At 40.4% G+C, this 72,089-nt stretch overlaps 1 protein-coding gene and 1 non-coding gene across 2 annotated transcripts; one reads left to right on the top strand and one right to left on the bottom strand.

Annotated features, from left to right (window-relative positions):
- Window positions 1-42,838: 42,838 nt before the first annotated feature.
- LOC112746746 (small nucleolar RNA R71) lies at window positions 42,839-42,946 on the top strand. Its single transcript, XR_003174613.1, has one exon. It is a non-coding gene; the product is annotated as a small nucleolar RNA R71 (small nucleolar RNA).
- A 20,672-nt stretch (window positions 42,947-63,618) lies between these two features.
- LOC112742555 (uncharacterized) lies at window positions 63,619-66,947 on the bottom strand. Its single transcript, XM_025791796.1, has 3 exons — window positions 66,567-66,947; window positions 65,868-66,515; window positions 63,619-63,684 (listed from the first exon to the last, which is right to left on the bottom strand). The coding sequence occupies exons 1-3, from the start codon at window positions 66,945-66,947 to the stop codon at window positions 63,619-63,621; spliced, it is 1,095 nt and encodes a 364-aa protein (XP_025647581.1).
- Window positions 66,948-72,089: the final 5,142 nt, after the last annotated feature.

Here is a 72,089-nt window from a genome sequence, read left to right as displayed (position 1 = left end):
TGAGCAAGCATTCTGAGTTTGGTATGGGAAGGAGGAGAATGGGAGGAAATTGACAACAATAGAGAAGATGAACTACAAGGTTGTAAAGTTCCTTTTCCTCTCATTTGTTTCAAGCACTATAAACTGCATGATTGTCTTTACCTTCTCTGTATGCATGTGTGTATGAAAAGGCATAGTTTGATTTCTAATTTGCAACATGGTGCTGTGTCATTATGAATACCAACTTGAGTTTTGTGAATTCAAAAGCAACAAAGTATCATGATCATAAACAAACAAGACATTAAAGAAGATTTTAGCATGTGCATAAAAGTATTGGTAAGCTAGTATATTTGATTGTTGCTTAATTGCATTAGATTTTATTTAATTGAAGTTTTCATCTAGGACATTTTGTGAAATCTTTTGAAAATCATGAAAACCTTGAAGAAGCAAATGCAAAAATAAAGCAAGAAAAGAAAAAGGGAAAGAGTGAGAAAGCTGAAGGCTCTGAGTACCAATGGCAATTTATTTGTTAAGTGCTTGTGGTGTTTATGTATCAAGCCAAATGCTTGGAAACAAAACACTTAGAAGTCAAGGCTAGGCTCAAAGTGCAAAAGCACTCCCTCAAAGCTCAAGGCTCTGAGCATCAATGATTAGAGAGTTAAGAAAAGAAAAGAAAAATGAGCTTAATGAAGTCCTCTAATCAAATGCTTGTGGTGCTTATTTATCAAGTGGTAATACTTGAAAACAAAGCATTTAGAAGTCGTAGCTTTGTTATCAACTCATGGGGCAAAGCACTCAAAAGGAGAAGCTAAATAAGAAAATCAAAAGCTTGTTTCAAGGAAGAAATATAAAAAGATTTCATAAATTGAGCTAGATGGAAGCATCAATCATTTACATTTCTTTTGTGATTGTAGCATGCTTAGAAAACTAGCTTACCATGAACATTGAGTTGCTATTCTTCTCACCTTGGATTGTCAATCTTTATTGCATGATTCTTTTCTTGCTTGGGGACAAGCAAGGTTTAAGTTTGGTGTTGTGATGACATGTCATCATGTCATATTTTTCTATGCCTTTTTCCTTTGTTTTCAATAGGTTTTATGCACTTTCTTGAGCCATAAGCAAGCCAAGTGGGTAGATTTTCATGCTTCCTTTGATTTAATCAATCATGTATGAATTCATGCTATTTCATGAGGTTTTATGCTAAAATTGTCACATATTATGAAAGAATGAATATCTCATGAATTTGAGCATAGCTTTGACGTGTTTGGTTGATTAATGATAGGTGAAGAAGGCTTGGAGAAAGGGTGAAGCAAGAAGGAATGGCTAGGAGTAAAGAGAGGACAATGGAATAAGTTGAACCAGGAAGCAAAATCTATTGGGTGAAAAGTTAGCCTCAAAGTTAGACCCCTAACTTGGAGGCTAACGTTGGCACATGAATTCCTCCCTGGCCATCCAACGTTTGCACCAACGTTAGCCCCCTAACTTGGAGGCTAACGTTGGCACATGAATATTCAAGGAAGAGGAGCAAAAGTTAGCCCCAACGTTAGCCCCCTAACTTGGAGGCTAACGTTGGAACTTGAGAATTTCTCCCCTGGGCACCAACGTTTGCGCCAACGTTAGCCCCCTAACTTGGAGGCTAACGTTGGCACATGAATTACAATGGGGAAGGAGCAAAAGTTTGCGCCAACGTTAGCCCCCTAACTTTGAGGCTAACGTTGGCGCCACACACCACAACAACTTGAAGGGGTATACTTCCAACAAGAATAACTTGAGCTACAGAGCTCCAAATGAGGTGATTCAAGAAGCATTGGAAAGTAGGAATCAAGAGCTTTCGAAGAATATATGGCACTGTATGGTGGACACTAAAATTGAGGGAGAAAACTGCCCCGCAATGTGCATAAATGAACATGGTGGCAACATGCAGTGAGGCCACTTGACCTCTGCACCTTCGATGAAGTATAACTCGAGCTGTAGAGCTCCAATTGATGTGCTCCCAACGGCATTGGAAAATAGACATCCAGGGCTTTCCAACAATATATAATAGTATGGGGTGGACAATACGTTTGAGCCTCCAGAACTGGCGTTTTCGCCAACGTTTGAGGCAAACGTTACCTCAAACGCTGCACACCAAAGCCAGCAACCATACCCTCTTCAAATGATCATAACTTGAGTTGTAGATGTCCAATTTAAGTGATTCCAAGTGGGTTAGAAAGCTGACATTCAGAGCTTTCCAACCATATATGATAGTCTATATTGGGCATAAAATTGGCAACATGACAAGAGGACAAAGTTGGCGCCATAAATGTGCATAAGGGAGGCCAACGTTAGGGTCAAAGTTAGACCCCTAACGTTGGCACCAACGTTCATACCAGCAAGTTTGTGGGCTGCTATGAAAAGTTGGAGCCAAAGTTAGACCCCTAACTTTAGCTCCAACTTTTGGTCCAACTTTTGCAAACTCAACCCGGTTCAATTCGGTTCCTCTTCAAACTCCAAGAGCAATCAACCAAGGCCTCTTTCAACCCAATTCCACCAAGAGCAAAGGCCCATGATCATCACTCAAAGGCACAAGAAATAGATAAAATAGGAATTTCATTTAATTGTAATTTGTTTTTAATTTCATTTTCATTTCCATTTTGTAAAGCCTATATAAGGCATCATTTTCATATTTGTAAGGAGGCTGGCTCCACTAGGGAGCACTAGAATTTGAGAGCTCTCTCTTTAATTTTCTTTGTTTTGAATCTTGGGTGGAGAATTGAAGGTGTTCTGTTTCATTCTCCCTCTGAGATTTCTCTTTGTTTTTCTTGCTGTTTTTAATTCACTGCACTTCAAAATTTCAATTCTGTTTTGATTCCCAGCATCCAATTTCCTTTATTCTTCCTGCAATTTAAATTTCCAGTTGCGTGATCTATTGCTCTTTTTAATTCCCAACACCCCAGCCCCTTTACTTTTCATGCAATTTACTTTTCTTGCAATTTAAGTTTCAGCTATTTTACTTTCTTATTCTTTAACTTACTTGCAATTTTACTTTCTGCATCTTTAAGATTCATTGCAATTTACTTTCTGTTGGCTACATTTCACACAATTCACTAAATGTCAGCTTGACTAAACTAATCACCCACTAAAATTGCTTGATCCATCAATCCCTGTGGGATCGACCTCACTCCCGTGAGTTTTTATTACTTGATGCGACCCGGTGCACTTGCCGGTTAGATTTGTGTGTTTTGGGAGAAATTTATTTTTCACCAAAATACTCATCAGCAGCTTAGAAATCACCCCCAGCATTTTGCCTTTAAGTGAGTCACGTGCTGGTATCGGCGCGTACGCGCCATGTGCGCGTGCGCGTCGATTGGTTGTTTCTTCATCCGCGCGGACGCGGCATGTACGCGTGCGCGTCTCTATGTAAAACCACTTTCTGCGCGTGCGCGCCTTGTACGCGTGCGCGCCCATTGATGCATTTCCAATCTTTGTTTCTTCATGCATTCTCCACTTTGTATGCTTTTCTCCTCATTTCTTCCATCCAATACTTACCTTATGAACCTGAAATCACTTAACAAACACATCAAGGCATCGAATGGAATTAAAGTGAATCAAAATCACCAATTTAAGGGCCTAAAAAGCATATTTTCACACCTAAGCATAATCCAAGGGAGAATTACAAAACCATGCTAATTCATTGAATAAATGTGGGAAAAGGTGATAAAATCCCCTAAAATAAGCACAAGATAAACCACGAAATCGGGGTTTATCAAATCTCCCCACACTTAAACTAAGCATTTCCTCATGCTAAAATCAAGAAAGAAGCAAAGGGTATCAACATTTATTCAATGCAAACTAACTAAATGCAATCTATCTATATGTAACCTATTTACATGAATGCAATGGCTTAGTCAAAATAAATCAATCTCCAAGAATACGCATGCAAGTACAAGGGTTAAGGCATTAGCAGTCAAAGCAAACCACAATTGGATTGAGTCATTAAAAGATTTTACAAACTTGCAAGAAAAGATAATCATGGGTGGAAACATGTAATTGAGCGATCGAACCCTCGCCGGATGTGTATCCGCTCTATGCACTCAAGTGTATGGGGTTGATTCACTCAATTCTCCCCCAATCATGCTTTCTAAGATTTGTCTTTCATCTAACAATCAACAATTACCTTATGTATGCATACAAATATCATGAGGAATTTTACATAGGTTGTAATGGGGCTAGGGTCAAGGTAGGATGCATATGGTCAAGTGAGCTTGAAATTTGGATCCTTGATTAACTTAAACTTCCCACCTAACCTATGACAACCTAAATAATTATAAACAAACCTAGCTATCCATTCTTCACTTTTTCACACACTCATGCATTCTCTTTTTGATCACTACCCATATGCATTGACTTTTATTGAACCTTGCTTTGGGACATTTTGTCCCCTTTTTATTGCAATTCTTTGTCTTTTTGTCTTTCTTTTTCTATTTCTATTATTTATTTTCTTTTTTTTCAAACTAAAATATATACAAGAACATCAATGCATATGGTTTACACATGATTAATACATGAATATGTGCCCAATTCCCAAAATTTTCAACATAAATACAAAAACACTTTTATCTCTACCCAATGTACCCAACTTTCCCAAAATCAAATGATAAACACTCTCACTAGCCTAAGCTTATCAAAGATCCAAATAAGGGACATTTATTATTTTTCGCTTAGGCTTGTAATGTGCTATAATTAAGAACAAATGGGTTAAGCATAGGTTCAAAATTGGCTAGCAATGGAAGATAAAAGGTAGGCTATTTGGGTGAGTGAGCTATTTGAACAATGGTCTCAATCATATAAATGCATGTTGGTGCACAAATTGTGAATCACACTTTTCACAACTCGTACCACTAACCAGCAAGTGCACTGGGTCGTCCAAGTAATACCTTACGTGAGTAAGGGTCGAATTCCACGGAGATTGTTGGTTTTAAGCAAGCTATGGTTATCTTGCAATTCTTAGTCAGGAAGTCAATTATATTTATCAAGTGAATTGCGAGTAAACAAGAGAGCATGGATTAAAGGTTACTTGTTGTGCAGTAATGGAGAATATGTTGGAGTTTTGGAGATGCTTTGTCTTCTGAATCTCTGCTTTCCTCTGTCTTCTAATTCACGCACGCACGTCCTCCTATGGCAAGCTGTATGTAGGGGATCACCGTCGTCAATGGCTACATCCCATCCTCTCAGTGAAAAATATGCTCACATGCTCTGTCACAGCACGGCTAATCATCTGTCGGTTCTCGATCATACTGGAATAGGATTCTTCATCCTTTTGCGTCTGTCACTAACGCCCAGCACTCGCGAGTTTGAAGCTTGTCACAGTCATTCGATCCTTGAATCCTACTCAGAATACCACAGACAAGGTTTAGACTTTCCGGATTCTCATGAATGCCGCCGTCAGTTCTAGCTTATACCATGGAGATTCTGATTAAGGAATCTAAGAGATACTCATTCAATCGGATATAGAACAGAGGTGGTTGTCAGGCACACGTTCATGGTTTGAGGAAGGTGATGAATGTCACGGATCATCACCTTCATCACAGTTAAGCACGAATGAACATCTTAGATAGGAACAAGCGTGTTTGAATGGAAAACAGAAATACTTGCATTACTTCATCGAGACACAGCAGAGCTCCTCACCCCCAACAATGGAGTTTAGAGACTCATGCTGTCAAAGAGTACAAAGTTCAGATCTAAAAATGTCATGAGATACAAAATAAGTCTCTAAAAGTTGTTTAAATACTAAACTAGTAGCCTAGGTTTACAAAAAGTGAGTAGACTATGACAGATGGAGTAGAGATCAACTTCTGGGGCCCACTTGGTGTGTTCTGGAACTGAGACTTAAGCAATTCACGTGCATAAGGCCATTTTGGGCGTTCAACGCCAGGTTTGGATCCATTTCTGGCGTTGAACTCCAACTTTTAATCCTTTTCTAGCGCTGGACGCCAGAATTGGGCAGAGAACTAGCGTTGAACGCCAGTTTACGACATCTATCCTTGAGCAAAGTATGGACTATTATATATTGCTGGAAAGCCCTAGATGTCTACTTTCCAAAGAAATTGGAAGCATGCCATTTCGATTTCTGTAGCTCCAGAAAATTCACTTTGAGTGCAGGGAGGTCAGAATCCAACAACATCAGCAGTCCTTTTTCATCCTGAATCAGATTTTTGCTCAGCTCCCTCAATTTCAGCCAGAAAAATACCTAAAATTACAGAAAAACACACAACTCATAGTAAAGTCCAGAAATATGAATTTTTGCTAAAAACTAATGAAAATAAACTAAAAATTAACTAAAACATACTAAAAACTATATGAAATTAACCCCAAAAAGCGTATAAAATATCCGCTCATCACAACACCAAACTTAAACTGTTGCTAGTCCTCAAGCAACTAGACAAATAAAATAGAAGACTAATAGGTTGAGAAGCAATAATATATCAGAGTTTTTGAGTGAAGCTCAGATTCTAATTAGATGAGCGGGACTAGTAGCTTTTTGCTTCCGAACAGTTTTGGCATCTCACTTTATCCATTGAAGCTTAGAGTGATTGGCATCTATAGGAACTTAGAATTCAGATAGTGTTATTGATTCTCCTATTTCAGCATGATGATTCTTGAACACAGCTATTTCATGAGTCTTGGCTGTGGCCCTAAGCACTTTGTTTTTCAGTATTACCACCGGATACATAAATGCCACAGACACATAATTGGGTGAACCCTTTGGATTGTGACTCAGCTTTGCTAAAGTCCCCAATTAGAAGTGTCCAGAGTTCTTAAGCACACTCTTCTTTCTGCTTTGGACCTTGACTTTAACCGCTCAGTCTCAAGTTTTCACTTGACACTTTCACGCCACAAGCACATGGTTAGGGACAGCTTGATTTAGCCGCTTAGGCCAGGATTTTATTCCCTTAGGCCCTCCTATCCACTGATGCTCAAAGCCTTGGGATCCTTTTTATTACCCTTGCCTTTTGATTTTAAGGGCTATTGGCTTTTTTTTTTTGCTGCTTTTTCTTGCTTCAAGAATCATTTTTATGATTTTTCAGATCATCAGTAACATGTCTCATGTTCACCATTCTTTCAAGAGCCAACATATTTAACAGTCTTAAACAACAAATTCAAAAGACATATGCACTGTTCAAGCATTCATTCAGAAGACAGAAAGTATTGCCACCACATGCAACTAATTAGAATTTCTCTTATTAAAACTCAAAATTTTATTGCTTCTTATTCAAAAGATCTACTATTTTATTCATGTTTGCTGATGATGAGAGAAATAAACTATGGCTTAATTGGAGATAAAATCAAAATAGATACTAATTACTACTATATGACTCCTAAGGTGAACTTCTATACGACACTATCACAGAGTTAAAGTGGGAATTGGAATTTAACAACCTTTATTCTGGGGGAACAGGGGTTCCTCTGATCCTTGGGGTGGTCGGTCCTGCAAGAGATAACTTCTGGCGCTTCAAGTCCCTTAAGTCACGCCCTTGCTCTTCTTGTTCTTTAAACATATAGGTGAGAATTTGACTGTGTTCCTTCTGTTCTTTTATGATTTGTTCCATAGCTTCCCGTATCTTGGTAACAGACGTCTCAAGATACTCCCAATATTCAGATTGAGGGATTTCTGGGAGGAATTCCTGCGTTTTCTTCTTGATGGGATCATCCTATGCTTGTTGTTTCTCCATTGATGCCTTGGTGATTGGCTTCTCAACTGAGATGTACTCAGTTATTCCCATCCTTACTCCAGCATCCTTGCAGAGCAGCGATATCACACTTGGATAAGCCAACCTGGCTTCTTTAGAATTTTTGTTAGCAATTTTGTAGAGTTCGGTTGAGATCAGCTGATGAACTTCCACTTCTTTTCCCATCATGATGCAATGGATCATCACTGCTCTTTTAACTGTGACTTCAGAACGGTTGCTGGTAGGCAACAGAGAATGCCCAATGAAGTCCAGCCATCCTCTGGCGACTGGTTTGAGATCCTCTCTCTTGAGTTGATTTGGGACACCGTTTGTGTTGGTGGTCCACCTGGCTCCAAGGATACATATGTCCTCTAGAATCTTAGCCAGGCCCTTGTCTGTTCTCATCATTCTCCTGTTGAAGGAGTCTGGATCATCTTTCAGCTGAGGTAGCTTTAAAATCTCTCTGATCTTGTCAGGGGTGGTATGAACAATCTTTCCTCTGACCATGGTCCGATATTCATAGAAAGCAGTTCCAGATAGTTTTTGCTTGTCAGTCTGCCACATATTAGCATAAAACTCCTGGATCATATTCCTGCCCACTTTCGTTTCAGGATTAGCTAGGACTTTCCAGTTCCTGATTCGAATTTGCTCCTGGATCTCCGGATATTCATCTTCCTTCAGATTGAATCTAACTTCCGGGATCACTGATCTCAGACCCATTATTTTATTATAATGGTCTGAATGTTCTTTAGATAAGAACTTCCCTTGATTCCAAAGTGGTTTTGGAACGCTCTCTTTCTTGCCTCTTGGAGTGGGTTGTTTTCCTTTGGGAGCCATGATCTTAGTGATCGCGGATAAACACACCAAACTTAGAGGTTTGCTTGTCCTCAAGCAAAAGAAAAGAAGGGAGAGGGAGAGAAGGAGAGCTAGGTGCACTTGTTGATGGGAGGGGAGGGAGGCCGAACTCAAATTTATAGGGAGGGAGGGGGGTTTTCGAAAAAAAAGATAAAGATATGATAAAAAGATTTATTTGGAAAAGATAAGATAGAAGATATAGTTTAAAATTGAGAGGATATGAAAGATTTTTCTAAAAAAGATAGATTTATATTTTGAAAAAGATAAAGTGGAGGTTTTGAAAAAGATATTGATGAGTTGAAAAGATAGATTTGTAAAAAATTTTGAAAAGAGTTGGATTGAATTTGCAAAGATGCCTGGTGCTTATGGATTAAAATACATTTGATATTTTTAGTGGTAGGGTTTTTAGAAATTATGGAATTTAGAAATCAGGGTTTTTAACATGTTTATGTAAGAAATCAAGAATTGAAGTAAGAAAATCAAGATTTAGAATGAAAAAAATTTGAATAAAAATGAGTTTTGTCTCCTCCCTGCCATCCTGGCGTTTGAATGCCCAAACACTGCCTGTTTTGGGCGTTCAGCGCCCAATTGCTGCTCTCCTGGGCGTTCAACGCCCAGCTGCTGCCATTACTGGCGTTCAACGCCCAGTGGGTGCCCATTTCTGGCGTTGAACGCCCAGATTGCTACCATTACTGGCGTTCAATGCCCAGTGGATGCCCATTTTGGGCGTTGAACGCCCAAAATACACTTTTACTGACGTTTTCTTGCCAGTGAGCTTCTTTTTCTCTGTTTTGTGTGCCGAGGTCTTCTGTAAATGATTCCTCACCTTAGTGTCAGTGAACTTTATATAAACAAATAAAAATAGGGCAAAATGCTTAGAGGATTGTTGCCCCATGGCTGGGTTGCCTCCCAGCAAGGGGTTCTTTATTGTCTTTAGCTGGACCTTGCTGAGCTTTTAATCTAGCTTCAGCCTTGAGCATTCTTGCTCAATGTTGCCTTCAAGATAATGCTTGATTCTCTGTCCATTGACAATGAACTTCTTATCAGAATCAATATCTTGAAGCTCCACATAACCATATGGTGATACACTTGTAATCACGTATGGTCCCCTCCACCGGAATTTCAGTTTCCCGGGGAATAGCCTGAGTCTAGAGTTAAACAACAGAACCTTCTGTCCTGGTTCAAAGATTCTAGATGACAGCTTTTTGTCATGCCACTTTTTTTATTTTTCTTTATAAAGCTTGGCATTTTCGAAAGCTGTGAATCTGAATTCCTCTAGCTCATTTCGCTGGAGCAATAGTTTTTCTCCTGCTAATTTGGCATCAAAGTTTAGGAATCTGGTTGCCCAGTAGGCCTTATGTTCCAGTTCCACGGGCAGGTGACATGCCTTACCATACACAAGTTGGTATGGAGAGGTCCCTATAGGGACCTTGAATGCTGTCCTGTAAGCCCACAGAGCATCATCCAAGCTCCGTGCCCAATCCTTTCTACGGGTATTTACTGTCTGTTCCAAGATTCTCTTCAATTCTCTGTTAGAGACTTCAGCTTGCCCATTAGTTTGTGGATGATATGGGGTAGCTACCTTGTGGCGAATTCCATACCGAACCATGGCAGAGTAAAGCTGTTTATTGCAGAAGTGAGTGCCCCCATCACTGATTAGTACTCTAGGGACACCAAACCTGCTAAAGATATGTTTTTGGAGGAATTTCAGCACTGTTTTAGTATCATTGGTGGGTGTGGCAATGGCCTCAACCCATTTTGATACATAGTCAACTGCTACCAGAATATAAGTGTTTGAGTATGATGGTGGGAAAGGTCCCATGAAGTCAATTCCCCATACGTCAAACAACTCAATTTCCAAGATTCTTTGTTGAGGCATGGCGTAACAATGAGGCAGATTACCAGTTCTTTGGCAACTGTCACAGTTACGTACAAACTCTCGGGAATCTTTATAGAGTGTGGGCCAATAGAAGCCACATTGGAGGACCTTGGTGGCTGTTCGCTCACCTCCGAAATGGCCTCCATATTGTGATCCATGGCAATGCCATAGGATCCTCTGTGCTTCTTCTCTAGGCACACACCTACGGATTATTCCGTCTGCACATCTCTTAAAGAGATAGGGTTCATCCCACAAGTAGTACTTTGCATCAGTAATTAATTTCTTCTTTTGTATCCTGTTGTACTCCTTGGGTATGAACCTTGCAGCTTTATAGTTTGCAATATCGGCAAACCATGGTGTTTCTAGAATGGCAAATATATGCTCATCCGGAAAAGTCTCAGAGATCTCAAGAGAGGGGAGGGGCGTCCCTTCTACTGGCTCTATCCGGGACAGATGATCAGCCACTTGGTTCTCTGTCTCTTTTCTGTCTCTTATTTTTATATCAAACTCTTGCAGAAGCAACACCCATCTGATGAGCCTAGGTTTTGAATCCTGCTTTGTGAATAGATATTTAAGAGCAGCATGATCAGTATACACAATCACTTTTGATCCTACTAAGTATGATCCGAACTTATCAACGGCGTAAACCACTGCAAGTAATTCTTTTTCTGTGGTTGTGTAATTTTTTTGGGCATCATTTAAAACGCGACTAGCATAATAAATGACATGTAGAAGCTTGTCATGCCTCTATCCCAATACTGCACCAATGGCGTGATCACTGGCATCACACATTAGCTCAAATGGTAACGTCCAGTCTGGTGCAGAAATGACTGGTGCTGTGACCAGCTTAGCTTTCAGCGTTTCAAACGCCTGCAGGCACTCTGTATCAAACACAAATGGCGTGTCAACAGCTAGCAGATTGCTTAGAGGTTTTGTGATTTTTGAAAAATCCTTTATAAACCTCCTATAAAATCCTGCATGCCCCAGAAAGCTTCTGATTGCCTTAACATTGGCAGGTGGTGGTAATTTTTCAATTACCTCTATTTTTGCTTGATCCACCTCTATTCCCTTGTTTGAGATTTTATGCCCAAGAACAATTCCTTCAGTCACCATGAAGTGACACTTTTCCCAGTTTAAAACTAGGTTGGTCTCTTGGCATCTTTTCAGAACAAGTTTCAGGTGATCAAGACAGGAGCTGAATGAGTCTCCATATACTGAGAAGTCATCCATGAAGACTTCCAGAAATTTTTCCACCATATCAGAGAAAATAGAGAGCATGCATCTCTGGAAGGTTGCAGGCGCATTACATAGCCCAAATGGCATCCTTCTATAAGCAAACACTCCAGATGGACATGTTAATGCTGTTTTCTCTTGATCCTGGGGATCTATTGCAATCTGGTTGTAGCCTGAGTAGCCATCCAAAAAGCAGTAATAATCATGACCTGCTAGTCTTTCTAGCATCTGGTCTATGAATGGTAAAGGAAAATGATCCTTTCTGGTGGCTGTATTGAGCCTTCTGTAGTCAATACACATGCGCCACCCTGTAACTGTTCTTGTAGGAACCAATTCATTTTTTTCATTATGAATCACAGTCATGCCTCCCTTTTTTGGGACGACTTGGACAGGGCTCACCCAAGGGCTATCAGAAATAGGATAAATGATCCCAGCCTCTAGTAATTTGGTGACCTCTTTCTGCACCACTTCTTTCATGGCTGGATTTAGCCGCCTTTGTGGTTGAACCACTGGTTTGGCATTATCCTCCAATATGATTTTGTGCATGCATCTAGCTGGGCTTATGCCCTTAAGGTCACCTATGGACCACCCAAGAGCTGTCTTGTGTGTCCTTAGCACTTGAATAAGTGCCTCCTCTTCCTGTGAATTTAAAGCAGAGCTTATGATCACTGGAAAAGTGTCACCTTCTCCCAGAAACCCATATTTTAAGGATGGTGGTAATGGCTTGAGCTCGGGTTTCGGAGGTTTTTCCTCTTCGTGATGAAATTTCAGAGGCTCTTTCTTGTCCTCTGAATCCTCTAAATCAAGCTGAACATCTTTAAAGATGTTTTCCAACTCTGATTCAAGACTCTCAGCCATGTTGATCTTTTCTACCAAAGAGTCAATGAGATCAACTTTCATGCAGTCTTTTGATGTGTCCGGATGCTGCATAGCTTTGACAGTGTTCAACTTGAATTCATCATCATTGACTCTCAGGGTTATTTCACCCTGTTGGACGTCAATGAGGGATCGTCCAGTTGCTAGGAAGGGTCTTCCTAGAATGAGAGTAGCACTCTTGTGCTCCTCCATTTCCAGCACAACAAAGTCAGTGGGAAAGGCGAATGGCCCAACTCTGATAATCATGTCTTCAATCACGCCTGATGGGTATTTAGTGGAACCATCAGCAAGTTGGAGACATATCCAGGTTGGTTTAACTTCTTCAGTTAAGCCAAGCTTTCTGATAGTGGATGCAGGTATTAGGTTGATGCTTGCCCCAAGATCGCATAAAGCTGTCTTGGTGCAATTACCTTCTAATATGCATGGTATCAGAAAACTCCCAGGGTCTTTAAGATTTTCAGGAAAGTTCTTCAGAATGACTGCACTGCATTCTTCAGTGAGGAGAACTCTTTCTGTTTCTCTCCAATCCTTTTTATGACTCAAGATCTCTTTCATGAACTTGGCATAAGAAGGTATTTGCTCAAGTGCTTCTGCAAAAAGAATCTTTATTTCAAGAGTCCTGAGATAATCTGCAAAGCGAGCAAATTGCTTATCCTGCTCCTCTTTTCAGAGTTTTTGAGGATAAGGTATCTTGGCTTTATATTCTTCAACCTTAGTTGCTGTAGATTTACTGCCTACAGAAGTAGTTGAAGAAGCCTTTTTAGAGGGGTTGTTATCAGCATTTGTGTGTGTCTGATCCCTCACTGGCAATTGAGTGCCAGAGTTAGAAGCTGGAGTGAAACTGGACGCCAGCTCCTTGTCTGCTCCTGGCGTTTGAACGCCAGAATTGTGCCCATTTTGGGCGTTCAGCGCCAGATCTTGCCCATTTTGGGCGTTCAGCGCCAGATCCTTGCCCATTTCTGGCGTTGAACGCCAGTCCTGCCTTATTTCTGGCGTTGAACGCCAGTCCTGAGCATGGTCTGGGCGTTCAGCGCCAGCCTTCCACCAATTTTATGGCGTTTTAGTTCCAGAATTACTTTTCCCTGGGCTCTTACTGTCCTCAGGTGAATTTTGGGTGGTTCGCTCATTTCTTAGCTTTTTGCTGCCTTGAGGTGGGGTATTTAATGTTTTCCCACTTCTTAGTTGAACTGCTTGGCATTCTTCTGCTATTTGCCTTGACAGCTGCTGCTTTGTTTGCTTAAACTGTTCGTCCATATGTATATTAGCCATCCTTGTCTCTTGTAGTCTATCTTTGAATTCGGCTAACTGCTTTGTTAGGAAGTCCAACTGCTGATTGAATTCAGCAGCTTGTTTTATAGGACTGAGTTCAGCAGTTGCTGTCTTAACCTCTTCTTTCATGGAAGGGTCACTGCTTAGGTACAGATGCTGATTCTTGGCAACTGTATCAATGAGCTCTTGAGCCTCTTCAATTGTCTTTCTCATGTGGATAGATCCACCAGCTGAGTAATCAAGAGACATCTGAGCTCCTTCTGCAAGCCCATAATAGAAGATGTCTAACTGAACCCACTCTGAAAACATTTCAGAGGGGCATTTTCGTAGCATCTCTCTGTATCTCTCCCAGGCATCATAAAGAGATTCATTATCTCCTTGTTTAAAGCCTTGGATGTCCAGCCTTAGCTGTGTCATCCGTTTTGGGGGAAAGTATTGATTCAGGAATTTTTCTGTCAGCTGTTTCCAGGTCCTTATGCTGGCCTTAGGTTGGTTATTTAACCACCTCTTAGCTTGATCTTTTACAGCAAATGGAAACAGTAACAGTCTGTAGACATCCTGATCTATTTCTTTATCATGTACTGTGTCAGCAATCTGTAGAAACTGTGCCAGAAACTCTGTAGGTTCTTCCTGTGGAAGACCGGAATACTGGCAATTTTGCTGCACCATGATAATGAGCTGAGGATTCAACTCAAAGCTACTGACTCCAATGGAGGGTATGCAGATGCTACTCCCATATGAAGCAGTAGAGGGGTTAGAATATGACCCCAGAGTCCTCCTGGACTGTTCATTTCCGCTTAGGTCCATGATGGTGAAAGGGAGATGATGTAAAATAGAGAAAATATTTTTATTTATTTATTTAAATTTTTTTTTGAAAATAAGATAAAGATAAATAAAAATGGGTGAAGATTTTTGAAAAATTGAGGAGAGAGAAAGTGGTTAGGAAGTTTTGAAAATGATATGATGATTTTTGAAAAAGGTTTTAAATTTTGGAATAAAAATCTGAATTTTAGAAATAGATTTCGAAAAAGATGCTTTAAAATAGAGAGAAAAGATATTTTTGAATTTTAAGAAGAGAGAGAAAAACAATAAGATAGCACAAGATTTAAAATTTTTAGATCTAATGCTCCTTGTTTTCGAAAATTTTTGGAGGAAAAACACCAAGGAACACCAAACTTAAAAATTTTAAGATCAAGACACAAGGAAAACTCAAGAACACTTTGAAGATTCACAAAAACACAAAAACACAAAGGAAGAACACCAAACTTAAAATTTTTAGAAAACCAGAATAAATTTTCGAAAATTTTAAGAAAAATCAACAAGAAAACACCAAACTTAAAGTTTGGCACAGGATTTAATAGAAAAATTATTTTTGAAAAAGGTTTTAAAAAGAAAATAAGGATTCTAAAATTTTAACACGACACTAATACGAGACTCTAAACAAAAAAAGGGAAATTTTTCCTAATCTAAGCAACAAAATAAACCGTTAGTTGTCCAAACATGAACAATCCCCGGCAACGGCGCCAAAAACTTGGTGCACAAATTTTGAATCACACTTTTCACAACTCGTACCACTAACCAGCAAGTGCACTGGGTCGTCCAAGTAATACCTTACGTGAGTAAGGGTCGAATCCCACGGAGAATGTTGGTTTGAAGCAAGCTATGGTTATCTTGCAATTCTTAGTCAGGAAGTCAATTATATTTATCAAGTGAATTGCGAGTAAACAAGAGAGCATGGATTAAAGGTTACTTGTTGTGCAGTAATGGAGAATATGTTAGAGTTTTGGAGATGCTTTGTCTTCTGAATCTCTGCTTTCCTCTGTCTTCTAATTCACGCACGCACGTCCTCCTATGGCAAGCTGTATGTAGGGGATCACCATCGTCAATGGCTACATCCCATCCTCTCAGTGAAAAATATGCTCACATGCTCTGTCACAGCACGGCTAATCATCTGTCGGTTCTCGATCATACTGGAATAGGATTCTTCATCCTTTTGCGTCTGTCACTAACGCCCAGCACTCGCGAGTTTGAAGCTCGTCACAGTCATTCGATCATTGAATCCTACTCGGAATACCACAGACAAGGTTTAGACTTTCCGGATTCTCATGAATGCCGCCGTCAGTTCTAGCTTATACCACGGAGATTCTGATTAAGGAATCTAAGAGATACTCATTCAATTGGATATAGAACAGAGGTGGTTGTCAGGCACACGTTCATGGTTTGAGGAAGGTGATGAATGTCACGGATCATCACCTTCATCACAGTTAAGCGCGAATGAACATCTTAGATTGGAACAAGCGTGTTTGAATGGAAAACAGAAATACTTGCATTACTTCATCGAGACACAGCAGAGCTCCTCATCCCCAACAATGGAGTTTAGAGACTCATTCCGTCAAAGAGTACAAAGTTCAGATCTAAAAATGTCATGAGATACAAAATAAGTCTCTAAAAGTTGTTTAAATACTAAACTAGTAGCCTAGGTTTACAAAAAGTGAGTAGACTATGACAGATGGTGCAGAGATCCACTTCTGGGGCCCACTTGATGTGTGCTGGGGCTGAGACTTAAGCAATTCACGTGCATAAGGCCATTTTGGGCGTTCAACGCCAGGTTTGGATCCATTTCTGGCGTTGAACTCCAACTTTTAATCCTTTTCTGGCGCTGGACGCCAGAATTGGGCAGAGAACTGGCGTTGAATGCCAGTTTATGTCGTCTATCCTTGAGCAAAGTATGGACTATTATATATTGCTGGAAAGCCCTGGATGTCTACTTTCCAACGCAATTGGAAGCATGCCATTTCGAGTTCTTTAGCTCTAGAAAATCCACTTTGAGTGCAGGGAGGTCAGAATCCAACAGCATCAGCAGTCCTTTTTCAGCCTGAATCAGATTTTTGCTCAGCTCCCTCAATTTCGGCCAAAAAAATACCTAAAATTACAGAAAAACACACAACTCATAGTAAAGTCCAGAAATATGAATTTTTCCTAAAAACTAATGAAAATAAACTAAAAACTAACTAAAACATACTAAAAACTATATGAAATTAACCCCAAAAAGCGTATAAAATATCCGCTCATCACATGTATACACAAAGTAATGGACATAAAGAATCAAACAAATCAAAGATTACACTCATAAGAAGAGAATAATGCACACAAGAATGAAAATAAGTGGTTATGTATGATGTAAACACACAATTAGGCTCAAAACTCACATGCTTGTGTTCTTAACTGAAAACATAATCCACAAAGTGTATAAATTAAGCAAGTTCTAAAAAATTTTTTTCAACCAATTGAAGTGGTGCTCTAGAAATAGAATTCTTGGAAATTTTCATTATATTGCTAAGCTTATTCTAGTGCAAGGTTGTGATTTAGAAAATTTTAAAAATTTTCCTAGTTTGCCCCCTTTTCAATCAAAACATAATTCTTATACCGAAAAGGATAAACTAGGTTTTGACAATCCAAAATATTTTTCTAATCACAATCAAAAGCCAAAATGCAACATATATACATATATACTAAAGGTGTGCAACAACCAAAATAAGGGTATCCACAATGACAAATATGTATAGTAATCCCAAAAAGATCTCAAAGATAAAGTGCAAGGATAAAATGCGAAATAAAATAAAGTAGCAGAAACTAGAGGATAAATGTCTAAAAATTCACCACATAAATGCTATTCACCAGTCACGAACGGTGACCTCCCCACACTTTAGGATGAAGCATCGTCCTCGATGCTACTGCTAAAGCTCGGGATGTGAGTCAACAATCACGTCGGGCTGTGGCTCAGGCTCAGGCTGTGGCTGTGGCTGTGGTACTGGCTCAGGCTGTGACTCCTCAGGAGGCTGCTGAACCTCTGTGGCGGCATGTGTCTCTGGTGGTGCCTCCTGCTGAGTCGGCTCATCTACATGCTCCTCCTCCTGATCTTGCTCGTCGGAGACTGGAGAGTCTGGGAGTGGAGGTAGCTCGATGCCCTGTGAGACAAACAGCTGATCTATGCGGTCGAGACGTCGCATGATACGACGCTCGCTGCGCTCCATGAAGTGAAACAGGCATTGCACCAATAGGTAAGTCGGCTCAGGTGCAGGTGGTGGTGGCAAGGATGCTGCGGCTGAAGTAGAGGGGGGTCCTGCTGCTGCTGCTGATGATGAGGGCTGAGCTGCATCCTCTACTACTCTGGCTCGAGAACGATGTCTGGGTGGAGGCTTCTCGTACCCACCCACCCCATGGAATAGTAACCTCCTTGTCGTCCTCATCTGGGGGTGGTGGTGTCACATCATCGTTCTCCCACGGGACATCAGCTAGCTCAATCATGCTGGTGACCAGTGTAGGGAATGGCAAGAGGCCACGGATATGCGCGCGCCATATACTCTGCCTGATCAGCCGGGGGAAGTCTACCTCTTTTTCCTCCATCACACAACCAATCAGAACTAGCATATCCATCGGAATCTCTGAGAAGTGAGTGGTGGGCAAGACGTAATGGGCAAATATATGCTGTCAAGTCTTAGCCTCTCTCGACAGATAAGTGAAATGCATCCCCTTGGGCTTCTTGTTCCCAGAATCCATCACCCAAGGGGCATCAGGTGTGGCAATCACGCGCTTAAGCGCCTCATAATCAAAAGTCATGCAGTGGATGGCTACCTCTGCTTGCTCATAGGCACATGTGTCCTCAGTGTGAGGTCGGCAAAGCAATGCCTCCCTAATAGCAGCCTCGGTGATCAGAATCTCTCTACCCCGCACTGGACTGAATTAAGAGTGGCACGGAAGAAGTTGCAATAGAACTCCCTCACCCATGAAGTGTTTATCCTCCCCAAGTCTCTCTCAACAAAGTCCAAGCCCAACTCCAGGATACGGCTGTTTATGGTGCGTCTCACATCATTGGGAAGGACCAGCTTCTTCTCGATGTTCAGGTTCGTCTTCCAGAATTTAGGGAAGCGAAGCTCATAGTAGAGGTTAGGGAATTTGATTGGGTCAGTGGATGGGAGCAGTTGATTCTCTTTGTCCACTTCATTCAGCGGATTCTTAGCATAATTAGCATAAGGTGATGGGGTAGAGGCTTTAGAGCGCTTTCTCTTCTTAGAAGTAGTGGCTATAGCTTTTTCCTTGTCTGACATCCTAAAAAACAGATGTGATATGATATAAGCAATTAGCCAAATAGATATAAAGCACTCAAAGTAAAACACATTCATGAAGTGAGTGAAGGAAATAGAATTCTTGGAATGCAAGTAACAGAATTCAAAATTCAAACCAAGTCACAAACCCAGAATTTAAATCACAATTGCACATTACTTGTTCATTGAGCCTAAGAAATGCCATATTCAAAAGAATGATTAAAAAGGATTAAATTTAAAACAAAAGGAAGGAATCAGTTGGTTAATCAAGTTAGAGTTAGAAATTAGTTCAAAAATCAGTGATATGACAATTATTAGCTCAATTAAAAGAAGTGTACAAAGTATGGGTGCAAGCACACTCACAACCATGAATTACATATAGTCATTGATGATGAAATACAATATTGCCAAAAAGTAACTAATTGTGAAAACAAGTCATCAATCAATTGTGAAGATCACCAGAATTGTATGAATTAGTGTTGGTAAAATCAGAACATTGAGGAACAAGGAAATCAAGAAACATTCAACACCAATTCCAAAGAGGCATAAAATCTCAAAAGAGTTTCAAGTTATGGTCAATCGAGAAGCTTTCTTAACTATGCAATGCATATAAGCAAATTAGCATTGTAAGCAAGCAAAGAGTACTATAAGCATGAACAAAACCTGTGAACATGGTCTTGAGGAGTTTCCAAAACCATTTAGAAAACAAAATTCTATTGACACAAAAATCGTCAAATAGAAGCTTGTTGCATCAATTAAACAATGTTAATTTATGAGATATGGTTAGGAAAAATCCGGCAGCATTTCAGCAGTAAATTGGCCATTTCCCAAGTTCAAACAATCAGACCAATTTCCATATGAATGCATTACAATCAAAGGCAAAAGCCAGATGTGAATTCATATGAAATAGGCATGTAAGCCAATAGGCAGCAACAAACAGCAATAAGCAATTTAGACCAAATCAGCCAGCAATAAATACCATTCTTCCTTTGAACAATGAACAGAAATAATGGCTTAAAATACAGCACTACATATTCCCAATGAACAGAGATAATGGATTCAGGCAGCATGCTATTCGTTGAATTCAAATTGCAAATAGCATTCCAAGGCAATAATCATTCCACTTGCAAGCAGTATTAATTCAAACAATTAAGCCTGATTGGGTCCAACAATGAAGTGCAAATTCAATCAGGAATTCAGCTAACAACATCAGCAAAAGCAAATAACCAGGAAGCAATATTTTTTTATTGGACAAATAACAGAAAATAATGGCCTGAAATCATAGCACCAAAACAGCACAAGGAACAACAGTAATTGCTTCAGTCAGCGTTCCTTTCATAGAATTCAATAATCAATCACAAATAGGCAGCATCAACAGATCAAATGAGCACAGAGCAAGTCAATGAAACAAAATAATTCCAAACAGCAGCATAAATTCAAACAAGCCTAAATCCACTACTCAGCCCAGATTCTCTAACCACCTAATTAAACTAATCTAACTAAACTAATTAACAAAACTAACGCAAAACAGTAAATGGAACAAAAAAGGGGAAGGCAGAGACTTGGGAAGCAGAAACTGAACAGAGCAGATGGGTGATGGAGAGAGGAAGAAATGTGACCGGATGAGGGTTGGTGGTCATGGTGGGAGCTTACCGGCGACAATGAAGTCGCGGCTGTCGTTGGCGGTGGAGCATGGGCGAGAATGGGTGAGACAGAGAGGAGAAAATGGAATGAGAAAGAGAGGGTGATGAAGAAGGAGCGAGGGGAGAAGAGAGGGGGTTGTGGCGGCGGTGACGGTTGCGGGATGCTCGCCGGCGCGATGGTTACAGAGCCGGTTATGGGGGAAGAAAAGAAGAAATGGAACGTTGGAGAAGAGGGGAGGTTTGAGGCACGACTGCGCTAGGGCTTTCACGTCCCTAGTTAAATGAGATTTTTGAATCCACGCGTGCGCGCACCGTGCGCACAGAAGCACCATCCACGCTTGTGCGTAGATAAGTGAATTGAGAATGGGCGCAGATGCGTACGGTGCGCATCCGCGCAGGTGAGCTGGGCCAGAGGCACAAAAGGGGCCCAGAGTTGGCATAACTCTTGGATCTTTTGGCCTGGTTGATGCAAAAATGCATTGACGCGCGCGCACTGTGCGCTTGCGCGTGGATGGGTTGACTGACGATAGGGCGCGGAGGCGCCAGGTACACCTATGCGCGGTTAGGGCAACGCAGAAAGGGCGCGGACACGTACAGCATGCGTCCGTGAGGGTTTAGGCACAGAGATGGCCCTAGAGTGGAACAACTCTCTGGTCCTTGGCCCAGAAAACTTAGATGCACGGCCTGAGCGCGCGCGCACTCTGTGCTTGCGCGTGGCTGGCTTTTTTTTTTTTAAGAGCACCAAGAAGACCTCTAAATCTCCCCAACCTTCTCTAGGACTCTAGAACTAGCTAAGATGCAAAATCAAACATATTTTTGAATTTTTGAGGATTTTTCAAATAATTTGAGAAAACTTGTAATCCAAGCAAAAACTCAAATTCAAAGAATCATCCCTAATCAAAGCATAGAATGTATAAACAAATTTGCAAGCAAGACAAAATGTACTACAAAGGAAAGAACTATATACAATGGAACCCAATTCATTCATTTATTATATCTACAAGGGAATGGAAAGAGTTTACCGTGGTGGGTGTCTCCCACCAAGCACTTTTGGTTTAAGTCCTTAAGTTGGACAATTGAAAGGTTCCTTGTCAAGGTGGTTTATGCCGGTATTCATCCTTGAACCTCCAAGAGTGCTTGTCCTTTAATTGGTTGTCCGAAGTTCCAACTGTTTTCACCAAGCTTTGGTGAGGTTCTCTCCAAGATATGAGCTTCCAAAATTGGTTTCCATGGTGTGATGTAGGATCCCATATCTTATCTTCGTACCCATCTTCTAGTTGATCGCCTTGATTCTGTCCAGGTGACAAGAAAACAGAATTCTCATGGAAGCACCAAATTATCCTCCTAGACCCATTTAATTGAGCACTACACCAATCCAAGCTCTTTAAATTTGAGCTTCTAACCTTAATGAGTCTAGATTTAGAATGCCAATCACTAAACATCCTCCTTTTTCGCTTAATTCCACAAAGCGCCCTAAGTTGGCAATTGGTGCACGAATTGTGAATCACACTTTTTACACTCGTACCACTAACCAGCAAGTGCACTGGGTCGTCCAAGTAATACCTTACGTGAGTAAGGGTCGAATCCCACGGAGATTGTTGGTTTGAAGCAATCTATGGTTACCTTGCAATTCTTAGTCAGGAAGTCAATTATATTTATCAGTTGAGTTGCGAATAAACAAGAGAGCATCGATTAAAGGTTACTTGTTATGCAGTAATGGATAATATGTTGGAGTTTTGGAGATGCTTTGTCTTCAGTATCTCTGCTTTCTTCTGTCCTCTAATTCATGCACGCACGTCCTCTTATGGCAAGCTGTGTGTAGGTGGATCACCGTTGTCAATGGCTACCATCCATCCTTCCAGTGAAAAGGGTCCAGGTGCGCTGTCACCGCACGGCTAATCATCTGCAGGTTCTCAGTCATACCGGAATAGGATTTACTATCCTTTTGCGTCTGTCACTATGCTTAGCACTCGCGAGTTTGAAGTTCGTCACAGCCATCCAATCCCAGAATCCTACTCAGAATACCACAGACAAGGTTTAGACTTTCCGGATTCTCATGAATGCCGCCATCAATCTAGCTTATACCACGGAGATTCTGATTAGGGAATCTAAGAGATATTCATTCAATCTGATGTAGAATGGAAGTGATTGTCAGACACACGTTTATGGATTGAGGAAGGTGATGAGTGTCACTGATCATCACCTTCTCCATAGTTAGGCGCGAATGGATATCTTAGATAGGAACACGCATGTTTGAATGGAAAACAGAAATACTTGCATTAATTCATCGAGACACAGCAGAGCTCCTCACCCCCCAACAATGGAGTTTAGAGACTCATGCCGTCAAAGAGTATAAAGTTTTTATCTAAACAATGTCATGAGATGCAAAAAAAATCTCTAAAAGTTGTTTAAATACTAAACTAGTAACCTAGGTTTACAGAAAATGAGTAAACTATAATAGATAGTGCAGAAATCCACTTCTGGGCCCACTTGGTGTGTGCTGGGGCTGAGACTAAAGCTTCTCATGTGCTTGGGGCTGTTTTGGGCGTTCAACGTCAGCTTTGGATCCTTTTCTGGCGTTGAACTCCAACTTGCAACTTGTTTCTGGCGCTGGACGCCAGAATTGGGCAGAGAGCTGGCGTTGAACGCCAGTTTACATCATCTATTTTTGAGCAAAGTATGGACTATTATATATTGCTGGAAAGCCCTGGATGTCTACTTTCCAAAGCACGCCATTTGGAGTTCTGTAGCTCCAGAAAATCCATTTCGAGTGCAGGGAGGTCAGAATCCAACAGCATTAGCAGTCCTTTTTCAGCCTGAATCAGATTTTTGCTCAGCTCCTTCAATTTCAGCCAGAAAATACCTGAAATTACAGAAAAACACACAAACTCATAGTAGAGTCTAGAAATGTAGATTTTTCCTAGAAACTAATGAAAATAAACTAAAAACCAACTAAAACATACTAAAATCTATATGAAATTAACCCCAAAAAGCGTATAAAATATCCGCTCATCACAACACCAAACTTAAACTGTTGCTTGTCCTCAAGCAACTAGACAAATAGAATAGAAGACTAATAAGTCAAGAAGCAATAATATCTCAGAGTTTTTGAGTGAAGTTCACTTTATCCATTGAAGCTCAGAGTGATTGGCATCTATAGGAACTTAGAATTCAGATAGTGTTATTGATTCTCCTATTTCAGTATGATGATTCTTGAACACAGCTACTTTATGAGTCTTAGCCGTGGCCCTAAGCACTTTGTTTTCCAGTATTACCACCGGATATATAAATGCCACAGACACATAATTGGGTGAACCCTTTTAGATTGTGACTCAGCTTTGCTAAAGTCCCCAATTAGAGGTGCCCAGGGTTCTTAAGCACACTCTTCTTTTTGCTTTGGACCTTGACTTTAACCGCTCAGTCTCAAGTTTTCACTTGACACCTTCACGCCACAAGCACATGGCTAGGGACAGCTTGGTTTAGCCGCTTAGGCCAGGATTTTATTCCTTTAGGCCCTCCTATCCACTGATGCTCAAAGCCTTGGGATCCTTTCTATTACCCTTGCCTTTTGGTTTTAAGAGCTTTGGCTTTTTCTGCTTGCTTTCTCTTTCTCTCTCTTTTTTTTCTGCAAGCTTTGTTCTTTGCTGCTTTTTCTTGCTTCAAGAATCATTTTTATGATTTTTCAGATTATCAATAACATGTCTCATGTTCATCATTTTTTCAAGAGCCAACATATTTAACAGTCTTAAACAACAAATTCAAAAGACATATGCACTGTTCAAGCATTCATTCAGAAGACAGAAAGCATTGCCACCACATGTTACTAATTAGAATTTTTCTTATTAAAAACTAGAAATTTTATTGCCACTTATTCAAAAGATCTACTATTTTATTCATGTTTGCTGATAATGAGAAAAACAGACTATAACTTAATTGGAGGTAAAATCAAAATAGACACTAATTACTACTATATGACTCCTAAGGTAAACTCTTATAACGACAACTATCACAGAGTTAAAGCAGAAATTGAAATTTAACAACCTTTGTTCTGGGAAGTGGATGTTCCTCGGATCTGTGGGGTGCTTGGTCCTTCAAGAGATAACTTCTGGCGCTTCAATTCCCTCAAGTCACGCCCTTGCTTTTCCTGTTCTTTAATCAAATAGCAAAGAATTTGACTTTGTTCCTTCTGTTCCTTTATTATTTGTTCCATAGCTTCTTGCATCTTGGTAACTGATGTTTCAAGATACTCCCAATATTCAGATTGAGGGATTTCTGGGAGAAATTCCTGTGTTTTCTTCTTGATGGGGTCATCCTGTGCTTGTTGTTTTTCCATTGATGCTTTGGTGATTGGTTTCTCAATTGAGATATACTCAGTTATTCCCATCCTTACTCCAGCGTCCATGCAGAGTAGAGAAATCAAGCTTGGGTAAGCCAACTTGGCCTCTTTAGAATTTTTATTTGCAATTTTGTAGAATTCAGTTGAAATCAGTTGATGAACTTCCACTACTTTTCCCATCATGATGCAATGGATCATCACTGCTCTTTTAACAGTGACTTCAGAACGGTTGCTGGTGGGCAGCAGAGAATGCCCAATGAAGTCCAGCCATCCTCTGGTGACTGGTTTGAGATCTTCTCTTTTGATTTGATTTGGGACACCCTTCGTTCTGGTGGTCTACCTGGCTCCAGGGATACATATATCCTCTAGAATCTTATCCAGGCCCTTGTCTGTTCTCATCATTTTCCTGTTAAAAGAGTCTGGATCATCTTTTAGCTGAGGTAGCTTTAAGATCTCCCTGATCTTGTCAGGGTTGGTATGAACAATCTTTCCTCTGACCACGGTCCGATATTCATAGAAAGCAGTTCCAGATAGTTTTTGCTTGTCTGTCTGCCACATGTTAGCATAGAACTCCTGGACCATATTCCTTCCCACTTTCGTCTCAGGATTAGCTAGGACCTCCCAGTTCCTGATTCGAATTTGCTCCTGGATCTCTGGATATTCGTCTTCTTTCAGATCGAATCTAACTTCCGGGATCACTGATCTTAGACCCATTATTTTGTAATAATGGTCTGAATGTTCTTTAGATAAGAACTTCCCTTGATTCCAAAGTGGTTTTGGAACGCTCTCTTTCTTGCCTCTTGAAGTGGGTTGTTTTCCCTTAGGAGCCATGATCTTAGTGATCACGGATAAACACACCAAACTTAGAGGTTTGCTTGTCCTCAAGCAAAAGAAAAGAAAGGAGAGGGATAGAAGGAGAGCTAGGTGTAATTGTTGATGGAGGGGGGGGAAGGCCGAACCCATATTTAAAGGGAGGGGGTGGGTTCGAAAATTTAGAAAAGATATGATAAAAAATATTGATTTGGAAAAGATAAGATAGAAGATATGATAAGAGAGGATATAGTTTAAAATTGAAAAGATATGAAAAATTTTTGAAAAAGATAAATCTAGATTTTGAAAAAGATAATGTGGAGATTTGAAAAAGATATTGATGAGTTGAAAAGATTTTTGGAAAAGAGTTGAATTGGATTGAAAAAGAGGATTTGTGCTTATGGATTAAGATACATTTGATATTTTTAAAGTAGGATTTTTAGAAATTAAGGATTTTAGAAATCAGGGTTCTTAACATGTGTATGCAAGAAATCATGATTTGAAACATGAAAATTAAAATTAGAATGAAAAATATGAAGAAGAATCGAATTTACCTCCTTCCCATCATCCTGGCGTTTGAACGCCCAAACACTGCCTGTTTTGGGCGTTCAACGCCCAAATGCTGCTCTCCTGGGTGTTCAACACCCAGTTGTTGCCCTTTTTTGGCGTTGAACACTAGATAGCTATCCTTATTGGCGTTCAGCGCCCACTGGATGCCTCTTTTGGGCGCTGAACGCCCAAAATAGGCTCTTATTGGTGTTTTCTTGCCAGTGAGCTCTTTTTCTCTGTTTTGTGTGCAGATTCCTTCTGTAACCCTGTGAACTTATGCAATTGATTTTTTTACCTTGTTATTAATGAACTTTATATAAACAAATAAAAATAAAAATAGGGCAAAATGCTTAGAGGATTGATGCCCCATGGCTGGGTTGCCTCCCAGCAAACGCTTCTTTATTGTCTTTAGCTGGACCTTGCTGAGCTTTTAATCTAGCTTCAGCCTTGAGCACTCTTGCTCAACGTTGCCTTCAAGATAGTGCTTGATTCTCTGTCCATTGACAATGAACTTCTTATCAGAATCAATATCTTGAAGCTCCACATAACCATATGGTGATACACTTGTAATCACATATGGTCCCCTCCACCGGAATTTCAGTTTCCCGGGGAATAGCCTGAGTCTATAGTTAAACAGCAGAACCTTCTGTCCTAGTTCAAAGATTCTAGATGACAGCTTTCTATCATGCCACTTTTTTTATTTCTCTTTATAAAGCCTGGCATTTTCGAAAGCAGTGAATCTGAATTCCTCTAGCTCATTTAGCTGGAGCAATCTTTTTTCTCCTGCTAATTTGGCATCAAAGTTTAGGAATCTGGTTGCCCAGTAGGTTTTATGTTCCAGTTCCACGGGCAGGTGACATGCCTTACCATACACAAGTTGGTATGGAGAGGTCCCTATAGGGGTCTTGAATGCTGTTCTGTAAGCCCACAGAGCATCATCCAAGCTCCGCGCCCAATCCTTTCTACGGGTACTTACTGTCCGTTCTAGGATTCTCTTTAATTCTCTGTTAGAGACTTCAGCTTGCCCATTAGTTTGTGGATGATATGGAGTAGCTACCTTGTGGCGAATCCCATACGAACCATGGCAGAGTAAAGCTGTTTGTTGCAGAAGTGAGTGCCCCCATCACTGATCAGTACTCTATGGACACCAAACCTACTAAAGATATGTTTCTGGAGGAACTTCAGCACTGTTTTAGTATCATTGGTGGGTGTGGCAATGGCCTCAACCCATTTTGATACATAGTCAACTGCCACCAGAATATAAGTGTTTGAGAATGATGGTGGGAAAGGTCCCATGAAGTCAATTCCCCATACATCAAACAACTCAATCTCCAAGATTCCTTGTTGAGGCATGGCGTAACCATGGGGCAGATTACCAGCTCTTTGGCAACTATCACAGTTACGTCCAAACTCTCAGGAATCTCTATAGAGTGTGGGCCAATAGAAGCCACATTGGAGGACCTTGGTGGCTGTTCGCTCACCCCCGAAATGGCCTCCATATTGAGATCCATGGCAATGCCATAGGATCCTCTGCGCTTCTTCTCTAGGAACACACCTACGGATTATTCCATCTGCATATCTCTTAAAGAGATAGGGTTCATTCCACAAGTAGTACTTTGCATCAGTGATTAATTTTTTCTTTTGTTGCCTGTTGTACTCCTTGGGTATGAACCTTGCAGCTTTATGATTTACAATATCGGCAAACCATGGTATTTCCTGGATGGCAAATAAATGCTCATCCGGAAAAGTCTCAGAGATCTCAAGAGAGGGGAGGGACGTCCCTTCTACTGGCTCTATCCGGGACAGATGATCAGCCACTTGGTTCTCTGTCCCTTTTCTGTCTCTTATTTCTATATCAAACTCTTGCAGAAGCAACACCCATCTGATGAGCATGGTTTTTGAATCCTGCTTTATGAGTAGATATTTAAGAGCAGCATGGTCAGTATACACAATCACTTTTGATCCTACTAAGTATGATCTGAACTTGTCAATGGCATAAACCACTGCAAGTAATTCTTTTCTGTGGTTGTGTAATTTTTCTGGGCATCATTTAAAATGCGACTAGCATAATAAATGACATGCAGAAGCTTGTCATGCCTCTGTCCCAATACTGCACCAATGGCATGATCACTGGCATCACACATTAGCTCAAATGGTAATGTCCAGTCTGGTACAGAAATAACTGGTGCTGTGACCAGCTTAGCTTTCAGCGTTTCAAACGCCTGCAGACACTTTGTGTCAAACACAAATGGCGTGTCAGCAGCTAGCAGATTGCTTAGAGGTTTTGCGATTTTTGAAAAATCCTTTATAAACCTCCTATAGAATCCTGCATGCCCCAGAAAGCTTCTGATTGCCTTAACATTGGCAGGTGGTGGTAATTTTTCAATTACCTCTATTTTTGCTTGATCCACCTCTATTCCCTTGTTTGAGATTTTATGCCCAAGGACAATCCCTTCAGTCACCATGAAGTGACATTTTTCCCAGTTTAAGACTAGGTTGGTCTCTTGGCATCTCTTCAGGACAAGTTTCAGGTGATCAAGACCGGAGCTGAATGAGTCTCCATATACTGAGAAGTCATCCATGAAGACTTCCAGAAATTTTTCCACCATATCAGAGAAAATAGAGAGCATGCATCTCTAGAAGGTTGCAGGCGCATTACACAGCCCAAATGGCATCCTTCTATAAGCAAACACTCCAGATGGACATGTGAATGCTGTTTTCTCTTGATCCTGGGGATCTACTGCAATCTGGTTATAGCCTGAGTAGCCATCCAAAAAGCAGTAATAATCATGACCTGCCAGTCTTTCTAGCATCTAGTCTATGAATGGTAAAGGAAAATGATCCTTTCTGGTGGTTGTATTGAGCCTTCTGTAGTCAATACACATGCGCTACCCTGTAACTGTTCTTGTAGGAACCAGTTCATTTTTTTCATTATGAATCACTGTCATGCCTCCCTTTTTTGGGACGACTTGGACAGGGCTCACCCAAGGGCTATCAGAAATAGGATAAATAATCCCAGCCTCTAGTAATTTGGTGACCTCTTTCTGCACCACTTCCTTCATGGCTGGATTTAGCCGCCTCTGTGGTTGAACCACTGGTTTAGCATTATCTTCCAATAAGATTTTGTGCATGCATCTAGCTGGGCTTATGCCCTTAAGGTCACCTATGGACCACCCAAGAGCTGTTTTGTGTGTCCTTAGCACTTGAATAAGTGCTTCATCTTCCTGTGGATTTAAAGCAGAGCTTATGATCACTGGAAAAGTGTCACCTTCTCCCAGAAATACATATTTCAGGGATGGTGGTAATGGTTTGAGCTCGGGTTTAGGAGGTTTTTCCTCTTCCAGAGGAAATTTCAGAGGCTCTTTCATCTCCTCTGAATCCTCCAAATTAGGCTGAACATCTTTAAAGATGTCTTCTAACTCTGATTCGAGACTCTCAGCCATGTTGATCTCTTCTACCAAAGAGTCAATAAGATCAACTTTCATGCAGTCTTTTGATGTGTCTGGATGCTGCATGGCTTTGACAGCATTCAACTTAAACTCATCATCATTGACTCTCAGGGTTATTTCCCCTTGTTGGACATCAATGAGGGTTCGTCCAGTTGCTAGGAAGGGTCTTCTTAGAATGAGAGTAGCACTCTTGTGCTCCTCCATTTCCAGCACTACAAAGTCAGTGGAAAAGGCGAATGGCCCAACTCTGACAATCATGTCTTCAATCACGCCTGATGGGTATTTAATGGAGCCATTAGTAAGTTGGAGACATATCCGGGTTGGTTTAACTTCTTCAGTTAAGCCAAGCTTTCTGATAGTGGATGCAGGTATTAGGTTGATGCTTGCCCCAAGATCGCATAAAGCTGTCTTAGTGGAATTACCTTCTAATATGCATGGTATCAGAAAACTCCCAGGGTCTTTAAGCTTTTCAGGAAAGCTTTTTAGAATGACTGCACTGCATTCTTCAGTGAGGAGAATTCTTTCTGTTTCTCTCCAATCCTTTTTATGACTCAGGATCTCTTTCATGAACTTAGCATAAGAAGGTATTTGCTCAAGTGCCTCTGCAAATGGAATCTTTATTTCAAGAGTCCTGAGATAATCTGCAAAGCGAGCAAATTGCTTATCCTGCTCCTCTTTCCGGAGTTTTTGAGAATAAGGTATCTTGGCTTTATATTCCTCAACCTTAGTTGCTGTAGGTTTATTGCCTACAGAAGTGGTTGAAGAAGCCTTTTTAGAGGGGTTGTCATCAGCACTTGTGTGTGTCTGATCCCTCACTGGCAATTGAGTGCCAGAGTTAGAAGCTGGAGTGACGTTAGACTCCAACTCCTTGTCTGTTCCTAGCGTCTGAACGCCAGAACTGTGCCCATTTTGGGCGTTCAACGCCAGATCCTTGCTTGTTTCTAGCGTTGAACGCCAGTCCTTGCTTGTTACTGGCGTTGAACGCCAGTCTTGGGCATGGTCTGGGCGTTCAGCGCCAGCCTTCCACCAGATTGCTGGCGTTTTAACGCCAGAATTACTTTTCCCTGGGCTCTTACTGTCCTCAGGTGAATTTTGAGTGGTTTGCTCATTCCTTGGCTCTTTGCTACCTTGAGGTGGGGTGTTTAATATTTTCCCACTTCTTAATTGAACTGCTTGGCATTCTTTTGTTATTTGTCTCGACAGCTGCTACTTTGTTTGCTTCAATTGTTCTTCCATATTTATATTAGCCATCCTTGTCTCTTGTAGTTTATCCTTGAATTCGGCTAACTGCTTTGTTAGAAAGTCCAATTGCTGATTGAATTCAGCAGCTTGTTTTACAGGGCTGAGTTCAGTAGTTACTGTTTTAACCTCTTCTTTCATGGAAGGGTCACTGCTTAGGTACAGATGCTGATTCCTGGCAACTGTATCAATGAGCTCTTGAGCCTCTTCAATTGTCTTTCTCATGTGGATAGATCCACCAGCTGAGTAATCTAGAGACATCTGAGCTCCTTCTGTAAGCCCATAATAGAAGATGTCTAACTAAACCCACTCTGAAAACATTTCAGAGGGGCATTTTCGTAGTATCTCTCTGTATCTCTCCCAGGCATCATAAAGAGATTCCTTATCTTCTTGTTTAAAGCCTTGGATGTTCAGCCTTAGCTGTGTCATCCATTTTGGGGGAAAGTATTGATTCAGGAATTTTTCTGTCAGCTGTTTCCATGTCCTTATGCTGGCCTTAGGTTGGTTATTTAACCACCTCTTAGCTTGATCTTTTACAGCAAATGGAAACAGTAATAGTCTGTAGACATCCTGATCTATTTCCTTATCATGTACTGTGTCAGCAATTTGTAAAAATTGTGCCAGAAACTCTGTAGGTTCTTCCTGTGGAAGACCGGAATACTGGCAACTTTGCTGCACCATGATAATGAGCTGAGGATTCAACTCAAAGCTACTGACTCCAATGGAGGGTATGTAGATACTACTCCCATATGAAGCAGTAGAGGGGTTAGCATATGACCCCAGAGTCCTCTTGGACTGTTCATTTCCACTTAGATCCATAATGGAGAAAGGGAGATGATGTCAAATAAAAAAAATTATTTATTTATTTAATTCGAAAATGAAATAAATTAAAATAAAATAAACAAATATAGTTGAAAATTTTCGAAAAAATGAGGAGAGAGAAAGTGGTTAGGAAGTTTTAAAAAGGATATGATGATTTTTGAAAAAGGTTTTAAATTAAAAAAAAAAAATCTGAATTTTTAAAGGTAAATTTCGAAAATTTGCTTTAAAATAGAGAGAAAAGATATTTTTGAATTTAAAGAGGAGAGAGAAAAACAATAAGATGGCACAAGATTTAGGATTTTTAGATCTGATGCTCCTTGTTTTTGAAAATTTTGGAGGGAAAACACCAAGGAACACCAAACTTAAAATTTTTAGAAAACTAAACTAAAATTTTCGAAAACCAAAAGGGAAATCAACAAGAAAACACCAAACTTAAAGTTTGGCACAAAATTTAATAGAGAAATTATTATTTTTGAAAAAGATTTTTAAAAAGAGTATACCAAACTGCCACGGACTTAGACCAACGCTCTAGCCAATTGGGCAGTAAATGTAACACTTGTTTTGAAGAAGTATAAAATTTTAACCAAGTACAATAATAAGAGACTCTAAACCAAAAAGAAAAATTTTCCTAATCTAAGCAACAAAATAAACCGTCAGTTGTTCAAACACGAACAATCCCCGGCAATGGCGCCAAAAACTTAGTGCACAAATTGTGAATCACACTTTTCACACTCGTACCACTAACCAGCAAGTGCACTGGGTCGTCCAAGTAATACCTTACGTGAGTAAGGGTCAAATCCCATGGAGATTGTTGGTTTGAAGCAATCTATGGTTACCTTGCAATTCTTAGTCAGGAAGTCAATTATATTTATCAGTTGAGTTGCGAATAAACAAGAGAGCATGGATTAAAGGTTACTTGTTATGCAGTAATGGATAATATGTTGGAGTTTTGGAGATGCTTTGTCTTCAGAATCTCTGCTTTCCTCTGTCCTCTGATTCATACACGCACGTCCTCCTATGGCAAGCTGTGTGTAGGTGGATCACCGTTGTCAATGGCTACCATCCATCCTTCCAGTGAAAAGGGTCCAGGTGCACTGTCACCGCATGGCTAATCATCTGCAGGTTCTCAGTCGTACCGGAATAGGATTTACTATCCTTTTGCGTCTGTCACTATGCCCATCACTCGCGAGTTTGAAGTTCGTCACAGCCATCTAATCCCAGAATCCTACTCGGAATACCATAGACAAGGTTTAGACTTTCCAGATTCTCATGAATGCCGCCATCAATCTAGCTTATACCACAGAGATTCTGATTAGGGAATCTAAGAGATATTTATTCAATCTGATGTAGAACGGAAGTGATTGTCAGACACACGTTCATGGATTGAGGAAGGTGATGAGTGTCACTGATCATCACCTTCTCCATAGTTAGGCGCGAATGGATATCTTAGATAGGAACACGCATGTTTGAATGGAAAACAGAAATACTTGCATTAATTCATCGAGACACAGCAGAGCTCCTCACCCCCAACAATGGAGTTTAGAGACTCATGCCATCAAAGAGTATAAAGTTTTGATCTAAAAAATGTCATGAGATGTAAAATAAATCTCTAAAAGTTGTTTAAATACTAAACTAGTAACCTAGGTTTACAGAAAATGAGTAAACTATAACAGATAGTGCAGAAATCCACTTCTAGGGCCTACTTGGTGTGTGCTGGGGCTGAGACTAAAGCTTCTCACGTGCCTGGGGCTGTTTTGGGTGTTCAACGCCAGCTTTGGATCCTTTTCTGGCGTTGAACTCCAACTTGCAACTTGTTTCTGGCGCTGGACGCCAGAATTGGGCAGAGAGCTGGCGTTAAACGCCAGTTTACGTCATCTATCCTTGAGCAAAGTATAGACTATTATATATTTCTGGAAAGCCCTGGATGTCTACTTTCCAACGCAATTGGAAGCACGCCATTTGGAGTTCTGTAGCTCCAGAAAATCCATTTTGAGTGTAGGGAGGTCAGAATCCAACAGCATCAGCAGTCCTTTTTTAGCCTGAATCAGATTTTTGCTCAACTCCCTCAATTTCAGCCAGAAAATACCTGAAATTACAGAAAAATACACAAACTCATAGTAGAGTCCAGAAATATGGATTTTGCCTAGAAACTAATGAAAATAAACTAAAAACCAACTAAAACATACTAAAATCTATATGAAATTAACCCCAAAAAGCGTATAAAATATCCGCTCATCAGCAATCCGTCTCAAGCAAACCATACTCAAGCGGGGTGATAAAGCTAAGAGTTAGAAGTTTTATCCACTCGAATGAAAGATTGGATGACAACCTAGGTGGAAGAGTTCCCAAAGATCTTGATAAATCACGCTCTACTCCCGTCCATCCTCTTCTATAGGTTTCCACCACTTGGCAGGGTTCTTCGAGCTTTACCTCTCGCCAAGCTTCTTCAAGTTCACACTCTTCTTCACCAATTTCTTCTATCTCTTCCCCATCACTCTCATCATAGATAGGAGGTCTAATGAAGTCTACCTCATTATCGATTCCAAGCACAGTGGGGAAGGACTCATCAAGCTCAAAAGGATCATATGTTGATTCGGAATCATCATAAATAGGAGGGCTTGTTGCTTGGGATACTTATTCCAATTCTTCATTCACAATATGCCTTGGAGGTTGCATGTCATCCTCAACATTTCTTTCTAATTCACTGGAAGAAGGCTCAACAGGATCATCAAGGGGATTGATCAATGTGGACAAAAAATCACTAATGATGGAATCCACTTCTTGATCAATTTGCTTCGACTCTCCATCCACTTCCTCAACATCACTCTCCTCTTTAACATCCCTTCCAAACTTCGCAGAAGATGGCTCGTCAACTTGAGGTTCCTTTATGTGCTCAACATATCCTAAACGTCCAACCACTACTTCCTTTTGTTCATTAATTTCTACCTCCTCCTCTTTACCATAGAGCTTCAAGTTTACTCCCTCACTAAGCTCTTTGGTTGCTTCTCCACATTCAACAATGGGGGTGCCTTGATCGCATAGGCTTAGGCGGGATGAGACCATGTTACTAATGGCTTCTACCATGATAGCCATTTTTAATCTTAACTCTGCAAACTTCTTTTCATCCTCCTCTTGTCGCCTTAAGATATGAGATTCAAGATCTCTCAATTCCAACATGGGGGCTTCATCGGGAGGTGATGGTGAAATAGAAGGTTCATTGTTTGAGGAAAGGTTGTTATAATCAGAAGGTGGTTCATATTGGTGAAATTCTTGAGGTGGTGTGTATGGACTTTGTGGTTCATGGGAGTATTGGTATTGGAAAGGTGGTGGTTCTAGATGTGGTTCATACGGTAGTTGGTATGGTGGGTATGAGTTGGGGTCATATGGGGGTAAATGGTGGTAGAAAGCTTGTGAGTAAGGTGGTTCAAAATTATGTTGCAGAGGGGGTTCATATGCATGTGGTGGTTGTGGTTGACAATCACAATAAGGGTCATCACACACTAGAAGACAAAGAGCAAAACTAACACAAAACAAAGAAAACAAAGTCCTACAACTAGCAAAAGCCAACAAACAAACCAAAGATCAAGCTATTCACAATATATACAACAGCTAATAACATAGCACCATTGCTATCCCCGGTAACAGCGCCATTAATTTGATACAAGGATTTACACCGGTTCAGAATTCCACAAAATATTTACGTTGTTAGTATAGTCCAAACCGATAGTCAATCCTCAAATCAAATTAAATTTGGTTATCACAAAGAACAAATCCCAAATAAGAATTAACCGAAGTATTTAGACTCCGGGTCGTCTCACGAGGATAGCAATGAAGTGGTCAATTATTGGCTATGAAGATGCAAGGGGTAAAAGGGGGTTTGGTTGATAAAAGGGGCAATAAAATAAATGGCAAGAAAAGTAAATCAAATAAGCAATTAAAGAAGCAAGATAAGGGACTCTTGGCTAAGACTTAGGTAGTTGAGATCACTATCCTTGTTGGAATTCAAACATTGATAATTATGTGGAACCGAGCTCATTAGGTCTACTCACTAAAGCCTTAAGTATGTAATGTCTACTCCTAGGCTTGGAGTACGTCAAATGGCTTGATCAACATCAATCCATAAGTACCAACCTAGCTACTAATTGACTTAGTAGTAGGCTAGAGTCAATGGTTATCAAATTGATCCACAAGGGTTCTAAAATTACCAATTCAACAAAACCCAAGGACTCAAGGTCACTCAACCCCCTTAGCCTAGGCCAAGGGTCAAGAGAACTACTCAAAAATTATAGGATTCATTATATCAAACACCTAATATTCAATAAAAGCAAACATCACAAAATGCTAAAATTAAGGAGAACCATGACTATCATAAGCAAGGACTTATCAATGGCAAGCAAGATCAACATGAAAGAAACATCAACATCAAATTGCATTAATTATAAACCAAGTTTAACATGAGTTCATCATCACAAAAGAAGACAAAATGAGAAATTAACATCACAACTAAAGAGATCAAGACATAGACATGAGAAATTATAAAAGAAACAAGATGAAAGCAAGGAATTAAACATGGATCTATAACAATCTACCCTAATCCTAACCTAATTCTAGAGAGAAAATGGAGCTTCTCTCTCTAGAAAACTAACTAAAGGCTCATGTTGACTAACTAATTGCTCCCCCTTTGCTTGGACTTCAATTCTGCATGAAATACACTCAGAAATAAGTTGGATTTGGGCATGGACAGCTCAAAAATCGCCCCCAGCATTTTGCCTTTAAGTGAGTCACGTGCTGGTATCGGCGCGTACGTGCCATGTGCGCGTGCGTGTCGATTGGCTATTTATTCATCCGCGCGGACGCGGCATGTACGCGTGCGCGTCTCTATGTAAAACCACTTTCTGCACGTGCGCGCCTTGTACGCGTGTGTGCCCATTGATGCATTCCCAATCTTTGTTTCTTCATGCATTCTCCACTTTGTATGCTTTTCTCCTCATTTCTTCCATCCAATACTTGCCTTATGAACTTGAAATCACTTAACAAACACATCAAGGCATCGAATGGAATTAAAGTAAATCAAAATCACCAATTTAAGGGCCTAAAAAGCATGTTTTCACACTTAAGTATAATCCAAGGGAGAATTATAAAACCATGCTAATTCATTGAATAAATGTGGGAAAAGGTGATAAAATTCCCTAAAATAAGCACAAGATAAACCACAAAATTGGGGTTTATCAGTATCTCCTTGGATTCTTCCTTCCAATGCAAGTTTTCTCTGTCATCCTTCATGCAGTTTTCCTTTTCATCAGTATGTTGTGCTTCTGGAAAGACATTCAGAGTGATGCTCTTATCATGTACCCTTAAGGTCAGTTCTCCTTGTTCAACATCTATGATGGCCCTTGCTGTGGCCAGGAATGGTCTTCCCAAGATAATAGAGTCATTTCCTTCTTCTCCTAGGTCCAGGATTACAAAGTCTGCAGGGAATATAAACTTATCCACCTTGACCAAAAGTTTTTCAATCACTCCTTTGGAAAATACCAATGATTTGTCCACGAGTTCTAATGACATTTGTGTAGGCTTTACCTCCTCTATGCATAGCTTTCTCATCATAGAATAAGGCATTAGATTGATGCTGCCTCCTAAATCACACAGTACTTTTTTTATGGTCATATTACCAATGGTGCAAGGTAAGAAAAAGCTCCCAGGGTCTTGGAGTTTTGGAGGGAGCCCTTTTTGGATCACTGCACTGCATTCTTGTGTCAGAAGCATGACGAACGAGATTATTCATATGTCAGTTAGAAATTAACAATGAAGCCAATCGTGAGTATAGTCTAACCAACACGCAAATATCGCATCAAACAATTCTAAAATCTATGACCGAGAGTATTGATCCCGGGTCGTTCTCCCTAGGAATTGCCTTAGAATGCACATCATTGATTAGGAAGTCTTTTGTGGTTTTTAGAGTTGGTGCCAGAATTCAAGCTAATAAAAGTAAACAATAATTAATTGAGATAAAAGTCTTGGCTAGGGGTAAGTATTAGAAGTTCCATCATTATAGCTTCCTTCAGTTGTGGTAAAAGTTGATTATTGCTTCACTTAGTTAACCCCCTGGTGCACGAAATTGTGATCTCAATGGCGCCAACAACTTGGTACGCACAATTGTAATCTCAACTTCATTCAATCATTCATACTCCTTTTCATGGCAAGCTTTATGTTGGGAGATCACCGTTGTCAATGGCTACCATCCGTCCTCTCAGTGAAAATGGTCCAAATGCACTGTCACCGCACGGCTAATCATCTGTCAATTTTCGATCATGTTGAAATAGGATCCATTGATCCTTTTGCATCTGTCACTACGCCTAACACTCGCGAGTTTGAAGCTCGTCACAGTCATCCCTTCCCAGATCCTACTCGGAATACCACAGACAAGGTTTAGACTTTCCAGATCTCAGGAATGGCCGCCAATAATTCTAGCCTATACCACGAAGACTCTGATCGTGAACCAGGAGGCTAAGAGATACACACTCAAGCTATTACAGAAAGAACAGAAGTGGTTGTCAGGCACGCGTTCATAGGTGAGAATGATGATGAGTGTCACGGATCATCACATTCAACAGGTTGAAGTGCGAGTGAATATCTTGGAATAAGAATAAGCTTGAATTGAATACAAAAAAAATAGTACTTTGTATTAATTCATGAGGAATAGCAGAGCTTCACACCTTAATCTATGGGGTGTAGAAACTCCACCCTTGAAAATACATAAGTGAAAATAGGGTAGACATGGCCGAGTGGCCAGCCTCCCATGGAGGTCTCAGAATGTAAAAGTTACATAATGTGTTCTAGGGATAAAAAGTGATACAAAGATAGTCTTAAAAATGATCAAAAGATGTGAAATAAATCACTAAAAGTAGCTTTTATACTAAACTAATAATTAGGGTTTACAGAAATAAGTAAATGATGCAGAAATCTACTTCTGGGGCCCACTTGGTGTGTGCTTGGGCTGAGCATTGAGCTTTACACCTGTAAAGACTTCTCTTGGAGTTAAACACCAGGTTGCAGCCTGTTTGTGGCGTTTAACTCTGGTTTGCAACCTGTTTCTGGCGTTTAACTTCAGAATAGAACAGGAAGCTGGTGTTTGAACGCCAGTTTGCGTCGTAAAAACTTGGTTAAAGTATGAACTATTATATATTTCTGGAAAGCCCTGGATGTCTACTTTCCAACGAAATTAAGAGTGCGCCAATTGGGTTTCTGTAGCTCCTGAAAATCCACTTCGAGTGCAGGAAGGTCAGAATCCAACAGCATCTGCAGTCCTTTTTCAGTCTCTGAATCAGATTTTTCCTCAGGTCCCTTAATTTTAGCGAGAAAATACCTGAAATTACGAAAAAATACACAAACTCATAGTAAAGTCTAGAAATGTAAATTTTGCATAAAAAATAATAAAAACATAGTAAAAACTAACTAAATTATACTAAAAACTACCTAAAAACAATGCCAAAAAGCGTATAAATTATCCGCTCATCACAACACCAAACTTAAATTGTTGCTTGTCCCCAAGAAACTAAAAATTAAATAGGATAAAAGAAGAGAATATACTAGAAATTTCAAAATATCAATGAAACTTAGCTCCAATTAGATGAGTGGGACTAGTAGCTTTTTGCCTCTGAACAGTTTTGGCATCTCACTTTATCCTTTGAAGTTTAGAATGATTAGCATCTATAGGAACTCAGAATTTAGATAGTGTTATTGATTCTCCTAGTTCAGTATGTTGATTCTTTAACACAGCTACTTTATGAGTCTTGGCCGTGGCCCAAAGCACTTTGTTTTCCAGTATTACCACCGGATACATAAATGCCACAGACACGTAACTGGGTAAACCTTTTCAGATTGTGACTCAGCTTTGCTAGAGTCCCCAATTAGAGGTGTCCAGGGTTCTTAAGTTTTCACTTGACACCTTCACGCCACAAGCACATGGTTAGGGACAGCTTGGTTTAGCCGCTTAGGCCAGAATTTTATTCCTTTAGGACATTCATAGCTTTAAGGCATAGACACTTAGACACTAGTGATCATGTAATAAGACACAAACATAATTAAAACATAAGGCATAAGAAACGAAAAACAGAAAAATAAGGAACAAGGAAATTAAGGAAAGGGTCCACCTTAGTGATGGCGGCTAGTTCCTCCTCTTGAAGATCTTATGGAGTGCTTGAGCTCCTCAATGTCTCTTCCTTGCCTTTGTTGCTCCTCCCTCATGGCTCTTTGGTGTTCTCTAATTTCATGAAGGAGGATGGAATGCTCTTGATGCTCCACCCTTAGTTGTCCCATGTTGGAACTTAATTCTCCTAGGGAGGTGTTAATTTGCTCCCAATAGTTTTGTGGAGGAAAGTACATCCCTTGAGGCATCTCAGGGATTTCATGATGAGGAATTTCCTCATGCTCTTGTTGAGGTCCATGAATGGGCTCTCTTGTTTGCTCTATCCTCTTTTTAGTGATGGACTTGTCCTCTTCAATGAGGATGTCTCCCTCTATGTCAATTCCAGCTGAATGCAGAGGGTACAGATGACTTGGCCACAACTTCATAGAAGTGGTCTTGATGGACCTTTGAGATGAATCTTTCCATCTCCCATGACTCAGAGGTGGAAGCTTTTGCCTTTCCTTTCCTCTTTCTAGAGGTTTCTCCGGCCTTAGGTGCCATAAATGGTTATGGAAAAACAAAAGGCAATGCTTTTACCACACCAAACTTAAAAGGTTTGCTCGTCCTCGAGCAAAGAAAGAAAGAATAAAGGAGAAGAAGATGGAAAATGGAGGAGATGGAGGGAGATATGTGGTTTGGCCAAGGGGTAGAAGTAGTGGTTGTAATGTGTGAAAATGAAGGAGTGGTGAAAGGTGGGGTAGGTAAGGATCTTGTGGGGTCCATAGATCCTGAGGGGTCAAGGACTTATCATCCCTGCTCTATTTAGGCGTGTAAACGCCCTTAGAATGCAATCCTGGCGTTTAACGCCAGACTGCTGCTTGTTTCTGGCGTTAAACGCCAGCTTTTCCCCCTTTCTTGGCGTTTAACGCCAACTTGGTTCCTGTTTTTGGCGTTAAACGCCAGTCTGGTGCCTGTTTCTGGCGTTAAACGCCAGCTTGATGCGTCTTTCTGGCGTTAAATGCCAGTCTGATGCTTCTTACTAGCGTTTAAACACCAGTAAGCTCTTCCTCCAGGGTGAGCTATTTTTAGTGCTGTTTTTCATTCTGTTTTTGATTTTTCAGTTGTTTTTATGACTTCACATGATCATCAACCTACAGAAAACATAAAACAACAATGGAAAATAAATAGATATTATTAGATAACATTGGATTGCCTCCCAATAAGCGCTTCTTTAATGTCAATAGCTTGACAGTTAGCTTTCATGGAGCCTCACAGATAATCAGAGCAGGGTTGGGGCCTCTCAACACCAAACTTAGAGTTTGATTGTGGCTTCCCAATACCAAACTTAGAGTTTGGTTGTGGCCTCCCAACACCAAACTTAGAGTTTGAATGTGGGGGCTTTGTTTGACTCTGTATTGAGAGAAGCTTTTTATGCTTCCTCTCCATGGTTACAGAAGGAGAACCTTGAGTCTTAATACAAGGTAGTCCTCATTTAACTGAAGGACCAACTCTCCTCTGTCAACATCAATCACAGCTTTTGCTGTGGCTAGGAAAGGTCTGCCAAGGATGATGGATTCATCCTCATCCTTCCTAGTGTCTAGGATTATGAAATCAACAGGGATGTAAAGGCCTTCAACCTTTACTAGCACGTCCTCTGCTATTCCATAAGCCTGTTTCATTGATTTGTCTGCCATCTCTAGTGAGATTCTTGCAGCTTGTACCTCAAAGATTCTCAGTTTTTCCATTACAGAGAGTGGCATGAGGTTTATCCCTGACCCCAGGTCACACAGAGCCTTCTCAAAGGTCATGGTGCCTATGGTACAAGGTATGAAGAATTTTCCGGGATCCAGTTTCTTCTAAGGTAATGTCTGCCTCATTAATTCATTCAGTTCATTGGTGAACAAGGGAGGTTCATCTTTCCAAGTCTCAGTACCAAATAACTTGGCATTCAGCTTTATGATTGCTCATAGATATTTAGCAACTTGCTCTTCAGTGATGTCTTCATCCTCTTAAGAGGAAGAATATTCATCAGAGCTCATGAATGGCAGAAGGAAGTTCAATGGAATCTCCATGGTCTCTGTATGAGCTTCAGATTCATTTGGTTCCTCAAAGGAAAACTCCTTTCTGTCCAGAGGACGTCCCATGAGGCTTTTCTCATTGGGACTTACGTCCTCCTCAATCTCTCCAGGTTTGGCCATGTTGGTCATGGTTATGGCCTTGCACTCTCTCTTGGGATTTTCTTCTGTATTGCTTGGGAGAGTATTGGGAGGAGTTTCAGTAATCTTCTTACTTAGCTGAACCACCTATGCCTCCAAATTTCTAAGGGAGGACCTTGTTTCATTCATGAAACTTAGTGTGGTCTTGGATAGATCAGAGACTATGGTTGCCAGGCCAGAATGACTCTATTCAAAATTTTCTATCTGTTGCTGAGAGGTTGATGGAAAAGGCTTGCTATTACTAAACCTATTTCTTCCACCATTATTGTTGAAGCCTTGTTGAGGCTTCTGTTGTTCCTTCCATGAGAAATTTGGGTGATTTCTCCATGAAGGATTATAGGTGTTTCCATAGGGTTCTCCTATGTAATTCATCTCTGCCATTGCAGGGTTCTCAGGATCATAAGCTTTTTCTTCAGAAGATGCTTCTTTAGTACTGTTGGATGCAGCTTGCAATCCATTCAGACTCTGAGAAATCATATTGACTTGCTGAGTCAATATTTTGTTCTGAGCCAATATGGCATTCAGAGTATCAATTTCAAGAACTCCCTTCTTCTGAGGCGTCCCATTGTTCACAGGAGTCCTCTTAGAGGTGTACATGAACTGGTTATTTGCAACCATTTTAATGAGTTCCTGAGCTTCTGCAAGGGTTTTCAGATGAAGAGATCCTCCTGCAGAATGGTCCAATGACATTTTTGACAACTCAGACAGACCATCATAGAATATACATATGATGCTCCATTCTGGAAGCATGTCAATAGGACACCTTTTGATCAATTACTTATATCTTTCCCAAGCTTCATAGAGGGACTCACCTTCCTTCTGTCTGAAGGTTTGGATTTCTACTCTAAGCTTGCTCATCTTTTGAGGTGGAAAGAATTTGGCCAGGAAAGCACTGACCATCTTTTCCCAAGAGTTTAGGCTTTCCTTAGGTTGTGAATCCAACCATGTTCTAGCTCTGTATCTTATAGCAAAAGGGAAAAGTATAAGCCTGTAGACCTCGGGATCAACTCCATTAGTCTTGACAGTGTCATAGATTTGCAAGAATTCAGCTAAGAACTGATGAGGATCTTCCAATGAAAGTCCATGAAACTTGCAATTCTGCTGCATCAGAGAAACTAATTGAGGCTTAAGCTCAAAGTTGTTTGCTCCAATGGCAGGAATTGAGATGCTTCTTCCACAGAAGTCAGAAGAAGGTGCAATAAAGTCACCAAGGAACTTCCTTGCATCTCCACCATTGTTTTTGGGTTCGGCCATGTCTCCTTCTTTTTTGAAAATTTCTGTCAGGTCCTCTCTAGAGGGTTGTGCTTTAGCTTCTCTTAGTTTCCTCTTAAGAGTCCTTTCAGGTTCAGGATCAGCTTCAATAAGAATGTCTATATCCATGTTCCTGCTCATATGAAAAAGAAGAGAACAGAAAAGAAGAGGAATCCTCTATGTCACAGTATAGAGATTCATTTGTGTGAGTAGAAGAAGAGAAGAATAGAAGAAGGAGAAGAGAAAAATTTGAACACAGAGAGGGAGAGAATTCGAATTTTAAATTAAAATAAAAGAAAAATATTTTTGTTTTTATTTTAATCATTGGTTAGTATTCGAAAATTAAGAGAAGAAATAAAATAAAATTTGAAAATTAAATAAATCAATTAATTAAAAAGATTTTTGAAAAAGTGGTTATTGATTTTCGAAAATTGGAGAGAGAAAAGTAGTTAGGTGGTTTTGAAAAAGATATGATTGAAATAGAAAACTTTTAAAATCAAACAAAAAGTCAAGTGGTTAATTGAAAAAGATTTGAAAATCAAATTTGAAAAGATAAGAAGTTAGAAAAGATTTTGAAATTAAGTTTTGAAAAAGATATGATTGAAAATTTTTTTGAAAAAGATTTGAAAAGGAAATTAAAAAGATTTGATTTTTGAAATTAAATTTGATTACTTGACTAATAAGAAACTAAAAGATATGATTTTGAAATTTAAAGATTAAAACTTTTCTTAATTGGCAAGTAACAACTTGAAATTTTTGAATCTAAAAATTGAATGTTAGTGAGATTTTCGAAAATATGAAGTAAGAATAAGAAAAAGATTTTGAAAATCAATAAAAAAATTTCGAAAAATATGTAAAAAATAAATGAAAAAGATTTGATTTGTGAAAAAGATTTGAAAAGATAGAATTTTGAAATTGAAATTGATGAGTAAAATAAGGAAAGATATATTTTTTATTTTTGGATTTTTAGTAAAGAGAGAGAAAAACACCAAATTGAAACAAAACATAAAAATTATGAGTCAAAACAACTAATGCATGCAAGAACACTTTGAATGTCAAGATGAACACCAAGAACACTTTGAATGTCAAGATGAACACCAAAACTTATTTTTGAAAATTTTTAAGAAAAGAAAAACATGCAAGACACCAAACTTAGAAAATTTCAAACTTTAGACACTAACAAATTGAAAATGCATATGAAAAATAAGAAAAGACACAAAACATGAAAATGCAAAGATCAAACAAAGAAGATCATCAAGAACAACTTGAAGATCATGAAGAACACCATGCCTGAGTTTTCAAAAATTTTCAGGAAATTAAAAGGATGCAATTGACACCAAACTTACAATTTTGCACTAGACTCAAACAAGAAACACAATTATTTTTTGGTTTTATGATTTTACTATTTTTTTGTATTTTTCAAAAATTATTTGGAAAAATAAAAATAAGGATTTCAAAATTTTTAATGAGAATTCCAGGAATCATGCAATGTTAGTCTAAAGCTCCAGTCCGGGAATTAGACATGGCTTACTAGCCAGCCAAGCTTTCAGTGAAAGCTCCGGTCCAAAACACTAGACATGGCCAATGGCCAGCCAAGCTTTAGCAGATCATTACATACAACAGCTAATTTGCTGAGAAAGACAAAGAATCTCTTCTAAGGATAGTTGAAACCTCGGTCCAAAAGATTAGACATGGCTTAACAGCCAGCCAGGATTCAACATATCTCATGAAACTCTAGAATTCATTCTTAAAAGTTCTGAAGAACATAGAATAATTTATTTTTTTTTTGAAATTTTTTTTTCGAAAATAAAAATAATAAAAACAAAAAGCTTAAAATTAAAATAAAATTACCTAATCTGAGCAACAAGATGAACCGTCAGTTGTCCAAACTCGAACAATCCCCAGCAACAGTGCCAAAAACTTGGTGCATGAAATTGTGATGTCAATGGCGCCAACAACTTGGTACGCACAATTGTAATCTCAACTCTTTTTCACAACTTCACACAACTAACCAGCAAGTGCACTGGGTCGTCCAAGTAATAAACCTTACGTGAGTAAGGGTTGATCCCACGGAGATTGTCGGCTTGAAGCAAGCTATGGTCATCCTTGTAAATCTCAGTCAGGCGAATTCAAATGGTTATAAGGTTTTGATAATTAAAATATAAATAAAATATAAAATACGATAGAAGTACTTATGTAATTCACTGGTGAGAATTTCAGATAAGCGTATGGAGATGCTTTGCTCCTCCTGAATCTCTACTTTCCTACTGCCTTCATTCAATCATTCATACTCTTTTCCATGGCAAGCTTTATGTTGGGGGATCACCGTTGTCAATGGCTACCGTCCGTCCTCTCAGTGAAAATGGTCCAAATGCGCTGTCACCGCACGGCTAATCATCTGTCGGTTTTCGATCATGTTGGAATAGGATCCATTGATCCTTTTGCGTCTGTCACTACGCCCAACACTCGCGAGTTTGAAGTATGTCACAGTCATCCCTTCCCAAATCCTACTCGGAATACCACAGACAAGGTTTAGACTTTTCAGATCTCAGAAATGGCCGCCAATAATTCTAGCCTATACCACGAAGACTCTGATCGTGAACCAGGAGGCTAAGAGATACACACCCAAGCTATTGCAGATAGAACGGAAGTGGTTGTCAGGCACGCGTTCATAGGTGAGAATGATGATAAGTGTCACGGATCATCACATTCAACAGGTTGAAGTGTGAGTGAATATCTTGGAATAAGAATAAGCTTGAATTGAATAGAAAAACAATAGTACTTTGTATTAATTCAAGAGGAACAGCAGAGCTCCACACCTTAATCTATGGGGTGTAGAAACTCCACCCTTGAAAATACATAAGTGAAAATAGGGTAGACATCGCCGAGTGGCCAGCCTCCCATGGAGGTCTCAGAACGTAAAAGTTACATAATGTGTTCTAGAGATCAAAAGTGATACAAAGATAGTCTCAAAAATGATCAAAAGATGTGAAATAAATCACTAAAAGTCGTGTTTATACTAAAGTAATAACTAGGGTTTACAGAAATAAGTAAATGATGAAGAAATCTACTTCTGGGGCCCACTTGGTGTGTGCTTGGGCTGATCATTTAGCTTTACATGTGTAGAGACTTCTCTTGGAGTTAAACGCCAGGTTGCAGCCTGTTTGTGGCGTTTAACTCTGGTTTGCAACCTGTTTCTGGCGTTTAACTTCAGAATAGGGCAATAAGCTGGCGTTTGAACGCCAGTTTTTATACTATTATATATTGCTGGAAAGCCCTAGATGTCTACTTTCCAACGCAATTGAGAGCTTGCCAATTGGGTTTCTGTAGCTCCAGAAAATCCACTTCGAGTGTAGGGAGGTCAGAATCCAACAGCATTTGCAGTCCTTTTTCAGTCTCTGAATCATATTTTTGCTCAGGTCCATCAATTTTAGCCAAAAAATACCTAAAATCATAGAAAAATACACAAACTCATAGTAAAGTCCAGAAATGTGAATTTTGCATAAAAACTAATAAAAACACAGTAAAAACTAACTAAATTATACTAAAAACTACCTAAAAACAATGCCAAAAAGCGTATAAATTATCCGCTCATCACCCCCTAATATTGGAGGAAAGTCAAGTGAGAGTAACTAACTTGAGTCACAAGTCTTAGTCTCACCCTAAGGAATTCTAGCTTTAGTGCACTCCAAGTCAATTAGCAATTCTCAATTCCTAGTCAACAATTGATATCTACTACTCAAGTGTCTCCAATAACTCACCTAAGCCAAGTGAGAAAAATCTACTCCATAGCTAGGGTTGTCATTATCACAAATAATTGGTAGGCAATCATAAAAGACATGTTGTAATTGAGAGAAGAGAATTGAATTAAAGCTATCTAATCCAAACAATAATCAACAATCAAGCAATTGAATGAAATTCCACAATTCATTAATCAAAATTCAAGTAACAAAGTCATAAATCTAGATCTAAGAGATTGAATCAAAAGAGCATTAATTGAGAGTAGGAGAAGAGTAGCTCTACAACTTGTATCAAAGTAAAAGTGAATTAGCAATGATCTCACCAAGAAATCAAAGGAGAATTACAACGGAGAAAGTGAAATCCTAAAGAGAAGTTGGAGTTTCTCTCTCTAAAAGCAAAATGTAACTAACTACCCAAAATATCTAAAACTCTCACTCATTGTCCTAACCCCCCTAATCCTTGGTCTTCTTAAGCTTTTCCCTCCAAAATTCTGCTCCAAAACTGGGCCTGAAATCCCCTGAAATTGTTGGTCACGTTTTCCTTTTAAAAAATCACGTGCGCACATTAGAGCGTACGCGTATAGTACACGTATACGCACTGGGGTTTTTCACAACCTACCCGCAGGCAAGCAATGCACGCGCGCGTCATAGGAAATATAGCCCAGCCATATAAGCGCTGGTGCACGAAATTGTGATGTCAATGTTCACATTACTCTCTTACAACTTCGCACAACTAACCAGCAAGTGCACTGGGTCGTCCAAGTAATACCTTACGTGAGTAAGGGTCGATCCCACGGAGATTGTTAGCTTGAAGCAAGCTATGGTTATCTTGTAACTCTTAGTCAGGATATAATATCAATAATAATTTTTAGCTTGAATTGTAAAAAGTAAAAGGCAGAACACAAATTATACTTGTATGTAGTAATGGAGAATATGTTGGAGTTTTGGAGATGCTTTGTCTTCTGAAATTCTGCTTTCCTCTGTCTTCTTGTTCATGCACGCACGTCCTCCTATGGCAAGCTGTGTGTTGGTGGATCACCGTTGTCAATGGCTACCATCCATCCTTCCAGTGAAAAGGGTCCAGGTGCGCTGTCACCGCGCGGCTAATCATCTGCAGGTTCTCAATCGTACTGGAATAGGATTGACTATCCTTTTGCGTCTGTCACTATGCCCAGCACTCACGAGTTTGAAGCTCGTCATAGTCATTCAATCCCTGAATCCTACTCGGAATACCACAGACAAGGTTTAGACCTTTCGGATTCTCTTGAATGTTGCCATCAATCTAGCTTATACAACGAAGATTCTGATTAAGAGATCCAAGAGATATTCATTCATTCTACAGTGAACGGAAGTGGTTGTCAGGCACGCGTTCGTGGGGGAATGATGATGATTGTCACGTTCATCACATTCATGTTGAAGTGCGAATGGATATCTTAGATAGGAACACACATGTTTGAATGGAAAACAGAAATACTTGCATTAATTCATCCGGATACAGCAGAGCTCCTCACCCCCAACAATGGGGTTTAGAGACTCATGCCGTCAAAGAGTACAAAATTCAGATCTAAAAATGTCATGAGATACAAAATAAATCTCTAAAAGTTGTTTAAATACTAAACTAGTAACCTAGGTTTACAGAAAATGAGTAAACTATGATAGATAGTGCAGAAATCCACTTCTGGGGCCCACTTGGTGTGTGCTGGGGCTGAGACTAAAGCTTCTCATGTGCCTGGGCTGTTTTGGGCGTTCAACGCCAGGCTGTAACCTGTTTCTGGCGTTGAACTCCAACTTGTAACGTGTTTCTGGCGCTGGACGCCAGACTGCAATATAGAACTGGCGTTGTTTTGGGACACCCCTCGTGCTGGTGGTCCACCTGGCTCCAGGGATGCATATATCCTCTAGAATCTTATCTAGGCCCTTGTTTGTTCTCATCATTCTCCTATTGAAGGAGTCTGGGTCATCTTTCAGCTGAGGTAGCTTAAAGATCTCCCTGATTTTATCAGGGTGGATGTGAACAATCTTTCCTCTGACCACAGTCCTATAGTCATAGAGGGCAGCTCCAGATATTCTCTGCCTGTCTATTTGCCACAGATTAGCATAGAATTCCTGAACCATATTCCTTCCCACTTTCATTTCAGGATTAGCTAGGACTTCCCAGTTCCTGTTTCGAATCTGCTCTTGGATCTCCGGATATTCATCTTCTTTCAGATCGAACTTGACTTCCGGGATCACAGATCATAGACCCATTATTTTGTAGTAATGGTCTGAATGTTCTTTGGTTTAGAACCTCCCTTGATTCCAAAGTGGTTTTGGAACACTCTCTTTCTTGCCTCTTGGAGTGGGTTGTTTTCCTTTAGGAGCCATGATCTTAGTGGGTATGATTTAGTGATCACGGATAAACACACCAAACTTAGAGGATTGCTTGTCCTCAAGCAAAAGAAAAGAAAGGAGAGGGATAGAAGGAGAGCTAGTGTTGAATGGTGGATGAAAGGAAGAAGGCCGAATGTGTTTTTAAAAGAGAGGGGGGGTGGGTTTTCGAAAATAGGGAGAAAGATAAGATAGAAGATATGATTTAAAAAGAGATAAGTATGATAAGAAAATATATAATTTAAAATCGAAAAGATATGAAAGATATTTGAAAAAGATAAATTTGGATTTTTGAAAAAGATAATATGGAGATTCGAAAAAGATATTGATTAGTTGAAAAGATTTTTGAATGAAAAGAGATAGATTTGTTTTGAAAATTTTGAAAAAGAGTTGAATTGGATAAAAAAAAGATTTGTGCTTATGGATTAAGATACATTTGATATTTTTAAAGTAGGGTTTTTAGAAATTAGGGATTTTAGAAATCAAGGTTTGTAACATGTTTATGCAAGAAATCATGAATTGAAACATGAAAATTAAGATTAAAATGAAAAATATGAAGAAAAAACGAATTTACCTCCTCCCCACCATCTTGGCGTTTGAACGCCCAAACGCTGCATGTTTTGGGCGTTCAACGCCCAACTACTGCTTCTCCTGGGCGTTCAACGCCCAGCTGTTGCTTCTTTCTGGTGTTGAACGCCAGGAACTCCTTTGTCACTGGGCGTTTTTCTGAACGCCCAGGACGCTATAAATCTGGCGTTAAACGCCCAGAAGGAGCTTCTTTCTAGCGTTCAACGCCCAGAAGATGCTTCTTTCTAGCGTTTAACGCCCAGATGGCTATCCTTACTGGCGTTCAACGCCCAGTGGATGCTTCTTTTGGGTGTTGAACGCCCAAAATAGACTTTTACTGGCGTTTTCTTGCCAGTGAGCTCTTTTTCTCTGTTTTGTGTGCAGAATCCTTTTGTAACCCTGTAAACTTATACAATTGACTCTTTACCTTAGTGTCAATGAACTTTATATAAACAAATAAAATCAAGAATAGGGCAAAATGCTTAGAGGAAGTGATGCCCCATGGCTGGGTTGCCTCCCAGCAAGCGCTTCTTTATTGTCTTTAGCTGGACCTTGCTGAGTTTTTAATCTAGCCTCAGCCTTGAGCACTCTTGCTCAACATTGCCTTCAAGATAGTGCTTGATTCTCTGTCCATTAACAATGAACTTCTTATCAGAATCAATATCTTGAAGCTCCACATAACCATATGGTGATACACTTGTAATCACATATGGTCCCTTCCACCGGGACTTCAGTTTCCCGGGGAATAGCCTGAGCCTAGAGTTAAACAACAGAACCTTCTATCCTGGTTCAAAGATTCTAGATGACAGCTTTCTGTCATGCCACCTTTTTTATTTTTCTTTATAAAGCTTGGCATTTTCGAAAGCAGTGAATCTGAATTCCTCTAGCTCATTCAGCTGGAGCAATCTTTTTTCTCCAGCTAATTTGGCATCAAAGTTTAGGAATCTGGTTGCCCAGTAGGCTTTATGTTCCAGTTCCACGGGCAGGTGGCATGCCTTACCATACACAAGTTGGTATAGAGAGGTCCCTATAGGAGTCTTGAATGCTGTTCTGTAAGCCCATAGAGCATCATCCAAGCTTTGTGCCCAATCCTTTCTACGGGTACTAACAGTCCGTTCCAGGATTCTTTTTAGTTCCCTGTTAGAAACTTCAGCTTGTCCATTTGTTTGCGGATGATATGGAGTTGCCACCTTATGGCGAATCCCATATCGGACCATGGCAGAGTAAAGTTGTTTGTTGCAGAAGTGAGTGCCCCCATCACTGATTAGTACCCTAGGGACACCAAATCTACTGAATATATGTTTCTGGAGGAACTTTAGTACTGTTTTAGTATCATTGGTGGGTGTGGCAATGGCCTCTACACATTTTGATACATAGTCAACTGCCACCAGAATATAAGTGTTTGAGTATGATGGTGGGAAAGGCCCCATAAAATCAATTCCCCATACATCAAACAACTCAATCTCCAAGATTCCTTGTTGAGGCATGGCATAACTATGAGGCAAATTACCAGCTCTCTGGCAACTGTCACAGTTAAGTACAAACTCTCGAGAATCTCTATAGAGTGTAGGCCAGTAGAAACCACATTGGAGGACCTTGGTGGCTGTTCGCTTACCTCCGAAATGGCCTCCATATTGTGATCCATGGCAATGCCATAGGATCCTCTGTGCTTCTTCTCTAGGCACACACCTACGGATTATTCCGTCTGCACATCTCTTAAAGAGATAGGGTTCATCCCACAAGTAGTACTTTGCATCAGTAATTAATTTTTTCTTTTGTTGCCTGTTGTACTCCTTGGGAATGAACCTTGCAACTTTGTAGTTTGCAATGTCTGCAAACCATGGTAATTCCTGAATGGCGAAAAAATGCTCATTCGGAAAGGTTTCGGAGATCTCAATAGAGGGGGAGGACGCCCCTTCCACTGGTTCTACCCGGGACAGATGGTCAGCCACTTGGTTCTCTGTCCCTTTTCTGTCTCTTATTTCTATATCAAACTCTTGCAGAAGTAACACCCATCTTATGAGTCTGGGTTTTGAATCCTGCTTTGTGAGTAGATATTTAAGAGCAGCATGATCTATGTACACAATCACCTTTGATCCTACTAAGTATGATCTTAACTTGTCAATGGCATAAACCACTGCAAGCAATTCTTTTTCTGTGGTTGTGTAATTTTTCTGGGCATCATTCAGAATACGGCTAGCATAATAAATGACATGCAGAAGCTTGTCATGCCTCTGCCCCAGTACTGCACCAATGGCGTGATCACTGGCATCACACATTAATTCTAATGGCAATGTCCAGTCTGGTGCAGAGATAACTGGTGCTGTGACCAGCTTAGCTTTCAGAGTTTCAAACGCCTGTAGGCACTCTGTGTCAAACACAAATGGCGTGTCAGTAGCTAGCAGGTTGCTTAGAGGTTTTGCAATTTTTGAAAAATCCTTTATGAACCTCCTATAGAATCCTGAATGCCCCAGAAAGCTTCTGATTGCCTTAACATTGGCAGGTGGTGGTAATTTTTCAATTACCTCTATTTTAGCTTGATCCACCTCTATTCCCTTGTTTGAAATTTTATGCCCAAGGACAATCCCTTCAGTCACCATAACGTGACATTTTTCCCAATTTAAAACCAGGTTGGTCTCTTGGCATCTTTTCAAAACCAGTGTCAGGTGATTAACACAGGAGCTGAATGAGTCTCCATATACTGAGAAGTCATCCATGAAGACTTCCAGAAATTTTTCCACCATATCAGAGAAAATAGAGAGCATGCATCTCTGAAAGGTTGCAGGCGCATTACACAGCCCAAAAGGCATCCTTCTGTAAGCAAATACTCCAGATGGACATGTGAATGCTGTTTTCTCTTGATCTTGGGGATCTACTGCAATTTGGTTGTAGCCTGAATAGCCATCCAAAAAGCAATAATAATTATGACCTGCTAGTCTTTCTAGCATCTGGTCTATGAATGGTAAAGGAAAATGATCTTTTCTGGTGGCTGTATTGAGCCTTCTGTATTCAATACACATGCGCCACCCTGTAACTGTTCTTGTAGGAACCAGTTCATTTTTTTCATTATGAACCACTGTCATGCCTCCCTTTTTAAGGACAACTTGAACAGGACTCACCCAGGGGTTATCAGAAATAGGATAAATAATCCCAGCCTCCAGTAATTTAGTTACCTCTTTCTGCACCACTTTCTTCATGGCTGGATTTAGCCGCCTCTGTGGTTGAACCACTGGCTTAGCATCATCCTCCAATAGGATTTTGTGCATGCATCTAGCTGGGCTTATGCCCCTAAGGTCACTTATGGACCACCCAAGAGCTGCCTTGTGTGTCCTTAGCACTTGGATTAGTGCTTCCTCTTCCTGTGGATTTAAAGCAGAGCTTATGATCACTGGAAAAGTATCACCTTCTCCCAGAAATGCATATTTCAGGGATGGTGGTAATGGTTTGAGCTCGGGTTTAGGAGGTTTTTCCTCTCCCTGAGGAAATTTCAGAGGCTCTTTCAATTCCTCTGAATCCTCTAGATCAGGCGGAACATCTTGAAAGATGTTTTCCAGCTCTGATTCGAGACTCTCAGCCATGTTGATCTCCTCCACCAGAGAGTCAATAAGATCAACTTTCATGCAGTGTTTTGGTGCGTCTAGATGCTGCATGGCATTGACAGCATTCAACTTAAACTCATCCTCATTGACTCTCAGGGTGACTTCCCCCTTTTGGACATCAATGAGAGTTCATCCAGTTGCTAGGAAAGGTCTTCCTAGAATGAGAGTAGCACTCTTGTGCTCCTCCATTTCTAGTACAACAAAGTCAGTGGGAAAGGCGAATGGCCCAACCCTGACAATCATGTCCTCAATCACGCCTGATGGGTATTTAATGGAGCCATCAGCAAGTTGGAGACATATCCGGGTATGTTTAACTTCTTCAGTTAAACCAAGCATTCTGATGGTGGATGCAGGTATTAGGTTGATGCTTGCCCCAAGATCGCATAAAGCTGTCCTGGTGCAATTTTCCTCTAATGTGCATGGTATCAGAAAGCTTCCGGGATCTTTAAGCTTTTCAGGAAAGCTTTTCAGAATGACTGCACTGTATTCTTCAGTGAGGAGAACTCTTTCAGTTTCTCTCCAATCCTTCTTATGACTCAAGATCTCTTTCATGAACTTGGCATAAGAAGGTATTTGCTCAAGTGCTTCTGCAAACGGAATCTTTATTTCAAGAGTCCTGAGATAATCTGCAAAGCGAGCAAATTGCTTATCCTGCTCCTCTTGGCAGAGTTTTTGAGGATAAGGTATCTTGGCTTTATATTCCTCAACCTTGGTTGCTGTAGGTTTATTTCCTACAGAAGTGGTTGAAGAAGCCTTTTTAGATGGGTTGTCATCAGCACTTGTGTGTGTCTGATCCCTCTCTGGCAATTGAGTGCCAGAGTTAGAAGCTGGAGTGACGTTAGACGCCAACTCCTCATCTGTTCCTGGCGTCTGAACGCCAAAACTGTGCTTCTTTTGGGCGTTCAACGCCAGTTCCTTGCTTATTTCTGGCGTTGAACGCCAGTCCTGAGCATGGTCTGGGCGTTCAGCGCCAGCCTTCCACCCAATTTCTGGCGTTTTAACGCCAGAATTATTTTTTTCTGGGCTCTTACTATCCTCAGATGGATTTTGGGTGGTTTGCTCATTTCTTGGCTTCCTGCTGCCTTGAGGTGGGGTATTTAATATTTTCCCACTTCTTAATTGAACTGCTTGGCATTCTTCTGTTATTTGTTTTGACAGCTGCTGTTTTGTTTGCTTCAATTGTTCTTCCATATTTATATTAGCCATCCTTGTCTCTTGTAGTCCATCTTTGAATTCGGCTAACTGCTGTGTTAGAAAGTCCAATTGCTGATTGAATTCAGTAGTTTGTTCAGCAGGACTGGGTTCAGTAGTTACTGTTTTAGCCTCTTCTTTCATGGAAGGGTCACTACTTAGGTACAGATGCTGATTTCTAGCAACTGTATCAATGAGCTCTTGAGCTTCTTCAATTGTCTTTCTCATGTGGATAGATCCACCAGCTGAGTAATCTAGAGAGATCTGAGCTCTTTCTGTAAGCCCATAATAGAAGATGTCTAACTGAACCCACTCTGAAAATATTTCAGAGGGGCATTTTCTTAGCATCTCTTTATATCTCTCCCAGGTATCAAAAAGAGATTCATTATCTCCTTGTTTAAAGCCTTGGATGTCCAGCCTTAGCTGTGTCATCCGTTTTGGAGGAAAGTATTGATTCAGGAATTTTTCTGTTAGCTGTTTCCATGTCTTTATGCTAGCCTTAGGTTGGTTATTTAACCACCTCTTAGCTTGGTCTTTTATAGCAAATGGGAACAGTAATAATCTGTAGACATCCTGATCTACTTCTTTATCATGTACTGTGTCAGTAATTTGTAAAAACTGTGCCAGAAATTCTGTAGGTTCTTCCTGTGGAAGACCGGAATACTGGCAGCTTTGCTGCACCATGATAATGAGCTGAGGATTCAACTCAAAGCTACTGACTCCAATGGAGAGTATGCAGATACTACTCCCATATGAAGCAGTAGAGGGGTTAGCATATGACCCCAGAGTCCTTCTGGACTGTTCATTTCCGCTTAGATCCATGATGGAGAAAGGGAGATGATGTAAAATAGAGAAGAAATATTTTTATTTATTTAATTATTTATTTATTTTGAAAATAAAATAAATTAAAATAAAATAAATAAAAATGGGTGAAGATTTTCGAAAAAATGAGGAGAGAGAAAGTAGTTAGGAAGTTTTGAAAAAGATATGATTTTTTTTTTGAAAAAGGTTTTAAATTTTGAAATAAAAATCTGAATTTTAAAGATAAATTTCGAAAATTTGCTTTAAAATAGAGAGAAAAGATATTTTTGAATTTAAAGAGGAGAGAGAAAAACAATAAGATAGCACAAGATTTAAAATTTTTAGATCTAATGCTCCTTGTTTTTGAAAATTTTGGAGGGAAAATACCAAGGAACACCAAACTTAAAAATTTTAAGATCAGGACACAAGGAAAACTTAAGAACACTTTGAAGACTCACAAGAACACAAGAACATGAAAAAAGAATACCAAACTTAAAATTTTTAGAAAACCAAAATAAGATTTTCGAAAACCAAAGAAAAATTAACAAGAAAACACCAAACTTAAAGTTTGGCACAAGATTTAATGTAAAAATTATTTTTGAAAAAGAATTTTAAAAAGAAGGTACCCAATTACCAAGAACATAGACCAACGCTCTAGCCAATTGGGCAGTAAATATAACACTTGTTTTGAAAAAGTATTTTTAATAACTAAGAAAAAATATTATATATATATATATTTTTTAAAAGAATATAAAAGACTCTGACCCAAAAGACAAAATTTTCCTAATCTAAGCAACAGGATTCACCGTCAGTTGTTCAAACTCAAACCATCCCCGGCAACGGCGCCAAAAACTTGGTGCACGAAATTGTGATGTCAATGTTCACATTACTCTCTTACAACTTCGCACAACTAACCAGCAAGTGCACTGGGTTGTCCAGGTAATACCTTACGTGAGTAAGGGTCGATCCCACGGAGATTGTTAGCTTGAAGCAAGCTATGGTTATCTTGTAACTCTTAGTCAGGATATAATATCAATATTAATTTTTAGTTTGAATTGTAAAAAGTAAAAGGTAGAACACAAATTATACTTGTATGCAGTAATGGAGAATATGTTGGAGTTTTGGAGATGCAGTAAAAGGCAGAACACAAATTCTGCTTTCCTCTGTCTTCTTGTTAACGCACGCACGTCCTCATATGGCAAGCTGTGTGTTGGTGGATCACCGTTTTCAATGGCTACCATCCATCCTTCCAGTGAAAAGGGTCCAGGTGCGTTGTCACCGCGCGGCTAATCATCTGCAGGTTCTCAATCGTACCGGAATAGAATTTACTATCCTTTTGCATCTGTCACTACGCTCAGCACTCACGAGTTTGAAGCTCGTCACAGTCATTCAATCCCTGAATCCTACTCGGAATACCACAGACAAGGTTTAGACCTTCTGGATTCTCTTGAATGCTGCCATCAATCTAGCTTATACCACGAAGATTCTGATTAAGAGATCCAAGAGATATTCATTCATTCTACGGTGAACGGAAGTGGTTGTCAGGCACGCGTTCGTGGGGGAATGATGATGATTGTCACGTTCATCACATTCATGTTGAAGTGCGAATGGATATATTAGATAGGAACACGCATGTTTGAATGGAAAACAGAAATACTTGCATTAATTCATCAGGACACAGCAGAGCTCCTCACCCCCAACAATGGGGTTTAGAGACTCATGCCGTCAAAGAGTACAAAATTCAGATCTAAAAATGTCATGAGATACAAAATAAATCTCTAAAAGTTGTTTAAATACTAAACTAGTAACCTAGGTTTACAGAAAATGAGTAAACTATGATAGATAGTGCAGAAATCCACTTCTGGGGCCCACTTGGTGTGTGCTTGGGCTGAGACTAAAGCTTCTCACGTGCTTGGGCTGTTTTGGGCGTTCAACGCCAGGCTGTAACCTGTTTCTGGCGTTGAACTCCAACTTGTAACGTGTTTCTGGCGCTGGACGCCAGACTGCAACATAGAACTGGCGTTGAACGCCAGTTTACGTCGTCTATCCTTGAGCAAAGTATGGACTATTATATATTTCTGGAAAGCCCTAGATGTCTACTTTCCAACGCAATTGGAAGCGTATCAATTGGACTCTTGTAGCTCCAGAAATTCCATTCCGAGTGCAGAGAGGTCAGGATCCAACAACATCAGCAGTCCTTTTTCAGCCTGAATAAGATTTTTGCTCAGCTCCCTCAATTTCAGCCAAAAAATACCTGAAATTATAGAAAAACACACAAACTCATAGTAAAGTCCAGAAATATAAATTTTTCCTAGAAACACATGAAAATAAACTAAAAACTAACTAAAACATACTAAAAACTATATGAAATTAACCCCAAAAAGCGTATAAAATATCCGCTCATCAAGCGCGCCGGCTTCTCGTTCGGCTCCACTGCGCCAGCTCTAGGGGTACGCATCCACACGTATGCGCAATGCGCGCGTGCGCACCCATATCCAAACTTCAAAACTTTAATTTATTCCATGCTCCTTCCACTCATGCATGCTTCTTTCACTCTTCTTAGCGATTTTTGCCCTATAACTTCTGAAACCACTTAACAAACGGATCAAGGCATCGAATGGTAATAGAGGAGGATTATAATATATCAATTTTGGTGCACAAAAAGCATGTTTTCATCTATAAAGCAAAGTTGGGAAAGGAACACAAAATCATACAGTTTTATATGAATAAGTGTGGAAGATCATTGATAAAACCCTTAAATTCTATACATGATAAACCCTAAAAACGGGATTTATCAACCTCCCAACACTTAAAGTATATCATGTCCTCATGCTAAAAGGAGAGCAAAAGACCAAAGGATCACAAGAGAGGGAGACTCATGGGATGCAGTCTACCTACATGAATACAACTAGGGTGTATGCCACTATCTACTTGGTCAAGAGCAATTCAATCTTCTTAGGACACATATATATATGCACATAGGGCAAAATGATGGGCAATGTATGAATTCTACCAATTTTTGTCATCAAAGTGAAATATGCAAAGCTTGCGTGAAGAACGTTCGCAAGAGCCGGGAACAAGGAATCGAGCTTCGAACCCCTCACCGGAAGTGTTTGCACTCTATCCACTCGGTGTATAGGGTTGACCACTCAATCCTCTCCTACTTTATGCTCTTCCAAAATTTGTTCTTCCTCTAACAATCAACAATTGTTCTATGCATGCATACATATATCATGAAGTCTTTCCTTAGGTTGTAATGAGGTTAGGGTTAAGGTAGGGTTATATATTTGGCTGAGTGGGCTAGAGGTTGAATCCTTTGATTAACTTAAGCTCCCCTCCTAGCCTATATAACATCCTATACAATTATGTACTAACCTAACTACCCACTCCTCACTGTTTCACATACTCATGCTTTCACTTTTGATCATTACACATATGCATCGATTTGTCTTTGAGTCTTACTTTGGGGCATTTTGTCCCCTTTTTATTGCTTCTCTTTTTTTTTTCTTTCTATATTTTTTTTCTTTTCTTTTTCCTTCTTTTTTTTTCAAACTACATACAAGAGTATCAATGCATAAGGTCTATATATTTAATCAATCACATGAGTATGTATCTACTTCCCAATATTTTAACAATAACATGCTTTTACCTCAACCGATGCTCCCTCCCGTTTTCCCACACTTGGATGGCACACACGCACTAGCCTAAACTATTCAAGGATTCAATTAGGGACATTCATGGTTTTCCGCTTTTGGCTTGTGATGTGCTAAAATTAAGAATAAGTGGGTTAAGCGTATGCTCAAAATTGGTTGCAAAAGTTGTTATAAAGTAAGGTCATTTGGGTAAGTGGCTAAGTGGATTGATGGCCTCAATCATGTACATGCGTTTATACATATAACTATGGACATATAGAGTCAAACAAATTAAGGATCAAAATCATAGAGAGAGAACAATGCTCACAAGAAGGGAAGTAAGTGGCTAGAAGATGTAGCCACGCAATTAGGCTCAAAACTCGCTTGTGTTCTTGGCTCAAACTCCATGTTCCAAATTACATTCTTCAAATAAGTTTAGCATCAAATGTTTTCAAAACTGGTAGGGTTGCCCTAAAATTCTTGCTTCCTAGGAGAGAAGTCATTACTCTAACCAAGTGGACTTATTAAGAGATAACTAACATGCAAGGGATGTCAAATGCAATCTATCCTACTTAACAAAAGAGATTCAAAATTTATTCAGGTGTTACCTATGAAGACCGGTCGACCGACCGACCTCTCCACACATAGAAGTTAGCACGGTCCTCCGTGCCTTGAGTGAGACGCAGTGGTTGATCGGCTTCCGAGTGTCCATCATCTTCTCCATTATCGCTATCTTCATTGTCGGTGCCGGTGGATGTGGAGATTTCCGATTCTTCCATAGGTGGTTCTAAATAACTTAAAAGCTTCTTGATAAAAGTGTATCGGCGTTGGTTGCACCGCTCATAACGATCAAGCTTCTTGTGGAGGTCGTCTATGCGTTGCATGGATGATTTTGGTGGTGTGATTGGGGTAGTGGGAATGCTCATGGGAATGGCTAAGTTTGGATCCTCGGTGTACACCGGAGGGTAAAGATATCTCCCGTTTGGAATAATATCGCCGTCTATCGGGATCATGGCCCTCCGATCCTTGGTCTCTCGGAGGACACCGGCTGCGGCAACTAAGTCGGTCACTAGAGCGGGAAAGGTAGGTTCCCCTTAGCGTGGATGCGGCCCATAGCTTGGCGAATGAGACAGAGAATATGAACCGGTCTCTTTGTGAGGACACACCAAGCCAACAAGGCTAACTCAGCAGTGATAGATGAGCCATGGGTGCTTGGGAGCACATAGTGGGCTAGAATTTGGGCCCATGCCTGAGCCTCTCTAGTGAGAAAATGTGTGCCAATGCCCTTGGGCCTCGGCCTCATCCTCCCTCAAATCCAAAATGATTCGGGTATAGCAATGACCTTGAGGATGGCATCCCAATCAAATCGTGCCAACAAAATCTCTTGATATGCATCAATCCCCCCCGCTAATGGTCTGGTCTTAAGCACACTTTGAATGGCCTCCTCTGTGACGGAAACTTGTCTTCGGTGCACAAATACCGATGTGAGGGATGAGGAGTGGTAATTGGTATAAAATTCTATCACCCAAGACAAGTTTGCTTCACGTGGCTTCCTCAATAGGAACTCCCATTGTCACCGCTCGATGCGGGGCATGACAAGAGGAATGACCTGAGCCGGAGGGGCTAGAAGGGGCTCCGCATGGTAGTTCCTTACTTTGATCAAGGGGTAGGCAAGTACACAATAGCGGTTGGGAAACTTGTTCGGGTCCCTTGCCGGATTGTTTTTTTCTAAAACATCAATGTTAGCCACGCTCCTTGTCTTATTGAGGAGGGGCTTGGCTCTAGGTGCTTGTTGTGCTTTGCTAGTGGACCGGGGAGGTGCCTTCTTGGATGCCTTCCCTTTGTCTTTCTTGACAACCATCCTAGAAAAGAGGGAAAGGTGGAAAAATTAAACTTAAAGAAGCACCAAGAAATAACAATCATGCAAGTGAAAAGCATAAGAGAATATGTGGCTTAGATACATGACAGCTGCAACATGTAACTAAGGTAACAATAAAAAAACATGGCTAATCATTAGCATGTGAAGTATGAGTAGTATAGGCATGCAAACAATAAGCATGAGAAGCATACACTCTTAACATTAATACAAGAGGCAAGAAATTGGGGATGAGCATGTAAAAAGGGGCAAGAAGAGCATTAAACTCGATTCATATGAGAACAAGCAAGTGACTGAGAAAGAACACTAAAATAGAAGAGCTAAGTCAAATACAACTCCAAAAAGTCATGTGGGTCCTCCATCAAATACTTGGTGTGCATTCTCTTTTATGACAAAAGATGAGAGAAGGGTTACAATGTAACATCCCATAAAGCATCATCAAACATCATAGCATACCACACATTGTAAGGAAAAGCAATTAAGACAAACCAACTCATCAATGCAAGAGTAATCTCCACTAGTAATACCCATAAGAAAATAAAGAAAAAGAAAGAAAATCTAACAAACAAAGAAAACATGAATAGGAATCAACTAAGAGGAAGAGTAAGGGAATGTAACTAATGAAGAGGAGGAAGAAAAAGAGAGATCTAAACAAGAAAAGAGATGAGCGGTACCTTGAGAAGGAGAGGAGAAATGGGGTATGTAAGTGAGAGAGGAGATAGTGAGGAGTATGAGAGAGGAGAAGGGAAAGAGAGGTGTGGGACCGCCGGAGGTGGTGGTTGTTGCCGGTGGTGGCGGTTGAGAGGTGGTAAGAGGGTAGAAGAAGTGTAGAAGAGAAATGAAGGTAAGAAGAAAGGGGGGAGGGGGGAATTGAAGAGAGAAAGGCGCGCTCTTAAAGCAATGGGGACGCGAGACCGGTGCGCACGCGCCATGCATGCGTGCACATGCATGGGCAGAAATCAGTAGGGGCGCGGACGCGTACAGTGCGCGTACGCACAAAGAGGTAAAATGCAGGTGTGCTCGCGAGCGCCAGGTGCGCGTGCGCGTGCATCTGAGTTGTGCTCTCAGCACAAATTGGGCACAACTTTAGCTCAAATCTCGGGAAAAAGTACCAGAGGATGAATTTTTACAATCGACGCGGACGCGCACGGTGCTCTGGCGTGTCGATATGCATTTTGTTTGAAGTGCGCGTGCTCGCCAGGTGCACGTACGCGCGAGTCAAGTTGGGCCATTAGCATGGTATTAGCCCAACTTGGGCATAAGAGTCGGGAAAATGGCCTAGGATTGCATTTTGCAATATCGGCGCGGACACGGCTAGTGCGCGTACGCGCGCTTTTGCACAAATGGGCCATGGGCGCGTTCGCGCTAGGTGTGCGCACGCGCGAGTGTTGTCGTGCCTGGGGCTCAGAATTTGCCCATAATTTGCACAACTCTCTGGAAAATGACCCAGGAGCTACAAATGTGTATGGGCGCGTACGCGCATAGTGCGCGCACGTGCACCTCCCCCCTTTTTTTTTCCAGAGACACGAAGAATGCCTAATTGTCATGAATTTAGTGGTTAAACAAGCCAAAAGGGTCAAAAACACCCAAAAATCAATGTAATACCCAAAGATGGGGTGTTCTTCTACCACATAATCAATCCATCCATTGAGAAATCAATGCAAATCTTCATGAACAAGTTATCTAAGGTATTCATAATCAAATCTTAGCCAAACAAAACTATAGCTACGCAATCACAAAACAATAAAGGATTCAAGAATTATGTACAAAAGGTAAAAAGGGTAGATCTCACCATGGTGGGGTGTCTCCCACATGGCACTTTTGTTTAATGTCCTTAAGTTTGACTTTCACTAGCTCATTGCTCCTTGCCAAGAAGTGCATCTTTCAAAAGGAATACCTTAATCTCCTTGTTGTTTTTTATTTGCTCACCATGATACAACTTGAGACGGTGCCCATTGACCTTGAAGATATCTGGAATTGAGGGATGGCGCAAATGGTAAACCCCATAGGCCTTCTCTACTTGATATGGGCCCTCCTATTTTGACCTTAGTTTTTCGGGCAACAATCTCAATCTAGAATTGTAAAGGAGGACTAGATCGCCGGCTCTAAATTCTTTACCTCTTATGTTCTTGTCATGCACGGCTTTCATTTTCTCCCTGTAAAGTCTAGAATTCTCATAAGCTTCAAGCCTCAAACATTCCAACCCCGCTAATTGTAGCTTCCTCTCAACTCCGGCTCCACCCAAACTTGGATTGCACTCCTTGATGGCCCAATATGCCTTGTGCTCTATCTCCATCGGTAAATGGCATGTTTTGCCATACAGCATATGCCATTCGGTAGTCCCATAATGCATCAGTGAGCTTAGCACTCCAATCTTTCCTCTTGGGTTTCACAATTCTTTCCAAGATGCGTTTAATCTCCGGATTGGAAACCTCGGCTTGGCTGTTTGTTTGTGGGTGGTAGGCCATTGCTACTTTATGCATGATGCCATATTTCTTCATTAGCCCTTCCATTCTCTTATTCCAAAAAATGTGAACCTTGGTCGCTCACGATTGCTCGTGGCGACCTAAATATACAAATGATGTTATTTCTCACAAAGGAAAGGACCACATTAGCATCGTCCGTCCGGGTGGGTATTGCTTCCACCCATTTGGACACATAATCAACGGCAAGTAGAATGTAGAGAAAACTATTAGAATTTGGGAATTGCCCCATGAAGTCTATTCCCCACACATAAAAAATCTCACAAAATAGCATGGTTTGTTGGGGATTTCATCCTTCTTGGAGATATTACCAAATCTAATGCATTGAGAACAAGATTTACAAAAATGAGAAGAGTCCTTGAAAAGAGTTGGCCACCAAAATCCACAATCTAGGATTTTTCTTGCCGTTCTTTGCGGTCCAAAATGGCCTCCTCCTTCGGAGGAGTGGCAAACTTCCAAGATTGAGTGGAATTCGGTTTGTAGAATGCACCTCCGAATTACTTGATCCGCCCCACATCTCCAAAGGTATGGGTCGTCCCACACATAGTATTTGGATTCGCTTTTTAGCTTATCCCTTTGATGTTTGGAGAGATTAGGAGGGAAGGAGCGAGACACCAAGTAATTCGTGATTGGCGCATACCAAGGAATGGTTTCTGAGATTTCATGTAAGCCCTCAAAGGGAAAAGAGTCATTAATAGGAGTGGTATCGCCTTTAGTGTATTCAAGGCGACTTAAGTGGTCCACCACTAGGTTTTGCGTACCACTCCTATCCTTAATTTCCAAGTCAAACTCTTGCAACAATAAAACCCATCTAATCAATCTCGGTTTGGATTCTTTCTTAGCCAACAAATACTTTAACGCCGCATGATCCGAGTACACTACCACTTTTGAACCAAGTAAATATGCTCGGAACTTGTCCAAGGCAAAAACTATGGCCAAAAGTTCTTTTTCGGTGGTAGTGTAGTTGGATTGGGCTCCATCTAGTGTTTTTGATGCATAGGCTATGACATATGGAATCTTACCCTCACGTTGTGCTAACGCGGCTCCCACGGAAAAATTAGAAGCATCACACATTATCTCGAATGGCCAACTCCAATCCGGCCTTTGCACGATGGGAGCTTGGGTCAATGCTACCTTGAGCTTATCAAAAGCCTCCATGCATTCCTTGCTTAGATCAAACTCAATGTCCTTTTGCAATAACCTTGAGAGAGGCAATGCTACCTTACTAAAGTCCTTTATAAACCTTCGATAAAATTCTGCATGTCCAAGGAAAGAATGGACTTCCTTCTCGGAGGAGGGGTAAGGCAAGCTAGATATAACATTACTCTTTGCTGGATCTATGAAAATACCATCCTTGGAAACAATATTTCCTAAAACAATCCCTTGCCTAACCATGAAATGGCACTTCTCAAAATTCAAGACAAGGTTAGTTTTAGTACATCTTTCCAAGACTTTTTCAAGGTTATCCAAGCAATGATCAAAAGAATCACCATATGCCGTGAAGTCATCCATGAATACCTCCATGCATTGCTCTAGAAAATCCGTAAATATGCTCATCATGCACCTTTGGAAAGTTGCCGGTGCATTGCATAAGCTGAATGGCATACGCTTCTAGGCATAAGTTCCAAAGGGGCAAGTAAATGTTGTTTTTTCTTGGTCCTCTAGAGCAATGTGTATTTGAAAGTATCCCGAATAGCCATCTAGAAAGCAATAATGGGATTTACCAGATAATCGATCGAGCATTTGATCAATAAACGGAAGTGAAAAATGATATTTTCTAGTGGCCGAGTTCAACCTTCGGTAGTCTATGCTTACTCGCCAAGAGTTTTGCACCCGTGTTGCTATGAGCTCCCCGCTTTCATTCTTGATTGTGGTTACCTCGGACTTCTTTGGCACAACTTGAACGGGACTCACCCATTCACTATCCGAAATGGGGCAGATGATGTCCGCCCGAGTAACCGGGTTACCTCCTTCTTGACAACCTCCAAAATGGTAGGATTCAATCGTCTTTGAGGTTGTCTTACGGGTCTAGCTTCTTCCTCTAAAAGATCCGGTGCTCACACACTTGGGGACTTATCCCCACTAGATCCGCCAAGCTCCAACCTATTGCCCTTTTGTTTTTCCTTAAAACACCTAGCAACTTCTCTTCTTGTTGAGGATTTAGTTCCCTTGCTATAATCACTGGGAACTTGTGGGCTTCATCAAGGTATGAGTACTTTAGGTGGGGCGGTAGTGGCTTCAATTCTAGCTTTTGCTCTTGGCTTGCCACTTGAACTTCTTCACTTGGGTCTTCACTATTTTCTTCAATCATATGTTTCTCATCTAGCTTTGCATAATGCACTTCGGCCACAATGTTGTCAATCAAGTCACATTGGAATATGGAGTGATTCTCCAGTGGATGCCTCATTGCTTCCTCTAAGCTAAAACTTACAACTCTCCCATCTATCTCAAATGAGTAGGTTCCCAAATAGGCATCCAACTTGAACTTAGAGGTTCTCAAAAACGGCCTCCCAAGTAGGATAGATGATGTCCTTTCGGATTCACTTGGTGGCATCTCGATGATATGGAAATCAATTGGAAATATCAAACCCTTTATGTTGACCAACACATCCTCCGTAATACCCGTCACGGTTATTATGCTCTTGTTTGCCAAGACAAACCTAGCCGCTGACCGCTTCAACGGTGTGAGCTTCAAAATATGATAAACGGAGAGAGGCATAATGCTAACGCATGCACCAAGGTCACACATACAATCAATGAATTGGACTCCATCAATGACACAAGAGACTAAATAAGGACCCGGATCAACACACTTTTCCGGCATGGCTCCCATCAAAGCCGAGATAGAACTCCCCAATGGAATAGTTTCTAACTCATGAATTCTATCTTTGTTCATACACAAGTCTTTAAGAAACTTCGCATATTTGGGTACTTAATGTATAGCATCAAAGAGAGGGATAGTTACCTCTACTTTCTTGAACATCTCTACCATTTTTGGGTCAAGTTCCACACACTTCTTAGCCTTTCTTACCAATGTAGGAAATGGACTTGGTTGAGCCACTTCCTCTAAGACTTGCTCCTTTCTAGGGACTTCACTCCTTGGTTTAGGGTCTTCATCTTCAACTATCACTTGTGCTTCTTCCTCCTCTTCAATTTCTTCTATCTCAACTCCATTCTCCTCTTGAGTGACTATCATTGGACTAGGTGTCTTTGAGTCCCTTTCTTTCAATTGAGTTCCGGACCTCAAGGTTACGGCGTTGATGCCATCCTTGGGGTTGGATAGAGGTTGAGAAGGTATGGCACTAGAGTTTGGAGCTTGAGGAGTAGAGGTATAATGTGGCTCCATGCGAGCAATGAGAGCTTGGAGAGTGGAAGTAAGACCATTAAAACTTGAGTTGAATGTATTTTGAAGTTCCTTTTGCCCTTGGAGTATGGATCAGAGTGTGTCATCTTGATTTGGAGAAGTGGAAGGATAGGTGATTTGTGGTGCTTGTGATTGGTTGGGTGGAAGTGGTTGTCTATGAGGTGGTATGTAGGTTTGGTAGTTTCTTCCTTGGTTTGGTTGTTGATTTGGAGGGTTTTGTCAGTAGCGGTTTTGTGGAGTGTTGTTGTTCCACCTTTGGTTGCCTCCATTCTCCTTACCTCCTTGTTGATAATTGTCCTGCCAACCTTGGTTGGAGTTATCCCTCCAACCTTGCTTAGAGTTGCTACTCCCTTGGCTATAGTTGCCTCCTTGTTGGGGATACCCTTGGTTATAATTGCTCCCTTATGAATGGTATCCTTGATTAGCACGTTCATAGTAGGAGCGATCATAAAAGTTGTGGGTAACCGCTAGAGTGTTATCCTCTTGGAGACTTGGACATTCATATGTATAGTGGGAGTAGTATGAGCAAATGCCACATACTTTTGTGGCACCAATTGTTGACATTGTTGGTTTTGAGGAGGTGGTGGTTGTTGTTGGGATGGAGGTTGTTGTTGTTTCACTTGGAGTTGCTTTAGAAGAGTTGTTATCTCACACAAGGTCTTAGTAAGGGTAGCGGTCTCACCATTAGAAGAAACTTCATTCACGGCCTTTGGGCGATTGACTCTCCGTCTAGCATGTTGAGTGGACTCGGCCAAGTCGGTAATGAGTTGCCATGCCTCCTCCGCCGTCCTATACTTTGACAAAGAACCGTTGCTTGAAGCATCCAATAAATTATTATCTTGCTCCCTCATGCCTTGGCAGACATAGCTAAGCAATACTTGAGTGTCAATCATGTGGTTGGGACATGAGTCAAGAAGTTTGCGGAACCACTCCCAATATTCATATAAATTTTCCATTTCACCTTGTACGATACAAGAGATCTCCTTCCTTAGCTTGTCCGTCATTTCTACAGGTATGAATTTATCAAGGAATTCTCTCCTAAGCAAGTCCCAATCGGAGACAACATCACTAGGTAAGGTGTAAAACCACTCCTTGGCTCTTTCCTCAAGAGAGAAAGGGAAGGCAAACAACCATATGGCCACTTCATCGGATCCTTCCTGCCTAGTGGTTGAGCATACACCATGAAAGTCCTTGAGGTGTCTAATTGGATCTTGTGCGGGAAGTTGATGGAACTTTGGTAGAAGATTGATGGGAGTGGTCTTGAGTTCAAAGTTTGCATTCAAGTTGGGATGAAGAAAGAAATGCAAGTATCCAATTACAAACAAACAATCAAGAGAGAAATGCAAGTATCCACATATTAACATATTCACACTAACCAATAGAATGGCACACATAAGCAATTCCCCGGCAACGACGCCATTTTGATGAACGAGATTATTCGTATGCCGGTTAGAAATTAACAATGAAGCCAATCGTGAGTATAGTCTAACCAACACGCAAATATCGCACCAAATAATTCTAAAATCTATGACCGAGAGTATTGATCCTGGGTCATTCTCCCTAGGAATTGCCTTAGAATGAACATCATTGATTAGGAAGTCTTTTGTGGTTTTGAGAGTTGGTGCAAGAATCGAAGCTAATAAAAGTAAACAACAATTAATTGAGATAAAAGTCTTGGCTAGGGGTAAGTATTAGAAGTTCCATCATTATAGCTTCCTTCAATTGTGGTAAGAATTGATTATTGTTTCACTTAGTTAACCCCCTAATAATGGAGGAAAGTCAAGTGAGAGTAACTAACTTGAGTCACAAGTCCTAGTCTCACCCTAGGGAAGTATAGCTTTAGTGCACTCCAAGTCAATTAGCAATTCTCAATTCCTAGTCAACAATTGATATCCACTACTCAAGTGTCTCCAATAACTCAACCCCTAAGCCAAGTGAGAGAAATCTACTCCATAGCTAGGGTTGTCATTATCACAAACAATTGGTAGGCAATCATAAAAGACATGATGTAATTGAGAGAAGAGAATTAAATTAAAGCTATCTAATCCAAACAATAATCAACAATCAAGCAATTGAATGAAATTTCACAATTCATTAATTAAAATTCAAGTAACAAAGTCATAAATCTAGATCTAAGAGATTGAATCAAAAGATCATTAATTGAGAGTAGAAGAAGAGTAGATCTACAACTTGTATCAAAGTAAAAGTGAATTAGCAATGGATCTCACCAAGAAATCAAAGGAGAATCGCAATGGAGAAAGTGAAATCCTAAAGAGAAGTTGGAGTTTCTCTCTTTAAAAGCAAAATGTAACTAACTACCCAAAATATCTAAAACTCTCACTCATTATCCTAACCCCCCTAATCCTTGGTCTTCTTAAGGTTTTTCCTCCAAAATTCTGCTCCAAAACTGGGCCTGGAATCCCCTGAAATCGCTGGTCACGTTTTTCTTTTAAAAAATCACGTGCGCATATCGGCGCGTACGCGCACAGTACGCGTACGCGCACCTGGGGTTTTTCGCAATCTACGCGCAAGCCTGCAGTGCACGCGCGTGTCATAGGAAATATAGCCCAGCCATATAAGCGCGCCGGCTTGTCGTTCGGCTCCACTGTGCCAGCTCAGGGGGTACGCATCCGCGCGTACGCGTAAGGTGCGCGTGCGCCCATGTCCAAATTTCAAAACTTTAATTTATTCCATGCTCCTTCCACTCATGCATGCTTCCTTCACTCCTCTAAGCCATTTTTGCCCTATAACTTTTGAAACCACTTAACAAACGGATCAAGGCATCGAATGGTAATAGAGGAGGATTACAATATATCAATTTTGGTGCACAAAAAGCATGTTTTCATCTATGAAGCAAAGTTGGGAAAGGAGCACAAAATCATGCAGTTTTATATGAATAAGTGTGGAAGATCATTGATAAAACCCTTAAATTCTATACATGATAAACCCTAAAAACGGGGTTTATCAAAGCACTGTTTCCTTCTCATGCCAGTTTCTCTTTTTGTTGATGAGCTCCTTCCGAAACTTTGCATATAGAGGCATCTGCTCTAATGCTTCAGCAAGTGGGATATTAATCTCCAGCTTCTTGAAGACCTCAAGTAACTTAGGGAATTGTTGATCCTTGAGTTCTTTTTGTAGTCTTTGAGGATATGGCAGAGGAGGTGTGTAAGCCTTCACAACCTTCTTCTGTTCTTGTGATGATTCCTCCATGACTTGTTTCCCTTTCCTTGAAGCTTGGAGCTACTCATCTTTTTCTTTAAGCTTCTCTTGCTCATGTTTGTTTGCTGTCATCTCTTCCTTGCTGCTGGTCTCATCTTTCTCAGCTGGCCTTTTGTCATTCTCCATAGGCTTCTTGTTGACTTCTTTATCATTCACCAAGGTTCTTCCGCTTCTTAATTGAATGGCTTTGCATTTTTCTTTGGGATTTGGAATGGTATCACTTGGGAGTGAGCTTGTTGGTCTCTCAATCATTGCTTGCTTGGATAGTTGCCCAATCTGCCTTTCTAAGTTTCTCATTGAGGCTTCATGATTCTTGCTGGTCATCTCCTGATGTTTCATCATCTTTTTCATCAGTATCTCCAAGTTTGAGATCCTTTGAGCTTCTTGTGGTATCTGTGGCTGATTGTGGAATGTTGAGGGTGTATGATAGTTATTTTGGTTAGTGGCTGGGTTATTGGGTGGATAATGGCTGGAATTGGGGTAGTTATTTTGGGGTTTTCTATATGGATTGTGGTTAGTATTTTGCTGGTTATGGTTAGTGTTTCTTGAGTTGTTCTAGTTTGAGTTCTTCTGCCAAGGCTGCTGGTTTTGATTGTCTCCACATCTCAAATTGGGATGGTTCCTCCAAGAGGGGTTGTATGTGTCTCTATGGAATTCATTTTGGCTGGATCCTTGGTTGTGCATGTAGTTTACTTGTTCCTGCTGCTGATCTTCACAATTTTCCTCATTTTGTCCCCACCCAGCTGGTGGTTGATTGGTGATATTTACTGATGCAACTTGCAAACTATCAATCCTCTTAGCCATCTGCTCAAATTGTTGTTGGATTTTCTGATGCATCACCTTGTTTTGAGCTAGAATAGTGTCCACACCTTCCAATTCCAGTACACCCTTTCTCTGGGCTGGTTGGCGTTGTTTTTGATGAGCAAAGAAGTATTAATTATTTGCCACCATATCTATGAGGTTTTGGGCTTCCTCTGCTGTCTTCATTAGTTGCAATGAACCTCCTGCTGAATGATCTAGTGCTTCCTGAGCTTTCAGAGTCAATCCTTCATATAAATTCTGAAGTATGTCCCATTCATTGAATATTTCAAGGGGGCATTTTCTAATCAAGGCTTTGTATCTCTTCTAAGCCTCATAAAGGGATTATGCATCCATCTGTGTGAAGGTTTGCACCTTTGTCTTCAATCTGATAATCCTTTGAGGTGGGTAGAACTTGGCTAGAAATTTGTTCACTAAATCCTCCCAGCTAATGATGCTTTCTTGTGGAAAGACTTCCAGCCATTGAGCAGCCTTGTCCCTCAATGAAAATGGGAATAGCAAGAGTTTATATATGTTTGGATGCACACCATTGGATTTCACTGTGTCACAGATCCTCAGGAAGATAGATAAATGCTAATTTGGATCTTCTAGTGGGCTTCCTCCATAGGAGCAGTTGTTTTGTACCGAAGTGATGAGCTGGGGCTTCAATTGAAAATTGTTTGCATTGACATTTGGGGTAAGGATGCTACTCCCACAATGCCTTGGGTTAGCAAATGTGTAAGAAGCCAAGACTCTCCTCTGGGGTTGACCATTGTTGTTGGCTACTCCCACTCGTGGATTTGTTAGATTCTCCTCCATTTCTTGGTATTCTTCTTCAGAAGCTTCTTCACCAATGACCCCCTTCTATCTGGCTTCCCTTCTCAGTCTTCGAAGAGTCCTCTCGTCACGATCACTAGAGGTGGAGACCTCTCTCCTTACTTCTGTCATACAACCAAAACAACAAGAAATACACAGAACACTCTGTAGCTTGAGTGCAGTGAGAGTTAGTAGAGACAAAGTCTCAAATAGTTAGTGTGCTTATCAAAGATAAAGAAAAACAAAGAAAAAGTGCTTAATCTTGACCACCACCTTACTTAATCATTGTCA

The sequence above is a fragment of the Arachis hypogaea genome, chromosome 14 (genome assembly GCF_003086295.3).
Source record: "Arachis hypogaea cultivar Tifrunner chromosome 14, arahy.Tifrunner.gnm2.J5K5, whole genome shotgun sequence".
NCBI lineage: Eukaryota > Viridiplantae > Streptophyta > Magnoliopsida > Fabales > Fabaceae > Arachis > Arachis hypogaea.
The sequence above is the reverse complement of the archived record's forward strand: the minus strand, read 5'-3'. Positions and strand labels throughout refer to the sequence as shown.

Coding starts and splice junctions, on each gene's coding strand:
- LOC112742555 (XM_025791796.1), bottom strand. CDS start 66,947: ATGGAGCCACATTATACCTCTACTCCTCAAGCTCCAAACTCTAGTGCC. Junction 66,516..66,566: donor AGATGTTCAAGAAAGTAGAG/GTAACTATCCCT, acceptor AAATATGCGAAG/TTTCTTAAAGACTTGTGTAT. Junction 63,685..65,867: donor CAAGTGAAGAAGTTCAAGTG/GCAAGCCAAGAG, acceptor TTGTATATTTAG/GTCGCCACGAGCAATCGTGA.